The 63,898-nt window shown below is 36.5% G+C and overlaps 8 protein-coding genes and 1 long non-coding RNA gene across 15 annotated transcripts in view; 3 read left to right on the top strand and 6 right to left on the bottom strand.

Moving 5' to 3' along the window:
* Positions 1-5,206: 5,206 nt before the first annotated feature.
* LOC130985470 (uncharacterized) lies at positions 5,207-16,513 on the bottom strand. The gene is made up of 23 exons (XM_057908456.1): positions 15,647-16,513; positions 15,461-15,575; positions 15,240-15,340; positions 14,523-14,614; positions 14,148-14,283; positions 13,953-14,021; positions 13,641-13,742; positions 13,160-13,258; positions 12,552-12,662; positions 11,984-12,190; positions 11,620-11,727; positions 11,132-11,227; positions 10,072-10,128; positions 9,475-9,621; positions 9,347-9,406; positions 9,133-9,237; positions 8,525-8,686; positions 8,059-8,132; positions 7,240-7,363; positions 6,295-6,377; positions 5,897-6,017; positions 5,656-5,821; positions 5,207-5,404 (listed from the first exon to the last, which is right to left on the bottom strand). Exons 1-22 carry the CDS (start codon positions 16,352-16,354, stop codon positions 5,669-5,671), a joined length of 3,030 nt encoding a protein of 1,009 aa, XP_057764439.1. The 5' UTR covers positions 16,355-16,513; the 3' UTR covers positions 5,207-5,404; positions 5,656-5,668.
* Positions 16,514-18,365: 1,852 nt separating this feature from the next.
* LOC130985469 (uncharacterized) lies at positions 18,366-20,219 on the top strand. Its single transcript, XM_057908455.1, has 3 exons — positions 18,366-18,837; positions 19,059-19,471; positions 19,563-20,219. Exons 1-3 carry the CDS (start codon positions 18,673-18,675, stop codon positions 19,999-20,001), a joined length of 1,017 nt encoding a protein of 338 aa, XP_057764438.1. The 5' UTR covers positions 18,366-18,672; the 3' UTR covers positions 20,002-20,219.
* On the bottom strand, positions 20,196-30,426 carry LOC130985467 (homeobox-DDT domain protein RLT1-like). The gene is made up of 19 exons (XM_057908454.1): positions 29,706-30,426; positions 28,817-29,272; positions 28,513-28,592; positions 27,868-28,158; positions 27,690-27,779; positions 27,419-27,583; positions 27,090-27,312; positions 26,516-26,616; positions 26,307-26,393; positions 25,871-26,023; positions 25,618-25,773; positions 25,124-25,333; positions 24,317-24,719; positions 24,031-24,212; positions 23,444-23,944; positions 22,400-22,981; positions 22,210-22,314; positions 21,852-22,112; positions 20,196-21,146 (listed from the first exon to the last, which is right to left on the bottom strand). The coding sequence occupies exons 1-19, from the start codon at positions 29,830-29,832 to the stop codon at positions 20,385-20,387; spliced, it is 4,935 nt and encodes a 1,644-aa protein (XP_057764437.1). The 5' UTR covers positions 29,833-30,426; the 3' UTR covers positions 20,196-20,384.
* Positions 30,427-32,357: 1,931 nt separating this feature from the next.
* Positions 32,358-35,970, bottom strand: LOC130985466 (triose phosphate/phosphate translocator, chloroplastic). The gene is given in 13 exon segments (XM_057908453.1): positions 32,358-32,693; positions 33,090-33,190; positions 33,288-33,387; positions 33,597-33,713; positions 33,818-33,895; positions 34,014-34,126; positions 34,421-34,516; positions 34,599-34,719; positions 35,000-35,078; positions 35,181-35,246; positions 35,339-35,404; positions 35,506-35,693; positions 35,695-35,970. Coding segments are annotated over 13 exon segments (1,218 nt in total). The 5' UTR covers positions 35,770-35,970; the 3' UTR covers positions 32,358-32,675.
* Positions 35,971-36,898: 928 nt separating this feature from the next.
* Positions 36,899-37,562, bottom strand: LOC130985465 (uncharacterized). The gene is made up of 2 exons (XR_009088974.1): positions 37,227-37,562; positions 36,899-37,129 (listed from the first exon to the last, which is right to left on the bottom strand). It is a non-coding gene; the product is annotated as an uncharacterized LOC130985465 (long non-coding RNA).
* A 12,385-nt stretch (positions 37,563-49,947) lies between these two features.
* On the top strand, positions 49,948-50,673 carry LOC131025456 (NAC domain-containing protein JA2-like). The gene has a single exon (XM_057955248.1). The coding sequence runs from the start codon at positions 49,948-49,950 to the stop codon at positions 50,671-50,673; it is 726 nt and encodes a 241-aa protein (XP_057811231.1).
* Positions 50,674-52,802: 2,129 nt separating this feature from the next.
* On the top strand, positions 52,803-56,183 carry LOC130985463 (pentatricopeptide repeat-containing protein At5g46100). 6 transcript variants are annotated; one of them, XR_009088971.1, is made up of 3 exons: positions 52,824-54,736; positions 55,174-55,243; positions 55,340-56,183. XR_009088971.1 is itself a non-coding variant. In XM_057908451.1 (2 exons), exon 1 carries the CDS (start codon positions 53,262-53,264, stop codon positions 54,708-54,710), a length of 1,449 nt encoding a protein of 482 aa, XP_057764434.1. In that variant the 5' UTR covers positions 52,803-53,261; the 3' UTR covers positions 54,711-54,736; positions 55,340-56,183. The 6 variants fall into 6 exon arrangements, 1 of the variants encoding a protein (XP_057764434.1); XR_009088973.1 differs by having other exon boundaries at positions 52,832-54,736; positions 55,186-55,243; positions 55,386-56,183; XR_009088970.1 differs by having other exon boundaries at positions 52,832-54,736; positions 55,186-55,243.
* A 1,477-nt stretch (positions 56,184-57,660) lies between these two features.
* LOC130985464 (protein DMP6) lies at positions 57,661-58,553 on the bottom strand. Its single transcript, XM_057908452.1, is given in 2 exon segments — positions 57,661-57,837; positions 57,839-58,553. Coding segments are annotated over 2 exon segments (606 nt in total). The 5' UTR covers positions 58,328-58,553; the 3' UTR covers positions 57,661-57,720.
* A 2,085-nt stretch (positions 58,554-60,638) lies between these two features.
* Positions 60,639-63,898, bottom strand: part of LOC130985462 (ribosome biogenesis protein NOP53) — a 4,515-nt gene continuing 1,255 nt past the window's right edge. For both annotated transcript variants that reach the window (XM_057908447.1, XM_057908450.1), the window contains exons 3-13: positions 63,693-63,877; positions 63,558-63,606; positions 63,414-63,439; positions 63,108-63,188; positions 62,914-63,024; positions 62,693-62,793; positions 62,313-62,432; positions 62,099-62,221; positions 61,470-61,536; positions 61,279-61,358; positions 60,639-60,931 (exon numbers count right to left, since the gene is read on the bottom strand). In XM_057908447.1, coding sequence (XP_057764430.1) covers positions 60,925-60,931; positions 61,279-61,358; positions 61,470-61,536; positions 62,099-62,221; positions 62,313-62,432; positions 62,693-62,793; positions 62,914-63,024; positions 63,108-63,188; positions 63,414-63,439; positions 63,558-63,606; positions 63,693-63,877 — 950 coding nt within the window. In that variant the 3' untranslated portion in view covers positions 60,639-60,924. The remainder of the gene's footprint in view (positions 60,932-61,278; positions 61,359-61,469; positions 61,537-62,098; positions 62,222-62,312; positions 62,433-62,692; positions 62,794-62,913; positions 63,025-63,107; positions 63,189-63,413; positions 63,440-63,557; positions 63,607-63,692; positions 63,878-63,898) is intronic.

Genomic DNA, 63,898 nt, shown 5'->3' with positions numbered 1-63,898 from the left:
TCTGTGATCAATCACGATATAAGGAGAATTTGCGTGCATCTGGAAGTCGTCGAAAGAAACAGGTGCCCGCCAAACAGATGTACTACTTTCCTTTGACGCCCCGACTGCAGAGGTTGTTTGCATCTGCAGCAACAGCCGAGAATATGCGTTGGCATGCGACTTCAACAGACGATGGGGTTATGCGCCACCCGGCAGACTCTCCGGCTTGGAAGCACTTGAATTCAGTTTATCATGAATTTGCTCAAGAGACCAGAAATGTGAGATTAGGTCTATCTACAGATGGTTTTGCCCCCTTTGCACAATCAGGACGTCAATATTCTTCTTGGCCGGTCATTGTCATACCATATAACTTGCCGTCATGGTTGTGCATGAAAGAACAATTCATGTTCCTCACAGTTCTCGTACCTGGCCCATCCAATCCAAAGATGAAGTTGGACGTATTCTTGGAGCCACTGATACAAGAGTTGAGCAACTATTAATTTCATGTTTTCAAACAACATTACAATTAATTCGTAACAAAGTAATAAATTCAAAATAACGACGAATGGAAATAAATTCAAATTACTTATCTTATAACACATTATCTCCTTGTTTTTTATAAAAATAAGGACGTATGGAAATAAATTCAAAATACAATAATTATCATCATAAAATACTAATGGAGTATATAAACTATATTGATTAAAAAAAATTAATTAATTAATTAATAATAATAATAAATTAATAAATAAATACTTTTGCGACATAAAAATAAAGACAAAAACGAGTTCGATCCGTAATTAACAGCATCTCATCGATATCATCTTGATATATTATAAGGTTATGAATATATATATGATTTTGTATATTGAATTAGACTTTAAATGAATTAATAGGTACTCTATATATCAATAATACGAGTGTTCTGTACTGGTGACCATTCGAAAGGAACTTCAAAGTTAAGCGTGCTGGACTTAGAGCACAACTAAGATGGGTGACCGTCTGGGAAGTTCGTCTAAATAATAAATAATAAATAATAAATAATAAATAATAAATAATAAATAAATTAATTAAATTACAAAAAAAAATTACCGGCGGTATTTTCCCGCCGGTAATTAGCAGCGGCATTTTACCGCCGGTACGTGCAACAATTACCGGTGATACTCACCGCCGCCGTCCGGTGAATATCACCGGCGGCAAACCCCAGTCAGTAATTAACGGCGGCATAATGCCGCCGGTAATTTGCCGGCATTTCTCTGCCTTTCGCCGAGGACAAATAACGGCGGTACCTACCGCCGTTAATTACCGGCAGCGTGTTTTGCCGCCGGTAATAGTGTTAACGACGAGAAAATCACTGGCGGCGAGACGCGGCCGGTAATGCCCCCGGTAGACTAATTTCCGGCGGCCGTCCTCTCATTACCGACGGCAAAACGCCGCCGGTAATCTCCGGTTTTTTTGTAGTGTATGGTGAATATTTATTTACAAACTCAACTAAATAAAGTACTAAAACCATGTAATTTTTTCATTGAAACATAAAACATGAGAGGGAGTGAGGTAGGACGAATGACCAAGAGGATTCATCAATCTCATGATTCTCATCCCAAAGGACTTGAGTACGAGATTAAGCATGATTATACATTAATTTGTAATAACCTACACCATATTCATCTTTTTTTATTTATTATATTTGTATATAAGTGTTAATTTATATAAATGAAAATTCAAAGATAAAAGGATATTGATTGGAAAAGATTTGTGAACAAGGAGACTTGATAGAAAGTTAGCATGCAAATGCTTGTCGAGAATAATGTAAACGCCGGAATCAAGCATAAAACTAGTTGGTCGCGTTCACTTGGGGTCCTTTTAAGGGGTGTAAATGAGCCGAGTCGAGTCGAGTATTGACATACTCGAGCTCGAGCTCGGTCTATATGTATCAAGCTCGAGCTCGAGCTCGACTCGCTCGAGTTTGAGATTTTTGAGCTCGAGCTCGACTCGATTGCATATTCGATGAGCTCGAGCTCGACTCGGTCCGGCTCGATTATTGAATCTTAATCGAACTCGAGCTCGTTTAGGCTCGGTGAGCTCGAGCTCGTTTAAGCTCGTCTCATACATGCTTCAACAAATTGTATATATTATGAGCTATATTAGTAATTAAGCTATAATATAGGGATAAAATCGTAATTTGTTTGAAAGCTCGATTAGGCTCGCGAGCCTAACGAGTCGAGTATGATGAAGCTCGAACTCGGGCTCGATACCTAGTCGAGTAGCTCGAGCTCGAGCTCGACTCGACTTATACCGAGTCGATTTCGAGTAATTTTCGAGTCGATCCCGAGTAGCTCGCGAGCTAGCTCGACTCACTTACACCCCTAGTCCTTTAATCTCATTTTCGCCGGTGTGTCCCGTTATGTGTTACACTATCAACCTTTTTAGAATTGATTGTTAATCATTTTTTTTTTCTTCAATTTAAATTTTAATCTACAATTGATTATTAGAGTTGGTTTTTCAATATTAGGATATACTTTTTTTTTTCAATTTTAATTAGGATTTATTACACAATATAATTTCTGTAATAAATATTATTAAAATAATAAATTTAATATTTTTTTTGTATTAAATATTATTACCAACACTAAATTGTCATCCTACACAAACCCCTCACCCCGCTGTATAAAGTATGAACTATTATAGCATGTTGAATTCATTGTGAAAAATAATAACTCACTCTATCTAAACACTAAGCACAAATACATCACAATTCACAATATACCTTTATAATTTAAGGGCTGACGATAGTCTTAATTCATAAATTAAAACTGACATGGATGAATAAAAGAAACAAGGGTTAAGGTGCAGATAGGCCCCTGAAGTGTGAGCCCTTATAGCGATTTGCTCCCCTTACTCACTGTGTGTGCAACTTACCCCCTAAACTTCAAAAAATCGCACATTTAAGCCCCTCTGACCTAACTCCGTCAGTCAACGTTAGTTAGTCATTTTTTTTAATTTTTTTTAATTCTAATTGTGGGGCCCACCTTCCTTCCTTCTTCTTCTACCTTCTTCTCCTCTGCATCTAAGCCGCTCTCTCCGCCACCGCCGCGTTCTCCTTCCTCTAATTGTGGGGTCGAGGGAGAGGTGATCGTGGAGAAAGTGAGGGCTAAGGAGTGGGAGTTTGGATACAATGCGATGACTGATACCTTTGAGAACTTGCTGGAAGCCGGCGTGATTGACCCGGCTAAAGTGACGAGGTGCGCATTGCAGAACGCGGCCTCAATTGCTGGAATGGTGCTCACTACGCAGGCCATCGTGGTGGAGAAGCCGAAGCCGAGGGCATTCCCTACAGCAGCTGGTTCTGCTTCTAAGGCCCCTGTCGGCAATTATTCAGTGTAGAATATAATGGATTTTCAAATGGGAATTCACATAGCTGCATGCTTCTAGTTTGTAGGATCCACACAGAGATAAAAACAATTTTGCCATTTGAAGAGGAAATTGCATTCGTTTATCGCTTATGAGGCTTTAATTAAATGCCATGCCCCATGTAACACCCCAATTTTCATAAACTTTTCAAACTAAAAACTTGAAGGACTAATAGTTAAAAATAAAATTTCTTGACTTTCATAATTTAAACTAATTTAAAAATCAATTTGCCAATACTAAAGTAGTAACATAAAATAAGAACGATAAACTAAAACTTAACAAGTTCAACTTAAATTCTATGGGAAAACTAAATCTCTAGTCATTCTCAACTTTCATGGCCACCTCAACTCCATAACTACAAAACTGAGAAGATAAGGGGTGAGCATATTGAAAATATACTCAGTGAGAAATCATGCACATATTCACATACGCTTAAACATGCAAATAATTCACATTGTCATACACATATACTTAATTCTGAGTGTTTCTGAATTTATGATCATTTACTTGAACATGATATTCTGAATTTCTGATCATGTACTTGAACATGATATTCTGTGTTCTGATCATGTACTTGAACATGATATTCTGCGTTCTGATCATGTACTTGAACATGATATTCTGCGTTCTGATCATGTACTTGAACATGATATTCTGCGTTTCTGATCATGTACTTGAACATGATATTCTGAACATGTATCTAGACATGTAACTGAGCAAGCATACTCAAACATGAAATAAGAGCATATAAAAACATATATGAATATAACCACAAGCATATAATCCCTCACCTAATTCTTGAAATTGATAACTCCCTTTGATGATTTCTACCGACGCATCCCTATATGAACTCTTGAAATTTCTAAAGTTTTCGTCAAACTCGCAGCTGAACAGACCAGTCAGCTACAAGCCTTCGTTTGAAGCCTCACACGTCCTCAAATCGTATTTTTCCTAGAAATACGACTTCTTCGCCTTCGAGAGAGCTTTCCGTGGCCGCCTGTTTCGCCTGAATTGGAGTTCTGTGGAGGAAGTTATGGCCGTTCTCCCGAAACTGCCGGAACTTGATTTCCTGCGAAAATCTGACTCCAGCTCCTCACGTTTCCTGCGCCCCACAGCTCTCCAAAACCCGACTAAAATTTACTGTTGACTTCGAGTTTCTATGTCTCCTTTAGGGTTTGTAAATTGATTTCATAGTTATACTAGTCTTTAAAGAGTTCTAGTTCTAATAGGAAACAAAAAAATAATACTAATAATAATAATAATAATAGTCTAGCTAAAATTAATGGTGCATATCTATATGTATCATGTAATTATTTAAAAAAAAGTTATACAAGAAAATACTATTAATTAAACTTATAAAATAAATCTAAATTATCGGGATGTTACACCCCAAAACTTTCAATCTTCACTCATGTATCTGTAATTTTATTTAAAAAAAGTGTTGGGTGGTTGAGGCTGAGGAGCAGGCGACAAAACAGCTACTGCCTGTAGAAATGATTGGACGCCGGAGAAGAAGAGGTAGGAGAATGCGGTGGCGATGGAAAGAGCGGCTTAGATGAGGAGGAGAAGAAGATAGAAGAAGAAGAAGAAAGGAAGGTGGGCCCCACAATTATAATTAAAAAAAAAAATGACTAACTAACGTTGACCGACGGAGTTAGGTCAGAGGGGCTTAAATGTGCGATTTTTTGAAGTTTAGGGGGTAAGTTGCACACACAGTGAGTAAGGGGAGCAAATCGCTATAAGGGCTCACACTTCAGGGGCCTATCTGCACCTTAACCCAAGAAACAATGCAAGGATCAAGTAGACAGCCTCACAATGGCAAAAGAACAGAAAATCTAGGATGAATTAAGGTAAAGGTTCCGAGTTAGTTAAATTGAGTATTCTTGAAATACTCAGACATGTTGTATTACAGAACCAATCACAGAAAAACTGATATGTTTTGTCGGAGATTAGCAGCAGCAGCAGTTCTTGATAAACTTTTCTCTGCATACCCTTATTTGATCAGCCATTGCTGCTGCAACAACTACCGAAATGTTAGTCTCCCACGAAGCAAGTGGCACACTCCGATGCATCAGTCCTAATTAAACTCTAATTGTGATTAATAAACTCTAACTAGGGATTAATAAATCATAACTGAAGATTGGTTGAATTCTAATTGGAACATATGCACCGTACATATGAGTGTACACTAATTTTTGCCTTGAAGAAATGGTAACAGGAAGCTTTAGAAGTACTATTAATAAGAGAAAGTTGGAATTATCTTACAAGCCATCATCCATCAGAAGGGACATTTGCACGGTTCGATTCCCCAAGCCTGCTTCGCGTATTCTTCTATTGTTCGGTCACTGCTGAATTTCCCCGAACCAGCAGTGCTGAGAATACTCATGTAAGTCCATTTTTCTTGGTTCACAAACTCTCTATCAGCCATAGCCTGTAGAAATGTGCTTCCAGTGAAAACCCATAAATCTTAAACGACAATGGAAAACTTGAGAATGTACAAAGTTACCTGAGCCTCAAGATAACTAGAAAAATCAGCACCCAACTTATAAAAATCTTTGTCGTCCTCAAGAGAGTCGCAGAGTGACTTGAAGTACTCCTTGAAACCAAAATAACCGTCGTGAACCATTCTACAAAACAACCGTCACTTTGATAAGTAACCGAAAAGGTGGGTCAAAGAGTAATTTAGATTTATTCCACTAGTCATCATGAGAATGGGTCATAATATGTTCTTCATGTTTGATTGGGTGCTTCATGCTTGGAAGATATGGTAGTGTAAATGGCTAGATGGACCAAGGGGGTGACACATCAAATATATGCACAGAGATGTGCTCCAAAACTATATGAATGCACCTTACTGCAATCAGAGAAGGAAAATAATAAGTAACTGAGAGCTGTGCAAACTACCTTACAACTCGAAGAAATTGAATAGATACTCCCGGAGCAGGTTTATCTTGTACAACTTCATGTAATTTAGCACCAACGAGAAACTGAGAGAATGAGAAAGTGGTTAGGTTCTCCAGATATCTATAAAAAAATGAATTAAAGGGATAAATTCTATCAGCTCAGTTACTTTTCCCCCTTCGTCTCCTTTTTCTTTTCGTTTTTTATTTATTCAGTCATTAGAAGCTGATAGTAAGCAGTAAATTTACTTATAAGATACGCACAAGTTCAAGTTTGCAGGACCAAGAAATACAAAGGACCCTAGCTAGCATCTATTCATTCATATGACACAATGATGAACTTGACTAACAGTTTCCGTATCAAAAAGAGAGATTACAAATGGTTCTTGTGTTTCTTTCAGTAGATTTTGATAGTTGAGTAAAGCACTTAAATCCATAGATATAAGAAAACTTGAACTGTCAAACATTTTATAACCAAGGGAACCACATGTACCAAATGATTTCAGAAAAACTGAGATACGAAAACAGGCGTCCATAGGTCTTTTCATGATTAATAGCAAATATAAAGTGTTCTCCAAATATCACAATACAAATGTGTGCCTTCGTCCTCTCCGTAAGAGAAGAGTAAAAGATACACATGGACATTGAAGTATGAAATACCATATTCACTGAGACAATGCATATAAATTCACTAGCATGATATCAACCCTAAGGTCAACCAACTGATAGTATTCAGCAGTTCAGCATGTACTTTCTAAGACAAATTTCTTGCTAGAACTATAAGTTGCAGCTCCATTTGTAAAATAAGATTTATAAGCCACATCATTTATATTTTTCACATCCGGTTATTCACAACCCAAAAAGATACTGTTGGATGAGAAACTAAAGATGTCAGACGTGTTTAAACATAGGAGCCATGCATGAAGTTCCATATAGTTTATCATCATACCATGTTCTCTGCTCCTATTTCTTCAATTATTTCAACTGTGGAACCATCCGCAGTGGCTAATAGCAAACATCCATTCATGAGAAATTTCATACTGCCAGTTCCTGATGCCTCATGCCCAGCAGTGCTGAGAAAAAATCCAAAATAATCTGGTAAGCAATAGTCTTTAATCAACTCATGCAGCTAGAGTCTCAAAAATGAATCTGAACACAAGTAAATAGATCAAATATGCTATACAAGCGAATCAGATATAGAAGAGCAATGGATGCAGGAAGGAATCTAGCAGCCTGTAATTAATTGATGACCCAACATAATATGCAGAAGATGGGTCATTTTTTCACAGGAAAGGCTGATCCACGTGCCTACTTGCAAAAAGGATGTTTTCAAATTTTCAGTATGTGTTCTAGCTAAGTAACGAAGATAAGATTGAATTACATGATATGACGGACCAAATAAAGGATCCCAATACAGGCAATCACCGAAGAATACATCATTTGTAGAGTTCAATAGCTTTCACAGAATTAGTGCAACTAAAAAAATCTCTTTATTTACTGCAGTTTTTCCTGTTAATTCTGGGTCCTCCATCCATTTCCGTGAAATTCTAGACATAGCTTCAAGTAACCATTACAGACCTTTCCTATATAAACACACCAAGCCCTGGAATCAGTTTGTACTTTATCTATGGATTAGCTTATACTTTATCCATGAAATTCTGAGTTGTTTCAAAATTTCATTTGAACCAGTTATCAGAAGGATTCAATATAATGTAAGAATAAATAGGGCGTACAAATCATGCTAAATTTGGAAATAGATGCAGCAAACCTGATATGCTGTGAAAGGTCACTGCCAGGGATAACCAGTTCAGCCACAGATACATTATAATCTGGGATAAAAACCTGGAATGGAAGAAGGAATTGAATAAATACTTCTAATTGGCCTTTCTTAGAGGAAGTAAGCAATTGAGTAACACTTTCGGGCCATGGATATGTACAGCAAGAAATACGTAGCATAGAATCTTGTTTTCACGATCTGTGTCATCTATTATCAGTAAATAACTGTATGTTATGCATATTGGGGATGCAAGTGACCACACCTGAATGCTACATGTATAAGGTAAATAAATAGTTTGTCTGCATTTACTAGAATGCATCTTGAAATAATTTCCCTTTACATAATATGATCCGTTTGAACTTAATTTGCCAAGTTTTAAGGATGAAGTAAACATGAGGACGGCAAGCAAAAGATCACATACTTAGAAGGTAACAAAGAATTGCAGTCATTGACGTACCACTTTGAGTAGATCCCCAACATCATCATCATTGTTAACTTTTTCTGCCACAGCATGACAGAGCTTGATAATTTTCTTGGCAACTTCATAACCAGGAGCAGCTTTCCCTCCTATGATGCAGACACGGGGTACAACCTTCTTTCTCTCACTTTTGCTCATATTCTGAAACATGAACAGATAAATTCAAAGGTCAAATGACAGCCGTTTTCGGGTCCAGCCAAGGATATTACTAGCGCAATGCAAGTATTATCAAACAAAGAAACGAATAAATAAATAACTGAGCTCCTACGAGGGTAAAATTAAGCAAATATCACGCAGTATTTTGAATGAACCTACAGATCAGAGCTGCCATTCCAATTTTGTACAGATAATCTCCTTAACCATGGCATTTCATATTATTCAAATTAGTCAAGGACACACAAAGGTCTAAACAACATTCACACAATGCAAGAGAATGCAATTATTCAAGACTTTTTGCTTGAAAAGCTAATAATTTTATATGCAAAACAGTACAAAAGATCCCCAATTGGTGAAAAAACAACCCATTTCTACTCTTCCTTTTTTTTATAATTCAAATTTAGAGTTATGTTGCATAAAAAGTGAGATACCTTAATGCAGTCATATCGATACACGATACCAAGTATATTCAGCAATTGTCGTTTGTATTCATGTATTCGCTTTACCTGGACGTCAAACATTGCATCTAAGCTGACCTGAACGCAAGATACAACCACAATTTCTATTAGAAGAGCTCAGTCAGAAGTAATACAATTAACAAAACCAAGAAAACTAATGCATCAAACATCACTAATACTCTCAAACCTTAACCCCAGTTGAAGTTTCAATGTACTCGGCAAGCCTCATTTTATTAATTGTCTTCACCTACACAAAAGTAATTTACATCAGATCATAGTAAAACAAGACAGTGTATAGGGCAGAAAAGGCATTACCATTCTCCATTCTTGTTGTAGGACAGGATTTGATGCATGCTCTCGTAAACCTGCTAAGAGGTCAACATTGCGGATCCATGCTTCTGTCCCCAACCATTTTGAGATGAGAGAGCATAAACTAGGATTGCTCACCACTATCCATCTTCTCTGAGAATTAAACACACCAGAAGTGTAACAATGCCGCATCAGAGAATTACTTAACCATGCGTAGAAGAATGCTGCAGTAAATAGAATTAGTTTCGGAATTGGAATGGTTTTTGAGAACTTTATAAGGAAACAAAAGTATGGCAAGAATGCACAGATCATGATAACTTAAAAGGAAACAAAAGTATGGTCAGAATGCACAGATCATGATAATCAGACAAATAATTTGATTAGTTATCCATCAAGTTTTATAAAGTGGTGATTTCGTTGAAAAGCAAAGCAAAACTGCATGTAAGAAAATAGTCACAATATTCTAAAGTATTTAAAAAAGCATTTGCATTCAGGAGGACCTTTGGAGCAACCTCAAAGCTTGAGAAGAGAACCTTGCTCATATGAAATTTCGTAAAGATATAGAATGTTGAAAGCTTGTACTCGTGCCATCTAAAAAGTAACCTGTGTCACTCCATTTGTTTTGTACTGGAACTTCTGAGGCCATAGGTCATAGAAATCCTACAAAGTCAAAAACGGGTGACATATTATTTTGAATTAGAAAGCCATTCAATTATCAAGATAAGAAAAAAAATGCAATAGAAATTCGAGGAAAAACTAAATTTGATGGTGACTATTGATAAATAAACGTCCCTTAATTTAGATGCTGCATTTGACTTCCTACATTAATATGCTTAAATTCCTCGGAATTAGTTCAGCATGACATTAAGCTACCAATGCATTAACACAAATATCAACAAGTGAAATTACAATGGTTTGAAGACTTGTCTGGGGCAGTGGAACTTCATATTTAAGGCAGAACAAATATATTAGCACTCTGCAAATGTACATATATCTTTAAAAAATGTTTGATTTGCCCCTTGATGCCCTTCAATCTTTTCGGTATAAAAATGCAACATGATGTAAGACAATTCATCCAATGTAGAGCATTTCACATATATATCTACAACAGTTAAGATAAGTACCTACATTCAGGAAGTTAGATGTTTTTTCCTAGAGAAGATATCATACAGTAAAAATATCAGCATTCAGAAAATGATTAGATATTACCATTTACCAAGTATTCGGTAGCCACTGTTTTTGTGTATTAGTGTTTCAAATGCATACAAACATCACACTGATATAATTATGTCCACTCCACCAGCATGTGAAGAGATTGGCCATCTTTGTAGACCGAAGCTAAAGCAAGTACATGAGTAAAAGATACAGCGGAAAACTTTGATGGTATTTCTTCTTCAGTCTTTCTTGTCCCTTTAAATTAGTACTTTCTTCTTTAACAAGAATGATGATCAAGCAATAAAATCAACAAACAAAATATATTTTCATTGGAGAAGAATCTGAACAAAATCTCCAATATCCCATGCTATATAAATGATTAGCACAACCTATAGATTCTATCACCATGGAAAATGATTACTGGATCACACCAAGCGCACTATTACTCAACATTTATATGAAACTTGCCCAAAAGAAAAGAAAATTTTGTGATAATTCTGTAACATACCTTGAATAATCTTGTTTTAAGCAACTCAAAATGTACTTTAGATACTCCATTGACTGTGTGACAGCAAATAACTGATAAGTTTGCCATCCGGATACTCTGTCAGCCCAAAAGAGAGAGATAAGCTCTACAGTAGCTACATGAGGCAAGGCCAAGGAAAAGTAAGCAAAAGGATAAAACCAGACTGAGATCTACATTTGTTACAAAGCACATTAAGAGATATGCCATCAGCATTCATGGAAGGGAAAAATGCATCTTCATTTTCAGGATAAACATACTACCTCAATTTGAATGAATTATTAAAACTGAAAACAAGCAGATGATCTCTGAAGGTAACTCTTGGACATGCTATATTTGAGATTCAGATTTCAAACATGATGATGAATCTTGTGGGAATTTCAAAATGTATTATAGGTTGTTCTTTTCATCAACGCTAATCAAAGTATCTGCAAATTACATAATGCAGTATGATCTCATTCCATCTTCTTTACCTTCACAATCCCTTCCTCCACAACTGACATCCGCTCAATTCTACTGTAGTCCTGGCCAATCTTCCTTTTCAAATCTTCCATGAAACGGTGATTAATATCATACATTATCTGAAATTCAAGATGTGTAAGCATGCTTTTTAAATTATGGAAAACGGTCAATATTCTATATCAGTAACCTATTAACAAGATAAGTGAACTTATTCTGCAAGGTAGACAATACTTTATGTTGTCTTCCTTGTTGAAAAGGCAGAAGAGAAATCAAAGGAAACATTTTCGAACTTCCACAAATGCAACTCCAAAAAACCGAAAGCAATAGAAAGAAACGGGGAACTTGAAAACCAATATTGCTGCAAAAGTTACTCACTTGTAAATGACGCGGGAGAAGACTTCCCAGTAGATCAACAGGAATTTTCTCCAGTCCTTCAGTGTTTACTGTGTGAGTCGTGAATGAAAATGTCTGACATACTATCTCCCAAGCTCTATTCCAATCTAAACATTCTTCATCAATAAGCACTCTCATGACTTCAACTATTGCAAGCGATGGGTGAGTATCGTTAATCTGAAAAGCAACCTGCAAAAATAAATCTAAGCACCTTACCATGAGCCTCCCCCAGAAAATAATTCAAAATGAAAAACATTGTAGGGAAACCAGAAGCACTAATTCTTTAGTTACTGATATACTTCCTTTCAGAGATCAAGCTTGTATACCAGATAACATCTCTTGCTAACATTTAATTTAGCAAGAAGTAGAACCAAATAACTCTGACAGGTTAGGAATTAATATGCTGAATGAACAATTTTCAGTAAGGAAATAAATTAACTTTTTCTTTTCCTTTCAAAATTAAAGATAAATGAGAACACCAGAAAATTAAGAGAGATCTTGGGATATATAATCTATCATTATTGATGGTGAAAAATGTAGGACATTCAACCTTATCTGGAAATTCATCAAAGTTATCATGAACATCTTTAAATCTCCTGATGATGTCTTGCACCGACGCCGAAACAAAGAAGTATTGCTGCTTTAGTCGCAATTCTTTCCCCTGAAATAGATTAGCACCATTACTAAGCGACAGCAGCTCTAGTTCTAATGCAGAAAATGATATATATATGAGCATAAGTAGGTGTATCACTTGGGTCAAACTCAAAGGCTGATCTAAGTATTGGCAGTGCTTTGATGGATACATGATCCGCAGGGGCGATGTTAGACATGTTTATATGAGGGAGTCAAAGAGAACAAATACTTTTTTATTTTTGACTTTTTTTTTGGGTGGGTGGGGGGGGGGGGGGGGGGGGGACTGGGGTGGGGGGTGCTCAATCTATAAAATGAAAAATCAAAACAGAAATGTTACATAGGATTACGAAAAAATTTCAGTCATCCATATATGAGGCACCACCCATGGGAACCCATATGTAATAGAGAAACTCAAGATCCAAGACAGTCACACAACTTAAATATTTTCACGACACAAATATTGTCTTCTATTATAATAAAAAAGAGCACAGGAAACAGGAGCTATTATCAGTATAAGCATTTAACCTGATAAGAACGATCATCAGGATACAGGACATAACTTATTGTTTCCGCCTTCTGTCTGTTCACAATAGCATTTATGTAGTCCCCAGTGTTGTATGACTCCTGAAATTAAGTCCAACGGGCAAGTCATCAACAATCAACAGTGAAAAATGTAAAACTTCAAAATGAAAATGAGAGAATAATCGAACTTCAGAGCAATACATAAATACAAATTAATTCTGATAAAAGACTCTTCAGGAGTGGCAAATAAACTTTAAATCATTCTACACAAAAGTATAAAAGATTCTCAAATAAGAGTTATTGTACAAGACTTGAATATGACCTGGAAGTAAAACCATCACAATATCGTATTGATGTTTCTCACCTACTCATCACGGAAGTAAACAACACTGACTCAGCCATCCACCAAAATGTTCATTTAATTTTTGCAGATTGTCAATCAGCATATACAACACAATTATGAGTATAACAAAACCAAGGTTACCAGATCATATTGTCCACTTGGTTTAGCAGCCCATAGTCGAAGGTTAATGGCATTCCTTGTTCCATAACCAGGTATTGGGTTGTCATAAGCAACAGCTTCAACCTGTCATTAAGAAGAAATCTAAAGTTCCAGTAACTGAATTGTTAAGGAATAAGAATTCCAAAAATCATTATTTTTTTACATGTCACCTCTACTTTGTGACAGAGAGGGGAGAGACTTAATAATGCAATATTTACAAAAATAGCTAAACATTGATATGGATTTTTAATATAACTTAGAAATTAGAATCAACACAAAGTAAAATAAACTCACTGTTTCTCCAGGCGTCCAGACTTTGTAGTTGACTCCGTTTGAGGCTTTCTCTTCAACCGTGCCATAAAACTTATTCATAAGGAATTCAACCAAAGTGATGGGACAAAAAGTTTAGAAGTCTAAGACAAGGTGAATTGGTAAAATATTGTTGCGCAATTAGATGAATAACTGAAAAAAATGTACTAGTGTTTTCACCTTCACAGAATATGAAACTTGTATCCTCTCTATTTCCCATGGATTTCCAAAGTTCAGCCAATAATCTGGTTGTTCGTGTTGATACCCATCCACGATAGTTTGACGGAATAGACCATACTGATAGCGTAACCCATACCTAAACAAAGTAGATGTTGTCAATCTGCACCAAGCCAAACTTTCTTTTCCGCAAAATCAATTCTATGCCAACACATAATTGGGAAAATATAAGAAACTAGTTTCATAAATCGAGAACTCGAGGATTGTCGAGCACCCAACATGTGAAGTGAATCGAACATGAAATTTTAGTTAGATAAGATTGACATGATACAATTAATACTATTATTCAGATTTTGTGAATGTATTAAAAGCATGTACCCCCAAACTGGATAGTCCAGTGTTGCTAAAGAATCCATTTGGCATGCTGAGAGTCGGGCTAGGCCACCGTTACCGAGTGCTGCATCTCCTTCCTGCAAATGAAATGGAAATAATATAAACATGAATTTTGAATGGCCAAAAGAAAGAAATAAGATGTAACTTCAGCTACAAATATCATGCATATACACTTCATCATAGTCAGAATCTAACACATGAGTCTTATTCCGTCAAAAAAAAAAAACACATGAGTCTTATGACATAACCAAGTTTCGGGATAGCTTTATAATGTCAAACGTCCTACATAATCCATCAAATACTCTGGTGGTTCAACGCATAGATGTAAATTAATCATCTCCAGAATCAAGGATCCTGAAAACAGTGTTGCCTAATAAAAGAGTGGCGTTGGAAAATAGTCTTGACTTTCCCCCAAATCAGCCAGGGTTTAGGTGTTTGTAGTCTGCACCTGAACAGTCCACCCCATTATAGGAAATTGTTCTATTTGACTAACACCTTTTGATAAGGCTAATGAAATTAAACATGTAGAAATTTACAAAGTTGTAATTCGTTCTTTAAATTTTTCCTATTCAACAATGAATTTCCAAATCAGTCCCAAATCCAAATTAAAATATTACAAGCAGAACGAAGACAAATACCATTTTACTCTAATTCCCAATCCAATACGAAATAGAGGGTCAGAGCATGGTAAATTTTCAAAACCTGTTCTGCTAAAACTTCATATTCAAATCCAAGTTGGCTTAAAGCTTCAGCATACTCATCTCGAATACCAAGGTTGATGACACTGTTGGACAGCGAACGACCTAAAGGAAATAATCATGCATCAAGAACACGTAATAGTCACTGAAGACATGGGCACTGCTAACAGCCTAACAAAGAACGACATACACAAAGCATCATCGACTTTTGGAAAATGTACGTACCCATAAGAAATTCGAGTGAAAGAAAATATAGGCGCTTTGGATCTTGCTTCTTAAAATGTTGGTGCGTGTCATGCCACCGCTCAATAAGACGATCTCTTACACTGTGAGACAATGCCTGCACAATAATCAACCATAAACATCAAGAAAATGTTCCATAGGATTCCAAAATGTGCCCAAGAACAGTACCTGAAACGCTTCAAAGTCATCAAAACTGAACCTGGACCTTGCCACGGTGTACTCCACATGATCTAAAATATCCTTCTGCAAACTCATCGGATCATTCTTCAAAAATCCATCCATCAAGCCCAACATCTTCTCCGCCTTCGCTTTCCTTTCTCCCAAAGATTCCAGTCCCGATACTGATTTCTTCACCACCACCCCTCTCCCGCCGGCGTGCATGAGTCCGCCAGAGATATCATCAACACCGTCAATAGCCTCCATCAATGACTTCCTAATCCTCTCAAGATTTTCAGCATCCTCAATCTTCTTACCATCAGAACCAGTAACATGGAAATTGTTGATAAAGCAGTCCCCTTCAAACTCAACTGAGGCTCCTTGGATTGTGAGGCCAAGCGCTTCGAAAACTCGAGTGATGACCCCTAGAAGCCCGATTTTGTTTCTCGCGCGGATTACAAAGACCGTCGAGTCAGTCAAATCATCGTTTGCGAACGCAACAGTAGAAGCAGCGTCAGTGGCAATATCAGTATCTCCACTTGCAGTTGATGCCCGTGGAGGCTTGGAGATGAAATTGTGCGAAACGAAGCCGTGTCTGAAGTGCTTCAGCTCAGGATTAAACAAAACTGAACGGCGATGGTTGGGATTCAGAGATGAGCGGACGTAGGGCTCAGCACATGACAATCTGGCCGCGATAAGCGAAATTGTAGTTGCAGCCATTGCGGTAATAATGGCGAAGTGGAAAATCAACAAGAGAGTTCCATCTGAATGATTTTAATGGCGGAGAGCGTCGGGAATTGAGCAGGATTTGCGTGGGAAGAGGAGCTTTTTGGCAGAAAGGGAGCGTTGAGTGCGTGTTACTAAAAGGGCAGTACTGTTTTTATATGGGAGGGAAATTTGCAAACGTTTTGTATAAAGGAGGGAGATTTGCAAACTTACTGTTCAGTGTTCACTAAACATATTTTAAAGAATTCGCAGAAAAAGCTTACGTATCAAGTAAAATATATAAATATAATATTTGTTATATTTAAATTTTTAATTAGTAATTTAGTTTATTTAATTCTATAAGTATAATAAAATATCTATAAAATAATATTTAAATAAATTAATAAACTCTATAAATAATACTCCATTATCCTATAAAAGTGTGCATGGTTGTTGGTGTCGCGGATTTTAACAAATAGGTGAGTGTTTTTTTTAAATGAATATTAAGTTAGTGTTATTAGTGAAATAAGGGATCCATTTTTTATTATTGGAATAATGGATCCAGAAAAGAAAAATGCACACTTTTGTGGGACGTTCTAAAATAACCAGAAATGCATACTATTATGGGACAGATGAAGATTTCTTTGGTCCCCAACTTAGGCCAATTTAAAAAATAATCAATTTTAATAAAACAATAAAATGATACCCCTTCCGTCCCGGCTTTTAGTATCCAATTGAGGGTGGCACGAGTTTTAATAACGTGGTTGGGTGTGTTATAAGTGGAATAAGGGTCTCACATTTTATGTGAGTGTTAAAATAATTAAAGTAGAGCAAATGTCCCACCTACTTTTACTAAAAATATAAATGAATATCAAAATGTGGGACAACCACAAAATAAAAGTTGGATACTAAAAGTTGGGACGGAGGGAGTATTTTTTTTTAGATAATTTATGTATAAATATATAGATTTTGTTAATATTATAAATTAATCATTATTAAAATATAGTAACAATTATGATTATTATGCTAACTTGTTAAAATATTACCTTATTGTTGAATTAATAGATATATATCAAATAAATTTTGGATAAGATAATGAAAATATTAGTAATTTAATATCTAATGAATTAATATATTATTCTAAATATATAATAATATAATTTACTCAATTGTCCTTTTTTCTTTGAAGGATTTACTCAATTATCCTTAAATTAAATAGGTAGTAGGGATATATAATAGGTATTTGTCCTCATCATCAATAGGTAATCTACATTTTATCCCTAATGCACATTTTTTATTAGTATATATTTATAGGTTTGAATAATTTATAAAATGTTATAAAAATTTATAAGATGTACTAATTTTTTAAAAATTGTTAAAGTTCTTAAAAATTGAATTTATAAGTTAGAAATAATTTTGTGTTAGAAAAAGGAAATATTTATTACATAGAGAAAATTGAAAGTAAATTAGTTTGAAAATATAACAAATCAATTATGAAAAAATAAATTAGATTAGAGAAAGCTTATATGTCGATTTTAAACCAAACATCCACCGGGATGTAATAATACAAAAGGCAACACACATTTATAGGTCATTTTACTTTTAACTTTTTATTTCAATAGGTCAATGTACAATATTTTTGTTTTAATAAATTATCGTATTTGTCTATTCAACCTTTTATTTTAATAAAGTCTCGTACTTTTGTATTCAATTTCAATAAATCCTTATTTAACAAATCCATTAAATTTTCCGTCATTTAAATAATATGTGACGATATGTCGCATATATATTTTTTTTTTGAAGAAGTCACATATTATTATTACTTCATTATATCGCACGTCATAAATACATCCATACAACTCAATATTCTATAATCGTAATTATACTTGATTACAATAAAAGAGAGTTAAAATGATAATAAACCAATGGCACTTGGTGTTATTAACGATTAGGAAAATGGTTTGACTGATCGCTACCTAATCATTGAAGGAGTATTTTATAATTTGATGGAAAAAGGAAAAGGAGAAAATCGGACCGGGGTGGGGGAAGGCAAATTAGACCGGGGCGAACCAGCAGTTCTGGAAAGTTCGACGGCGTTCTAGTCCAGCCCACGCTGCTCATTTCCAGACCCATCTCATCTCCCCCCTTCATATCTCCGACTCCAACAATAAATCATTCACTCTTTCCCCAATTTCTCCATACCTTTCTTAAAATTCATATCTCAAATCTTTTGGAATTTGCACGCACCTTTTTCTGCAGCTCAACAACGCACATATTCTATTGAAACGACCTGTGTTAGTTAGAGAAGAAAACAGGAAGAAAGAGAGAGAGATATGGGTGTTGATTACTACAAGATATTGCAGGTCGACAAGAACGCGAAAGATGACGACTTGAAGAAAGCTTACAGAAAGCTCGCGATGAAGTGGCATCCCGACAAGAATCCCAACAACAAGAAAGATGCTGAGGCTAAATTCAAGCAGATTTCCGAAGCATATGATGTATGTGAAACCTCTCCTTTCTTGCTTCATTTTGCTATCAATTGCGCAATGTTTTTTTGTTTGTGAATTAGGGTTCATTCAGTGGTTTAGTATAATTCAGTTATGATTTTGAATTGCGGTGCTTATTGATCGCCATGGATTCCGATAGATCTGTAGCGATTTTGATCAGCCCAATTTGATGTTTCTAAACTAACTTGTGTTTTATATGATTGGTTGGGCAGGTTCTAAGTGATCCTCAAAAGAGGGCTGTATACGATCAGTACGGCGAAGAAGGTCTGAAGGGTCAAGTGCCGCCGCCGGATGCTGGTGGTGCGACATTCTTCCAATCAGGAGACGGACCAAACGTGTACAGGTTTAATCCGAGAAACGCCGACGACATATTCGCCGAGTTCTTCGGCTTTTCAGGCCCCTTAGGAGGCGGCGGAATGAGGGGCGGTAGAGGCTTCGGAGGCTCCATGTTCGGTGAGGACATCTTCAGCTCCTTCGGCGGGGGAGGGGGCGACGGCAGGCCAATGAGTACCGGTCCCAGAAAGGCGCCACCGATCGAGCAGAAGCTGCCTTGCAGCTTGGAAGAGCTGTACAAGGGAGCTACAAAGAGGATGAAAATCTCCAGAGAGATATCTGACGCCAGTGGGTATGTATTGTATTTGTACATACCCCTCTTCCAGTTCCAAATCCCAATTCCAATTCAGTTCTTTAATGGCGTTTGATTTGATTGTGTGCAGGAAGACATTGCCGGTGGAGGAGATTCTGACGATTGACATAAAACCTGGGTGGAAGAAAGGAACGAAGATCACATTCCCTGAGAAGGGGAACGAGCAGCCGAATGTGATCCCTTCCGATTTAGTGTTCATAATCGACGAGAAGCCGCACAGCGTGTTCACGAGAGATGGAAATGATCTAATCGTGACGCAGAAGATATCGCTGGCTGAAGCATTGACGGGTTACACGGTGCACCTGACGACGTTGGATGGAAGGAGCTTGAGCGTGCCGATTAACAGCGTCATCCATCCCAACTACGAAGAGGTGCTTCCAAGAGAAGGGATGCCTTTTCCTAAAGAACCCACCAAAAGGGGCAATCTCAGGATCAAATTCAACATTAAGTTCCCAACAAGGTTGACGCCTGATCAGAAATCCGGAATCAAGAAACTACTTTCTGCTTGAGTTCAAAATGTATCCTCATTTTTCACTTGTGTGTTTGTTTCTTGGGGGCTCGAATTTTGAAGGATTGTAGCTGCTAGTCAATAAACATGTTTGCTATTATGTTGATAATTCATTACTACACATTATACCCAGTCCTAGTGAATCCAGCCAATTCCATTAGGCCTTTGTACAATATGTCAAAAACGGTCAAGAAATGGTAGTAAATCTTTAGCATTTAACATACGTCTTACAATATGTTGTATCTTTAGTTAATATCATTACCAAAGACTAAGGAGTTGAAAACAATACCTCGTTCCTCTATAATTTTACACCGGACCAGCTGATTAGACCGCTGCATCTCTAAAGAATACCAAAAAAAGAAAAAAGAATTTTGACACGCTGATTCAATCGTCACTGTAATCACCAGAAACTAACGACTCGGAACCATCATCCTCCTGGTTCCCTTCCCCGTCTCGGTCGGGGTCGGAGTAGTCATCGTTAAATTCAACGTCGCCCCCCAGATTCTCACCATCCTCTTCATCATAACCATGTTCATCGTCAATTTCATCGGCTTCCTCTTCGCTCATTTCCACCAGCTCAGTGCTTCTATGAGAGATGGTGTCATAAGCGGTCGCTCCCCATTTCCTATAGTGATAGGAGTTATCATCGACATTATCATCGGAATCACCCTCCATGTTGTTGCTACTGTCATCATTTTCACCTACAATAGCACTAAAATGACGCGCCTCCTCCTCCCTGCCAGAATTTTCTGGCTCCTCCATGGCATTCATGAAGGCGTCTTTGTCATACAAGTCGTCCAGTTTACTCTCTGCGACGACTTTCTTCTCCGGTCTCCTCCTCCTCAGGGTTCGGCGACCACGTTTGTGCTTCTGCCCGGGTGCACTCATTCCCTGCTGCAGAAGGAATTGAGTTAACGTCTCACCTTGTTTCGTGCTCCGCTTGCCAGATGGTGCAGAATTAATGACCGCTTTCTGTGACTTTCCACGCGGCCGGCCACCTTTCCCACGAGCCACCTGCCTGTACCCGGAGCTGCCAGGAGTATCACGAAGATTATCCCAGTTTTCCTCTAGAGATCCATATCTGTCGAAACCCCTGGATTCAGCCCTCTGGATGTCTTTGGGGTGACCATATCGTAATGCCAAATTCTGTATGCAACAGAAACATAAGCTCCAAAGTATTTGAGTATTGAATTAAAAAAAATCAAGACAGGGTAATCATCAGAATAATCAACTAATTCTTTGAGTGGAATAGGGGAGCATACAGCAAAGGCAGAAACCAACTAATATGCAATAAAAGAGAGATCCTCTACATTTCCATATTGAAGTCTTGTTAAAAGGCGTTTTAGGGTCGCTTAAGTACATATTTCTCCAGAATTTAAGAGTGCTTTTTTTATAACTGTTATTATTATACCCCTCCATCCACAAAAGAACTTCTTATCTTTCCTTTTTGGGACGCCCACAAAAAACTTGTTACCTATTTCTAGACTATATCCCACCACTTATAATATATTATTTACTCTTTTCTTTTCACCTTTTCACCACTCCCAATATACTCAACAACCTTTTTCCACTTTCTATACACTCAACAATCTTTTTCTTAAAACTCGCATCACTCCCTCTTAGGAAATTCTTTCGTGGACGGAGGGAGTAATTACTACTATTACTATTACCGTTGTTATCATCACCATTTCATATCTTTTCCTATCCAACTCATGTCTTTAGTGGGGGGTTTTATTGATTCATGTATCCCCAATCCCAGAGCAAGAATGTGCGGACCATGATATACAAGCAAGTATATACAAGCATGGAATAAGTGGGGGTTTTGAGACAGAAAGAAACAGAGGCACTAACCGAAAGAGCTTCCACTTTCTTTTCATCGTGAGACTCAGCCTTCTGACTTGGGGTGTAGAAGATGGATGCATCCAACTCGAAAAGCCTCAGAGCTGCAGCAGCAGTGGTTTTTGGTACCCAAGGAAGTTGGGGAACAGATCCAGGGTTACTAGATTTGTTAACGGCAGATCTTGAGTTGCAAAAACACAATAATTCTTCAGTTGTTTCAAAATCTGCTGATAGGTAATCACGTTTTATGACAGCCTCAAACTGATTTAGGACCTGAAATTGTTAACGAAAACCAGTCAGAGACGAATTAAAATAGCAGGCATTTCCGTATAAATCATGTTTAAAGTAGCAGCACTTGTGGTGTAAACACCTGTAGGAGACCGTCAATGCATGAAGAGTTGTGGAGCTCAAAGCCCCAAGAATTCCTAAGGTCTTCAGTCCAAGAAGAATGAAGGGCATCAGAGGGAACGGCAACCTGTTAAATAATAATCAGAGTAAGCATATGGCTCTACAAGTGAAACATAATTCCCAAGAATGCAGAAAAAAGCACACAGTAACACCTCAAGTGAAGTTAGGATGGTCTTGATCAATCTGATTCTCAGCGGACAGTTTGTCGCATCCATCAAATTATTTTCACCATTAAACTGCACCGGAAAATGTCCTTTTGTGGCAATCTTGCCCCGAGCCCAGTGGCAACAAGGGCAATTATCCTCAGTATAAGTAGTAAGGCAAATGTCACAAATTCCTAATAACGGCGAGCACCTTTTCTTTCCATATGCCAGGGCACGGACAATGGATGAGTTGAAGCATTCTTTCCACATCCAATTCTGCAAGTCTTCATACCTCCTCATGAAGTTATTCCTCTCTTTTTCATTCTTCCCTACTTCAATTCTGAATGAAAGCGAGGGTTCGAATGCATCAGAACTAGTAGTGCAAACTGCACTGCTAGGACTCTCAGCACTTTCAAAAGCAAAGCTAGAATTTAGTTCAACATCTTCTTGTCGACCCTTGTCCCCATTGTGGGACAAGCGATTCCTTCTAACACTTTCCTTGAAAGAGGCTTCGATTCTTTGCAACATTATATGCAGATGAGATTCTCTTGTCCCCCTAGTGTCCAATGCTGTCAAAAGAGCATCAAATGCCTGCAAGAAGTATTAAACAGGCTGTAAAAATAGGAACAGAATTAATATAGTCAATGACGCTGAGACAAAATAAACAAAAATGAGAACAAAATAGGATAAAAATAGGGTAAAAGTTTCCAAGAATAATCTTACTGAATTTCATCCTTACTCCTGACCACACTTTTCTTAGATAATATTCAACTCAATCTCAACATAAAATCTAGGCAGATATTTACCCAATACAGACATCTAACAGAATTCATCCTTACGCATAATAGGTCAACACAATCTTTTTTAATTGCAGAAGGTCATCATCATATTTCTTCTCTGATGCAGATCATAAGTACACACAGAACCAACCTTACCTACCAGCATCACAGTTTCTGGCTTCTTCCACTACAGGAACATTACCAAGACACAGAGCACTTAACTAGAAAACAGATAAAGAGGGAATAGGAGCAGAGTAAATTAATTTGTAACTACCTCCTCAGAGTCGATAAGTCTCCAACAGCCATTGGGAGTTTCAACAAAAATTCTCCCTGAACCAGGATCAAGGCAGGAAGATGAAGCTATAAACTGCCAATAACGATTTCTTCTTCGGTCTTGACCCAGAGGCAACGACCTGTAGACATATAGCTCTTCTGCTCTATGGCCTATATATGATTTTAGCTGCAACCTTGACCTCTCTGTTATATGTCCATTCTGCTGAGCAGGAGAAACAAATTGACCCATGGAAGTGTCTGGATTATCAATGGTATTGTGAGCATCCTCTACCACAACAGAAGACTCATCCTTCCCTAAAGTGGATATGGATGGATCATAAACTTTATTTTCTGCAGCTAGTGGACTTAAACCACCCTCTGTGATAGCATTGAAAGAAGAATCGTACAACTTGTTAATAGTTTCTTCTCTCATTCGCCTTTTATCAAGCTGTGCCTCAGCCCACATCTGTTTCTTCAGAGCATTTGCAGCATCCATGCGATCCTGCAACAATTTATTAGTCAGAAGTCACCACTGATCTAAAGCCCTACTTCAATTTTAAACATTTAACAAACATTAAGAAGTCATACCTCAAGAATTACACGAATTGAATTCCCTTCATTTGCAACACCGATCAAAGCAACAAGGGCACTAAGACGCTCTTGGACAGATAAATCAGAATATTCTCCTTCAGTGAGCCCTTGGACCCAGAGTTCGCCAGTTTTGCTTTCATCAATCTCAACATCTTGGTCTGGATTAGCCTCTCCAATATCTGCAAACACTAAAGGTGTTAATCGGAGATCTCACTTGAGCTTTCATATTTCAAACATAAAAAACAAGTTGCAACGAAAAGCAACAAGACATTTGAATTCTTACCAGCAGCAGCAATCTTATTTTTCAGTAAACCATCATCAGGAAGCTTGCCCTTACCATTACCAGATTCAGGGACAACTTGATTGCATGCACCATTTTTATTTGTATCCAAACTGATGGCTAAAGCATCAACTTCTGTACCCTCTGCGACATCACTTTCTGAATCATCCTCCCTTTCTTCCTCATCAGCAATTTGATCAGCTAAAAAACCATTTGCATATCTCAGTATCTTCTCCTTGGCTGTGGCAATCACTGATTCAGCATCAGCAGGATCCTTTCTATAACCTGGCCGCACACAATATGTCGAGGGAGCTATTCTTTCAAAAAGTATTGGATCTCTCGACAAGGCAACAGATATTGAAGCCTCAGGAGTTTTGCTCGTTGTCAAGTCACGGAGCCCAGATTTCTACAGAATAAAGAAAATCAGATAGTTAAACAAAAGAACCTAAGGCCTTCCCCCACCACCAATCCAAAAATCCCTGATTACTATGCTAAACACTAATATCATGTTAAGCATGGCTCATGCTCACCAAAAACCTTCTCAACCCTGTAGGTCATCAATGCCATATCCGATACCATGATTTCAATGGCAACCACCACTTAAATAATTCTACATGTCAGTATCAATATGAGCCTCACCATAAAATTAGAATCAACAAAACATACCACTACATTGAAATTTCAAATAATTCACCCAAACATACTTTCTATCTCCACATTAAAGACTAGAACCATATGACATCATGAAAACTGAAAGTGAAGTCTGAAAAAACAATCAAAGAAGCACTACCAAATTTAGCTATTACTTACTTGAATCTTTTCTGCAAGCTCGATAACATTTAGCCCTTGGCTTCCTTCAAGAGCAAGGACATGATAAGCAGCAAATTTAACTGTTCCTGGAGTTAACCGGTGCCTTGACTTGCGCTGGAGACTGAGTCCTTTTTCTTGCATAATAGCAACAGCATTCTCAGCTGCTGAACCATTTCTCAGAGTAGAGACTATTTCTTCACAACCTCTACTCTGAAAGATAGCAAGCATATATTAATGAATGCAGTTATATAACCCAAAACTATGTTTATAAAATCTTGTGGCCAGCAATTCATGACAAGGGAAATGAGGGTGTTTTCAAGAAAATGAAGTCATAGTATTTAACGATCAATTTGTGTGTGCATTTATTTACTAGTGTTGTCCAAAAAAACTTCAATTTTTAAACTCCCACAATATATTAATGTTTCCATCCTGGAATTTAAGTCTGGTATACAATGCAGTTGGAGACAAGATTGCACTCAGAACCAAAAAGATACCTCATCATTATCATTCGTGGAAACTCGATCAATGCCCTTTTTCTTCAACTGTGGGCCAAAACCAGCTGATAGTGCAAATTGCCTTAATAGTTCAGGCCATGTCAATGGATTTAAGTAATTCTGCCAGTTTCTTATGTCAAAACCCCATAAATATGCCTGCAATGACGACCAGATATTAATAATGTAACAGCCATTGAAAAACAAATCCTAAGTAAATAAAAAGATGGGAAGCCTTTCCACTGGGAGTACTTACCCCTTCAACAATATGAGGGTGTCCACCTTCAGGGTTAACAGCACTATATTGGTTTGTGCCTGGCCCACCTGAAGGAGTTCGCACAACATCTTCGATATCTTTTATGATAAGCTTTAGAAGTGCGGTATGTACTTCACCAAGTAGCCTTGAATCCTGTGACGAGGAAACAAGAAACTGTGAATTCTTGCAACAGAAATGACCCAAACCCCATTCCAGAAAAGGTGAAAATGAGAAAATGAAAAGGAAAGCCGGGATGAATAAATTGAAAAGAAACTCAGAAAAATGGAAATATGGTTATCGAAGAAAAAGAGACAAGAAGGATGACAATAAAACTAGTCAGAAATAAAATAAAATGAGAATAAACAATAAAGAATTAATAGAAGTGGAGATTAGCTAGTCAAGAAGTACAGAAAAACGAAAGCATCCTAAAACTCACATAGTCATGGAAAGCCTGTATAAATTCATCAATGGTAAAAGGCCAAAGCCCAAGAACATCTGCAAACGTCAAGCAGAATTTCCAAACCTGAAAGAGAAAAATATCATTCCAGAAGTTCGTAAAACAGATCAATCTCCAGGAAACGAAGATCCCCTCTAACTCATTAATGAGGAAGAAACGAAGAAAGAAGTAATAGTATAGAAACATACCATCAAGAGGTTCCCAACATTTTCCTCTGAATCCATCCAAGGTTGAATGGCAAAAGGCTTTCTCAATTTTACAGTCTTTGGAGGGAATTCACACAAAGCATCTGAAGGAAAATAAATAAATTAATAAATAACTCACTCAGCATAAAGCAACCTAACTATAAATACAAAGCAAATATCTTGAAAACCCTGAAATTCCAATCATGACAAACTTAGACGTAAATTCCCAAATGCTGGTATACACCTTGATCTAGTGTTCGATCTAAAAGAAGATTATCAGAAAGTCCTGACAAATCTGAGCTAAATACACAATTTTTTATTTAGAAGAATAGAGACAGAACACAAATGATGTGAAGATGCTGACAAGAAGCACTAAACATTATAATCAGTTCCATGTCATTTTCATATATACAAAGGTAAAGGACGAGAAATGGTTCTAATATATCCTTTCTAGTATCATTATTCAAATTATATATCCAAGTCTTAGATTTTGCAGAAATGTCACCATCACAAGACAAAATTTGCTAAGGATCATGATTCAATTATTTCCAAAGATATTGTAGTAAGCAATACCAACCTCGGAACGAGTCAAGATTCTGTAAAGTGTCATAATCAAGTGATAAAATTGAAGGCATCCCCTTGCTTGAAGCAGCCAATTCCATTAGTTCAAGACGCTCATCCTCTATTAGCTCCAAGGATTCTTTAGCAATTCTCCTAGCCGTCGCTCTCTCCACAGCAGCTCTCTGTCGTGCTGCTTCCTTCTCTCTGCGACGCTCTTCTTTCTGTTTCCTTTTCTCCGCCTGGATTTACCGATTGGATAAATGAAATTCAATAGTAACTACCACAATCAAGAAAAATATGAAGTTAGAAAGAAGACAGGACATAAAACATAACCTTTAAACCTACCCGCATAAGTTCCTTCTGCATAAACTTTTCCCTCCGTTCCATTTCACGCTTTTCCTCGCGCTGAAATTTCTCCTCCTGCCTCTGCTGCTCTCGCAGAAGTCGTTGTTCCTCCTTCCTTCTTTCACGATCTTGTCTCTCCATTTCTTTCCTTAGTTGCTCCTCTCTCTACAATGTGGACAGAACAACAGAGACAGGTGTCAGCTAGTAGGAGGTTCTGTGCAGTTACCTTACAATGTACTAGCCCTTAAAAGAAAATGAACAGAGCCCAAACCTTTCGCTTTAATATATCTTGTTTCTCAAGTTCTTTTCGGGTCTTCTTCTCATGGGATTGACCATCTCTTCCAATTCGAGAGTCATCACTCTATATGAGGTTAAAATAAAATAGCATATTGCATCAATACAAGAATTCAAATACTATTTGACACAAAATCCAAACATTGAAGGACTACCTTGCGTTTCCTCTCCATATAAACATTAGTATCATTTGGCATAAAGTCTGTATTCCTAGGAGACAATGAAATCTGCATCTGTCTGCCTGGCTGGGAATACAAATCTGTTCTTGAGGTCTGACCCTCAACAGCAAGCTCCCTAGAGAGAAGCCCATTTTCATGCACAAGCGACAAACCTTTTGGGGGAGGACCATCAACTGGTGAGTCATATAGGTATGGCTGAGCGACGTGTCCATATGCATCAGTCCTAATCTTGGTCTCCAATGCTTCATGAGGGCCATTTGATGCAGTCTGAGAATCAAGATTTTTTATTTTAATTTCAAGTAATTGTTTATTTCAATGAAACAAAAGTAGTAGAACTGCCGGTGTGTAGGAATAACAGATATTAATCACTTATGCTACTCAAGTATCTATTCAGAGGAACATCGCCTCCCCCCCCCCCCCCCCAATTGGTGATTTCTGATATTTTTGGTAACAGCAACTTAATAATCATCCTATCTTCAGAGTACAGTAAAAGAAAGAGGCGTGAGAATTGAGTTGTTTACTGCAACCAACCCATCTAGCACCACTGGTTCATATGACAATAAGTTAAATTGGTATAGCACATTCATATTATAAATGATTTATGAAGAACAGAGGACAAACTTTGATGTGCTTCGCATCGTACTGTCCATATAACTTGCTATCATAAGAATGTCTGTATCTTTCTTCCTGGTCCACTTGAACTGAAATATCAGGATCACAGAGATGTGTAAGTTCTTATACAATTTGTGTTAGTTCATAATAAAGCCAATACCTATAGTACAGGCACAAATCGTGAAGATCGTGTACTTAATATGAAGAAAAAAAATTATCCCAAGGAAACCTAAGTATTTAAGCCATGATATGTTACAGCCATGAATTGCTCAATGTTCTATATATGATCAATATGTAAGAGAACCAAATATACCTATAGGTGCACCAAATGCACCAGGGGGCAATTCATCAAATTCCACTCCAAGAATTGGTCCATCTTCCCTCAAAGGCTCTCCCAACTGGGCCTCTACACATGCAATCACTCTACGCTCCATGATTGTTCGAGGTGACTCATAATACCTAGTAGGCACCATAGGTGTACCATCTCCAATATCATACTGACTTGAACCTGAGCCAGAACCAGAGGCAGATGCAGAACCAGAGACATGTCCACTGGCGGGTTCAGCTATCATCAGTTCCTCTCTGGGAGACTCAATAAATCCCTTCCTTCCAACAGGTCCAGGAGTGCGTGGTTTCATGGCTGCCACACCCACCGATTCCTTCTTATCCTTCAATCTCCTATGACAGAACCACATTTGCAACTGCCGATCCGTCAAACCTAGTTTCTCCGACAGATCAGCACGGGTTGCCTCAGAGGGGTATGTCTCCACTGCATAAAAGAACCATGAGAGCCAATACCATCACTCAACAGTAGATTTTAATCAGAGCACACCAGCATTTTCTTTATATCCATGCTCCAAAGCAATGCAAACAGTCCACATTGGTTTCAGAACTTACCAGAAAACTCAGCAATTTAACTACCTCAAGTCTTCATCACTTAGTCCAATTAAACATATTCAATCAATGAAAGAAAGGAAAAAGAACCATACAGATGCACAATTACACATCGTCTAATAAAAACACTTTGGGAAAATTTAATAATAAACACCATTAATCATAAACTTCCTAGCACAAACAAAAACTTACTTGCCCAAGAAAAATTGTTTTCTTTAGAAGGAAAAACAAAAAACAGAGAAAACACACGAATTGCGTCACCACAGAGCAGAACAACATCCCCATGACCGGGAAAAAGATAAACATACTGGCATAGGTTTTCTCGAGCATCTCCAACTGAAACGGCGTCTTCATCTGGCGCTTGGGGCGCTTAGACCCGTCCGACGGGCTGTGATTCATGTTCCTATTGATCTCCCCCTCGGAACCAGCCTCCATTAGAGATCAATCGGCAGCCACAAACCCTAAAAATCGAGATTTCGCCCCCCAAAAGCTAGGGTTCCAACAAGGAAACCAATAAAATCCTTCTCCTCCCTATCTTGGCAGGAAAGAAAACAAAACAAAATAAAAAGGCGAGGAATTTGACGCGCATGTGATGTCCATGTAATGTAATAACACAAACAATAGTAACACGATATATAAAATATATAGAGACAGGTGTGATTGCGAAACGAATTGATGAATACGAAATTTAGAGAGAGAGAAAGAAACGAGGAACCGCGAGGAAATTTGGAGATCCAGAAACGAATTATTAATAAAAACTAATAATAAAGCGATGAAATTAAAACAACCAACAACACATAAACAACAGTGGCGGCAGTAATAGTCTATCTCGCTCTCGGTTCTATCAAAATCCATCTTTTTTCCAAATTCGTTAAATATTTTTATTTTTCGAGGGGCTTTTATTCGATTTAGTTTCGTGGAAGAATTAAAGCGTGTAGTAGCACTCGACTCTTTTTGATTGAATTTTTTGTTTTTTTGGGGGGGTAAAATATGAGCGTTAAAAGCTGGGTACTTTCTTTTATGGTTCTGGGTGTTTTTGGTATTTTGGGGCTTGCTTCACTTATAATCTTTTGTTTTCATCTCTAATGCGCACCGAATCTGAATATGCTCATATGGGCTTTGTTATCTCAATGGGCTTCATATTGGGCCGGGTTTACATTTCATTCGGATCAGGAATACCAATATTGACTATAATTGACTTTGACTTTTACTATTTTTGCTGACTTTATTTCTTCTCTCTCTTTTTCTTCGGAGAAAATTCTTAGCAGTTAGATGAAAATTCATAACTTGATCATGATATCAATCATTTAATTAACTGGTTCTGAAATATATATATATATATATATATATTCTTCTTATACTAATGAAAAGGGTACTAGCTTTTTCAAAAATAAAATGAAAAGGATAATAGCGTTTAAATACACAAAAATTTACATATTTCAGATTTTACATATGAATCATAAATCTTGTCTCCAAATATATGAACTTTCATTTTTTTTTTTTCTTTCTAATTTTGCTTATGAAGAACATTTTCAACACTAATCATGCGAGCTAAATTCGAATCCCTAAATAGACATGAATGGCAAACTCACAATTCTTATTTTATGATGAACTGACAATGTTTAATTACTAGCTCAACTACATTGTTTAGGAAAACTTATGTTTAATCCACATAGACAGATCCGAGTTTCACTTCAATATTCATTTGTCGAAAATACTTGTCGTGTGATAAATCTTATCTAATCCATCAAATCGAACACCATTTTAATTAATAAAATAAACAAAATAAATCTACTCATCATCTTCCTCACTTGCTCATCTTCTCATTTTTCCTCCAAAATCTCTACAAAGCAATTGAATCTCACGTTCTCGGCCGCCACCGCCTTTTATCTCTCATCCGAACCATCGTGGCACTTTATATTCTCTAATGCGCCGCCGCTACGCCCTTTGATAATGGGGCAAATCCGTGCAAACGGCGGCTGGAAACCGATGTACGACATCAACACGTTCAATTTCAACGCGGTGTTCGCGAGGATTAGTCTCCAAACTTCCATTTACGATAGCTGGATCGACTTGTCTTTTCGCTGATGATGTCTGTGCAGATCGTGTTTATCTTTACACGTTTGATTGTGTAAGCGTACATTAGCTTACACGAAACATGATCAATACACGTTAAATCGTGCGAGCGTGCACGTGTGTATTAACTAAAACTAATCTATTGCGTGTTTGCACGTTAGGTAGTGCATCATGTGATCGTATAAGCGTGTCTATTAGTTAAAATTAGCCTAATGTACTTATTATACGTTATTATAGATGTGAGTATTATTTATTTTTATTTCTAAAATACTAAGTATTTTCCACCTGCCTCAGATTAAAAAAAAATGTAAAATTTAAAGCATTTAAGTGTTAATATTCCAATATAAAATTATTCACTACAAAACATCAAGTTAACCATGACGTACATCACGTGTATTACGTATACATCAAATTTAACCTCCACCAAATTTTATTGATATTGTAATTTTAATGAAATAACAACAATACTTTGTACTGTTTATCACAATATTTATAGTGATCATGTCCCGAGGGGGAAAAAATAATGTAAAATTCGTAATATTTATGATTAATGGTCGACTAATGCATAAATTTCTATTTACTTTGTAATTTTTTCACGACTTCTAAAACGTTGTTATAATACTATCATCACCTCTCAATTTGTTGCAAAATTAACAACTCTCGAATATTTTGGTCACCAGAAAGTTTAAATAACGTGCATCACTAAAGTCAAGGGCACCAAAATGAAATTGCACCGCATTGTTTCAATAATATTTACGATAATCATCCCATAAACTCACTCGAATGCCCGGATTAGTGCGTCCTACGGTGAATCGACAAGCTAAGAAACCCATCAACGCAGCATCATAAGAAGAAGAAGAAGAAAATAAAATGAAACAAGCAGAGGTTCAAAGGGCCCTTCCAATAGTCTGTTCCCACGAAAATAGACTATTCACAAATTTCATCCTCAACATTCTAATATCAATAAAGCTCAGGGCTTCTGATCACAATGTTGACCGCGCCACGAGTCATATTATTATTCCAGCCATCTCCAATAACCGAAAAAACAGACTGACACTTGAAAGTAGAATAAAAGAAAATTGATTGACTAATTACACAACGCCAAAAAGAAATTCTCAGGCAGCCAGTTTGTTGTCGGAGATATATAGTAAGTATTACAACTTCACCTGAGATTTCTTCTACATCCCTGCATCGGTCAGCGTCTATGCCACTTTCCCTTGCTGCAGAGAACAAAGAAACAAACTTGTCATACCAACATAACAAAATGATGTAAATCAAACACTAAGGAACACCTAAACTTTATTCCTGCTAATCAACAAACCATCAGATCTTAACTGAAAGCAGAGCTCATAAAGAAGGTTTGTTGTTACGTGTGAGATTTACCGTTTATGATGTACTTAAAATGTAAAGTAGAGGCTTACAAGCTACTCAAACAAAACCTTAGGTATAGCTCATAGTAGTAGGATGACGATCCATGAATACTGGATCCCAGTTGTTTTATTAATATGGTAGAATTGGCTAGCATTAGACATGATATTCTTGTCATTCAGTTTCAGCAGGCCATGCAGCATAGATTAACTAATTCTAATTGTAAAGAGTTGTACTATTGGTCTTACTCGTTTCTCTTCTTCCATCTTGGCCTTTATGAAAGAGTACATAGCAACTCCAGCAATGGCAATGGAAGTGCCAATACCAGTTTGTAGTGAAATCTTGTTACCTGAAAACCAAAGAATTTATAATAAATCTCTCGTTGTGTCATTACATCCATCATCCATGTTGAACATAAATTGCCAAGAATTGTAGCAGAATCTTACCAAAGACCAAGATTGAGAAGCCAATCACGAAAACACGTTTCAACACATTCCCAACTGCATGTGTTAGAGGTGCCACTCTCTCAAGGGTGTTGGTTGCCAGCTGAGAGTACAAAAGAATTAAGTTGTAAGACTCCGAGCTTAAAAATGAATAGACCATTGCCATATGACTGGGCAACAACACTTATAGTTTTATATTGGGTAGACAAGATGCAAATAATTAATTTTAATTAAACAATACTACATTCAGAGCCATTTTATTAGTTAGAATCAAGTATAATAAATTAATAACTTAAGAGCTCAAGTATTTACCTGATTGTAGAGGTGATAAAACATTCCAACCCAGAAAAGATCGGTGATGAACTTTGTCATACCCACTTTTGCAATCGCATCACTGAAACCAGACTTCAACAATTGAGGTCCCTCGATCTGTTTGGTGTACATGAGTGAGAAATCAAATCAAGAAGAAACAATAGTGCAGACATACATAGAGAGAGAGAGAGAGAGAGAGAGAGAGAGAGACTAAAACGTACAATAATCGCAGGAGGGAGGCACACGATAAGGGCAATGATTGAAATGTAGGCATACAAGTTCGTGCTATCCATATCAGTCTGCAGATAGAATTAATAAGATAAAGATGAGACATCCTAGATAAGATAGTATCCAGCTGCTATAAATATTGATAGGATATACACCAAATGAAATTCAAGTAAAAGGGAACCACTTAACCATAGCTTTCTTTGAGTATATGCTCCTGTAAGTGAAGGAGATGTTGGAAATCATTGCAGTAATGAAGCCCAACCAGTTGAAGGACATTTCGGTCAGTGATGCCATCGACACACCTGTATTTAGTCTGTATAGTTAAAACTATGAAACTGATTTACAGATAGAGAAATAATGGCCTAACTTATACTTGTATCTAAGAAAATGAAACCCCCTCACTAAACCATACTTTTAGTCTTGTATTTTAGAAATGACAAACATGTCCAGCACTAGGATGAAATAAAATGCATTATTAGATCCATCAAAGTCACTTTGGCGTGCAGCCATGGAGATTTTGATTGGTCCAATATTTTATCCAATCAAAATATGAACAAACTTCACTTGGCACTTCATAAGGTGATAGATGAACTCACCAAGAACAACTGGTGCCAAAGACAGCCATAACGTCAAAGGTATCTGTTGCCCAAGAATGAACTGTGATGCCGCAGCATTGAAGAAAGGCTCCAGGGCTGATCCAAAGTTAAGAAAAAGACGAGCAAAATAAGTATCTCTCTACGAAAAGAGCTTTCAACCCAAATCAAAGATTATCACCTTTAACAGTGTGAGTAAACGATACTGCAACGGCAGCAAAAGAGACGTTACTGGTTACATGGCCTAGCGCATGGCACACAGCAACAGGGATGAGCAACTTCAGGAGGTTCCCGTCAATTGGCTAGGACATACCAAGGGAACAAAAAAGAAAAAAGAAAAACCACAACAATCATCAATGTCAATAACCACAAAATCAGCGAGTACCTATTGTACAACTACGACGAGTATGGACCAGAAAAAACAGATTCTCAATTATACAAGCCAACTCATAAATTATATTATTAATTTTATTTTACTTTTTTATGATGGCGATCACTCAAAAGCGTCAAAGCTAATATATAAAAGTTAGATGATCCCTACAACCATAAATAATGGGGGCTAAGATTTGACGAGGCACTTACAGCGCGCTTAGGGAGGCCAACAGTCCAGGATACGAGACAGTAGACAACACCAACAAATAAATGTATAACTGATACAAAACTGCAGCAAAAGAAATTGACAAATTATTCAGCTAAATTTTCGGTAATCATCACTCAAAAAAAATTTATAATTAGCCACATTTTAACTTAACAAAATGCTTACTACGGATAGGGGAAGTAATTGTAGATCTTCTTGTTGAGAATGTTGAATATCACGTTCAGGAAGTACCTACAACAATCGAATTATTCATTCAACAATTTCCATTAGCAGACGAGACGACTGAGATCGCGCAACAGAAAGGCGCAAGTTAGGAGACGTACCACATGAAGAAGAAAAATCCGGTGACGAGCGCCGGATATTTCTCTAATAGCCCGACCTTAGCTCCCCTGCGAAGAAGAAATGTGTTGACTGTGAGGATAACGAAATCTCGAAACGGCGTCGTGTTAGCGTTTGTCGAGAAAATAAACATATAGAAACGTGATCTCACCCGGCGGAATCGCTGCCCTCCGCCGTGGCTAAGCACGGCTGAATGCTCTCCCTCTTCATCACCGGAGAAGCCACGCTGGCCGGTGAAGCTTCGAGCAATATTGCCGGTCGGAGCTGCCTTCCCCATATCAAGTTCCCGCCGTCGCTCACTCTTCCTGTGAGCTTCGGGGCGGGGAAAGTGCAGTTTCCAGGTGAGCCTAGCTGATGGCTTGAGGGGAAGAGCTAGGCCGCGAATGGTGGCGCCGCTGAGCACGCGAGACTCCATTTTGACTGCAGAGAGAAAGAGAGGGAAAGAGAGAGGGGAGAGTGATAGTGTTTTTCGCCTAGCTAAGAAGGAATTAACGTGCGCCGGGAAGGTTAATGTGCACAGGGGGAGTGGCGGGGAGGTATGAGTGGCTGCAATCGCCTGAAGTAATAGACGGTTCGTATAATTTGGAGGTTCAATCCGATGGATGTGGTGCTTCGGGAGCATGAATTTCAAATACTCCTCTTATCCCAATTTTCATTTTCGGAACAAGGGTGAAACCGTGAAAGTAAGAAATACACAAGAAAATCCCCTCTTAAAAAAAATCCACAAGAAAATCTACTGTGGATTATTATAAAAGGTAAAGTGTAATTTACGGTCAAAACTTGATCTGTGACAAGTCTTGCAATTTTTAATTATGGTTGATTCTTTTATTTTTTGGGTCGCTAATTTGCTATTATTTCATAATTAATGTTATTTTCAATTATCGCCTCCAAAAAAAAAAGTTATTTTCAATTACCATTTCGACCCCCCAACCCCCCCCCCCCCCCCCAAAAAAAATTGACTCGTGATGTTCAATTTAACTAGTGCTTTTGGTTTATTGTTGATGGTGTGTGGTGGTACTCTTTTGATATTTTATTTTGTATAATTGTTTAATAGGCAATATTTTATATAAGAAAATATACTTTATAATCTATTTCTAATAAATTTAGTTTTAAAAATTGATACCGATGTAAGTATTGTATTTTGTAGTAATACTTTGTTTATAAAAAATAAGTATTATATAAACTAATACGTTGCGAAGTTATAACTACTATCACTTTCATCATAAGATAAAAAATATTTGCGAAGCTACCAAAAGACAGAAGTTGAAAACACCAACCCTATGCCAACCTTAAATTATTAATTCTTTGAACCTCCAATCCTTTGTTTCAAAAAAAAAAAAAAAAAAAAAACTCTTCAATCCTTGCTGTCATTAAATTTTTAAAAGCTGCATACAATACATTCGCAGCTCTTAAAATATTTTTTCATCGAGCAACAATACAGAAACCAATAAAAAATCATGAATGTATGTGTCCACGGCCAATTAAGTGAAACACGACAATTAATGGGATAGTGGTGTTAGATTTTTATTTGTAAATGGAGTATATAATATCCAAAAATGAAATATGAATTGATTAGTATTATAAAGTTTACAACGTAAGAGCAGGAAATGGGGGGTGATAATTTTGAAAGTGGGGCACTCTTATCTTATCCAAGCCCAATGAGAGGTCCGTGAGCGACGCCCAATCCTATTTCTCCATATCCTTATCGTTTTTATCAAATAATCCTCCTCTTCATTTTATTTGGTACAACACCCACATTTTGACATGTTGAAGCACTGAATTTCAAATGAAAAGGAAATTAGAGAAAGAAAGAAAGAAAAATACAACTTTCAATAAAGAAACGTAAAACGAAAAGGAGAAATGATGACATACTCCATCACAAGACTCTTCATTAGTCATTAACATCAACGTCGGCACAATTACGCAAGGGAATCTGCAACGAAAGGTTCCAAATTAAATGGACCAGAATTTGCAGCTCCACCGCAGCGGCGGCCACAACCTGCAATCGGCAGCAAAGAGCCGCTGAGGCCAAGTCACGTGTACAATGCGGTGCATGGCGACGGCAAACTTGAGCAGCCAACCGTAAATAAAATAAAAGAAATAATGATTTTGGAATTTAAGTTTTGAAAAATCTAATCTATAAGTAACATCTAGCTAGTATGCAACTTTCGAACTCAAGTCTTGCAAATTTGTTTCTGATTTTAAGACAATGAAATATTTTGAGTGACTTACCTTTAGAAAGATGAGATTCAAACGCTATAATTTTTTTATGTATATAAATTTCGTGTTCAAATTTGAAAATTTAAATATAGTGTTTGACTTATTTTGATTCGCACTGCAGTGATGGACTTTGTCTAATACTTGTCGACATAGAGTTAAGTAGGTTCGTAATAGTAGTAGCATTCGATTTTACACCATTAGATGGGGTGACGGCTACTCACGGTTATAATTTGATATTTGTTTAACAATATTTCAAATTTTAAGTTAAAAAACGTCAAACAATATTAATTATTGTTTGATATATAATAAAATAAAGACGGAGAAGCATTTCAGTTATTCGACCGTGAAAATCTATGATGTGTACGTGATAAAAGACACGACACGACAAGATCAAGTACGAATACAACTAATATAAAGATTTGCCAATTCTACTGTGAGACCAGGTGTATGGAAGAGACGGATTAGGTTGAGGCTAGGCGCGGGTTGGGGCGGATCCAGCCACTCAATGTATAAATAAAAGAAAATCATTGTTTTCATCCTCAAACCCTAGTTGCACCTCTTCTTCTTCTTCTTCTTCTTCTTCTTCTTCTTCTTCTTCTCTCTCTCTCTTTGTGTGTGTGTGTCTCCACGTTGGAGCTCAATTTTGAGTTCGACCACTTCGACTTCTTCTACTTTATTAGCAACCGTCTCGATCTCTACATATCGGGCCAGAAGCTTATCATATGCATTATGCATCCGTCCAACGAGCCTTTTCCCTCTCTTGTGGTCGGAGATGGAGGCTCTGACTGGGCGTCGTCGGCCATTAATTCCACCACCAAATTCGCCCTCGTTTTCTACTACATGATTGTCTTCGCAGGGCTTCTCACCATCTTCTACTTCTTTGCGTAGTCAGCGCTTAGCTTCCATTCATTTGTTGCTAGGATTGTTACTTTTAAAAATAATAAACATTATTGTTGTTGTTGTTGTTTTTCTATTGTTGTTTGATTCAATAGACTAAAATTCAGATTATTGCTTTAATATATGATGAGTTTTTATTTCATTATATGATGCTATTCTTTGATAGATTGATTATAGCTACTCTCTCCATCTACCAAATAAGTAACTATATGAGTCAATCTTCAAGTTAAAGTAAAATTACGAACTATTAATAATCAAAATTAGCTTATTTTTTTAGAAGATGAGATAATTTTTTTTTAAATGCATAAAAGTATGTCTTTATATGCTTTCGATGTACTTGATGTTTGATGAGTTCGTGAATAATTCTCACAATAAGAGCTAGACAAGAGTAGATAAAAGCAGTAAAGTGAGAGAGTTTTCCTTAACGTTCTCTCTTTTTCCACTATGAGTTTTCCTCTCGGGTCTCTTATAGTGGTTTTTTGAGGCTCGGCCCTTAGTTTGCGCTTTGTGCTCTTAAGGGTCTTACTTTCTTTTCTCTGTTTTTTCATTTTTATAAAAAGCCGCTTTTATAAAAAAAAATTATTGGAGAAGAGTTATGAGTACAAGTAGAGAGTAAGAATCCCCATTTTTTCTATTTACAAGTGCCCTATTTATAGGAATGAGAATAAACCTAAGGCTTTTTGGCCCTTTAGACCTCCAACGCCCATTAGCCCAAACCCCCCTAATACTGCTATGTGACCTGGAGTCGAGCTATCAGAGCTGTTACTTGCCCGAACTGGTGTATGCCCAAGCTGGTATATGCCAGAGTTGGAAGGCGGAGCCGAGCTTGCCCAGCCGAGAATCAAGTTATACCAAATATCAAAGATGACCAAAATAATAATAACAATAATAATTAGAAATATTCTCGTTCTGATGTGCACAGCGCTGATGTATATTTTACTCATCATCGATGTTGAATTATTTGAATTGCAAACAACTATTTATTATATTAAATGATTTTTTTTAAATGCATGAAATAAACTATACGGAATGCTAACAAAACAAATCTCCCCATGCAAATATTTTCAAACACCGTAATTCAACAAATTCAGCCCCCCCTAATGTTAAATCATGGATCAGCCCCTGCGGCCAACCCTCCCGCCCCCAGTCCCGACTCGACACGTCTATTCTGTACACTTGGTCTCATTGGACTAACTCTTAAAGATTTGCTCAATACAATTTTGTACAAACGTAAACATGAAGGTGTCACAATTTCTTTTGTGTTAATACGAGTTAAAACTTGATTTTGTATGACAAAACCTGATTTTGCAATTCATCAATGTCGTGGGCTGGCCCTGAATATGTTTATCTCTCGACTTCTCTTGCTAGCTATGTATCTTGACAGGCAGTGAGTTTCTCTTGTTTGCTTTTATTTTTTAGAAAAATAAAATTTATTGGTTTGACTATTCTCTGATTTTTGGGTTTATTGTGGTTTTTTTTTTTTTGAGAGGAAAAGTACCAAAACTTGTATTAAGACAAATCGGAAATGGCAATATTCGAAAGCCAATGGAAAACTTGACTTCTAGATCATTACATCATTTACAGAAAGAGCAAAGTGAGCAAAAGCGTGCGCTGCTCTATTAGCATCGTGCCGCGCATAAAAGAAATCGAGGACAACATGCTTACGGGCATGAGCAAAAGCATCCCACAAATCATCACATAGAGAGTCCGAGCCTTGATGGGTGTCATCAACAGAGTGAATAGCCAACAATGAATCCGAAAAGAGCAAGACTGAGCCGAAATCATTAGTTAAACAGAAGCCAATAGCTATCATCATCGCATGTAACTCGCCAAGAAGGATAGTAGCTGTAAAACCGATCTGTTGACACCCTGCCGCCACAAGATTTCCGGCTGAAATTGATTGTGGTTTTTATTTATTGATTACTACTTAACTCCGCATTTGGTTTAATTCGACTGAAATGTGGGTATGTTGAAATCTAAATTTGGGGCTGGAGACTGAATTTGGATTTACTTTTGTATTGGTGGAGATCTTGAATTTAATGCATTTATTTCGGAGATTTTTTATAGCATTATTCCATGAATTTGTCGTCGTGAATATAGTCTGTGAAATTAATTGGAAAATATATTGGGATTAATTGCATTGATGTAGTTTACCTTTGGTTTAAAGGTGTTTATAAAGGAATGAGATTTAGTGTACCACACTTTATGTCTCACTTTCAATTTTATTTAATTTATTATATATATTTTCTTCAATTTTAACTTTATATGTTTTAGTTTAATTTGTGATTATTAACTAGGGTTTATTCCATCAATCTAAGGTATATAATTATTTTTTATTATTTAATTTCACTTTTATTAGCTAATAATAGGTTGATAAATTCAAAGTCATGGTATATACTTTCTAAAAAAATTAATTTTTGAAATAAAAATTAAATATAATTCATAGTATTATAATAAATTTTATTTTTATAAAAAATATTTTTAAAATAATATATATAAACATGGGACATAATGGCACACATGAGATTGTGGGACACTAGATCTCTTCCCGTTTATAAGTGGCATTATTTTCTATAGCTTAAGGGTAAGTGGTTGAGGTAAAGTCTGAAACATATAATGCCTTAGGCGAAAAAATTGCACTTCTTTTATTCTTTTGAGGATGCGTTATCTTTGGTTGTAAATTTATCATGAAAAAATGAGAGATAATCAAAATTTCACCTTTTAAATCATTCTTTTCTTTTCCTTTATTTCCTACTTGACCCTTATTTATTCCTCATTTTCACTACAAATGTGGGATAATATTAACACACCATTTTTATCCCTACTTTGTAGTGAAAATGAGGAATGAATAAGGGTCAAGTAGAGAATGAGGAAAAAGAAAGAAAGAATTTAAAGGATGAAATTTTGTTTATCTCTCATTTTCTCATGATAAATTTACAATTACGGAGAACGCATCCTGAATGTATAATCTAACAATTTAGATCAAAGAGGCACACTCGCGTATAGGGATGGCAATGGGCCGGATCTGGACCGGGTCTGGCCAATACCAGATCCAGATCCATTTTCATATACCAGATCCAGATCCAGATCCGTGGATCTGAAAATTTTGGATCCAGATCCAGATCCATCAGATCCGCGGGTCCACGTACGGGTCCAGATCCATGGATCTACTATTTTTAAATTAAATTAAAAAAATTCACAAAATTAACAACATCTAATTTCCATCATGAAAAATATAACACAAAATACTTTTATCTAATTACTTTTAGTTTTTATTCTTTTGAATATAATTTATTTATTATTTTTAATTTAGTTAATATTATTATTAAACTAAATATAAAATATAAAAAATATATATATAATAAAACGGATCCACGGGTCGGATCTGGGCCGGATCCGGATCTAAAATTTCAAGATCCAGATCCAGATCCGTTTTCAAAACTGAGATCCAGATCCGTCGGATCCAAAAAATTGAGATCCAGATCCGTAAAAACGAATCTGAACCGAGTCCAAGATCCACAGCCATCCCTACTCGCGTATTGCTCCCCAAAATTCTCTATGCAATATTTAATCATTAGAAGATGCGAATTACCTCCATTTGAAGCGAGGTGGTGTTAGATGATGAACATATCATACTAGTGAAGTTCGTTCTGCTATGTAGAAATCATATAGTAGTACTTTCTATGTCCCGAATATATAGCCATATTAGGCTTATTTTTCATTTTTGAATATCTCATTTATATAAGCTTATTCTCATAAAAAGTACGTAATGTTTCTTTACTTATTTATTATTATATTTCTATTTAATTCTTTAAATTATTTCAATTTTAATTCATCATTAAATGATAAATATGGACATATTAGGAAGTTTATTTATATATTTTCATTTCTAATTATTTTCAATCAATCTGGGAAATAGGGAGTACATCACTTAATTTGTATACAACATTTATTTTCTCTTAAGGGTTCCTTGAAATATAGTCTGCAGTTTCATGATTTGTCTCGATCTAGTTTTAGGATGAAAATGGGAACCCTTGGCTTCACTAGCTTCGTCATTATTAATTGTGTTTCTCCATTATCTTATTGATTATATCTTACATGTTACCAATGTATATCCTATTTGAGTTTTAGATTGTATAATGATACACTTAATTGGATTGAAACTTTAAAAATTTATTTCCACAGAGAAACTTCTTGAGTTCTTGTATTACTTGGAGATGGTTGGAAACTATTAGGGATCCTTGGTTCCTTTGACCAGTTTGGTACGGGTGTCAATTCGCCACAGAATGTGCCTAAGATTTGCTATTATTAGTCATCTGACAAAATTTTGATATCTTATTAGAATTGGCATCTAATCCTCTTCTAAAATACTCTATGTCTATCTGTTCCGTTACTAATGTGTCATTACTTTTGGACACATAAATTAAGAAAAATACAGTTAGTGTTTAAAATGAGTTGATGGAAAATATTTATGAATTATTTATGGAACACAAAAACTTGGGTGAGGTCAACCTCATACCATGAGACGGGTCGGGTCGGGTCGGGGCGCGGGTTTGACGGGTCGGGTGGGTTTTGGGCGCGGGTCTGGGATACCAAAAATAAAGTACACGTTCTCATTAATAAAAGTAATAATTATTGTGAACAAATGTAATAATTTAGAAACATTACATTTCATCATATCAATAGTTACTTTTCCTCAATACAATGATTATTTGAATTATTATTTAATTATTTCATCATATCAATAGTTACTTTTCCTCAAGATAATGATTACTTAAATTATTATTTAATTTTTTTTTCTATATTCTATTTATTTTCTCCGTTATTCAAAGTAATTGTTATTATAATGAAAAGTAATTATTGACATGAAGAAATGTAATGTTTTTAAATTATTACATTTGTTCACAATAATTGTTACTTTTATTAATGATAATGTGTACTTTATCCCAGACCCGCGTCCAAACCCGACCCGACCCGCGCCCCCGACCCGACCCGACCCGTCTCATGCTATGAGGTCAACCTCACCCAAGACCTACTCTTTATGGAAAATTAGTATACTAATTAAAGGTCTTCTATATTTCCTATGAAAAGATCGGGATGTCACAATGAGATACTACAGTACAAGTATTTATATAGTCTTTAGTCAAGATGAAGTTTCATTAAAAATCAATGTGGGATAACATATGTTTCTTGTGAAAAATTGAAAATGGAGGAGAATAGAGAATTTTCAAAATGGTGAGATTCTAGATATGCCACATACGCTAAACCCATTTTCCTATTATAAAGAAGATGTAGAGGTGTGGGTTTCGGGTACAGGTCGCGAGCTGACCCTATTGTATGACGCAACATGTTGCACACAAGACCATCTTTTTTGGTATAGTATAGTATTTTATTAAGATCTTTTGTAAGGAAAGAGTAATTTTTATTATTTAATTTGTTATAGGGCTACAAAGTGATTCCTTGTTAAATAAAAACTCAATTTAATGTGTGTGTATTGGTTTGTCGGCAAAGTGAATTAAGATTAAAGATATTGGGTTCAAATCCATTATGACGCGGTAAAAGAAAATTTCAATTTAGTTTTCTACACAAGATCAAGAACTATGACTCAAAAATTAACAACTCAATATACATTAATTAACCGTATAGAATATATATGTACACATAAGAAGGAAGGAGGGGGTAACATTAATTTTTTTTTAAAAAAATTATTACAACTAAAGAAAAGAAAAAACTCACTCACACTCTAGCTCCTAAGATGACTCGAACCTCTGACCTATTGGTTGTAGGAGAAGCGCCTTACCAACATACTGATTAAGTAGAAATTATAGTAATGTATAGTTAGTATAAAATACAAATAGGATATAGAATAATTAAGTAGGATAAATGTATAAGTGAATCTTTTCAAAACACTGATTAATATATAAGTGGAGTACTACATACAGAATATGGTTTCGATAGATAAAATATAAGATGTAGAAAATATAATTATACTAGAGATATACTTTGAATAGATAAAGCCTAATTATATCCGAAACACAATTATAATTATACAAGAACTCAAACATGCAAGGTATATATATAAATAAGCTAGTCAACGTAGTTATAACTTTAAAGTTTAAACACCTGAGAAAAACAAAAGCAAAGAAAGTGAGAGAGCAGAATTAATCAATATAATTGTTTATATTGAAGCAATATATTATTAACTAGTCTTTCCATAAAGAAAACAACATCGCAAAAGTTTTGGCCTGAATTTTTTAAATTACGCAATCTTAATTGTCAAATTATAATTTAAAAAATTACCAATTAAATACTCCTAAGAGTTTATTATGACGATAAGTAATGATATTAAAATTAATCTAAACCACGGTGATACCTATTTAATTAAAATAGTAAAAAAAAATTATATTTTTAGAATATTATATTTAGAAAATAAAATTCTATAAATTACTTATATTTTTATATAAAATAGCTCTAACAAGGATAGCAGCATTAAAATGAAGATGAAACCATTTTATAGTTTGAGGCTTATCAAATAATTGACTAAGATCTTGACAAAACCTTTTTATCTAATGATTATTATTATCTATTCAAAATTTCCACCAAAATATATAGATATTTTTCTTTCAAATTTTCTATTAGTCTTGAAAGGGTTTTTGAAACTTTTAATTACTTTTTACTGATTTGGATTTCACAACATATTTTTTTGAGGCGTTAATTGACTGTAAATCCACAAATTATTAGTGAATTTTTGTATTTTTTTCAACTATATAAAGTTGTGATATAAATACACTGAATTTTAATTTCGTCCAAATCAAAACCATACATGGCAAAATTAAAGATGATATAATATATGCACATTATATTAAAAATAACTTATACAAAATTTATACTGAAATATATACAGTACTCATATATATATATATATATATATATATATATATATATATATGTGTGTGTGTGTGTGTGTGTGCGCGCGCGCGCGCGCGTGTACGTGAGTGGTAATATATTATATTTAATGCACTTTTTTATTTTTAGAGAATATATAGTTTAATTTTAAAATTTGTATTTAGATAAAATAATAATAGAACCTAGAAACTATGAAAATGACTTAATGGAAAATCATTAATTGGAGAACCATTATCAATTTCTCTTTAAAAATAAAAAATAAAAGTAGATTGAAGAGTTTAATTTTGTATTAGCACATCATTTAAATTTCCTGAAATTGCATACATTTTATTTTGAAAAAACTATGAAAATGTGATAAATTATATCAATAGAAAAAAATTATAACAAACAAATATCTGTATAATCTAGAGTAGACGAAATAAATAAAAAATTATATTATATTATATTATATTATATTATATTATATTATATTATATATATATATATATATATATATAATATAGAAAATTATCTATATAGTTTCTAAAGATTACAATAAAAAAAATTAATTCTAAAAATAGTAAAGTGATTTTGGCGGGAAAATATAACTTACTATTTATGCTAATGGTTGAGCTTTTATATATATATAGATAGATAGATAACAGGAGATTGAGATGTGAAGAAAAACGGAATATTGGGAAGTAACATGCAGAGGTGTGCCTTTCCAATCGAAATTGTTAGACTATACGCTGAAAAGAACATAAGCATAATTTTCTAGATGTAAATATATCACTAGTAGCCGATAACCCTTAGCAGTCGTCACTAGCCGCGGCAAATTATCACCGTGGCTAGTGACGGCAGCTAAGAGTTATCGGCGGCTAGTTAAGTCATTAGTTTCGAAATTTTTGTTATTTCATAATATACATAAGTTTGTATATTTTCGCCTTCGTATTAATGTTTTTATAACACAAACATGTCCTAATTTTTTTAAATTTTCAAACCTACAATATATTAGGGTTACAAATTTATGTGAGTTAGCAATAAATGCCTCTTCCTCATATTTTATTCAATTTTCAACTAACAATCTTACACAATTTACAAAAAATAATGCAAGCCCATCAACATCACTTTACTTTTGGGTAGATTGAATATATTTATTATATGAGTGGATAGTTTTGATGGATAAATTATGAACGTGGGTACTTTCTCCCATTAACACTTGTTGTAATGTAATTTCAGCACATGTAAGGGCATTTTTTGGATTATAATGAGGTATTATCTATATTGTAATATAATTATCTCAATATGCATGCATTAATTGCGATGAATAATCATTGCAAACTTATTATATGTATAATATAAAAAAAATAATTAATCCCCTTTGGTTGAACCAAATAAAATAAAAAATAGCTAAATAAAAATAGAGTTGAGATTCCATTATTTGAGCGTTTTTTAAAAAATGTCTCACCCTAAGACTAATTACAAAACAATACCAATTTTCTTGTTTGTAGTCTGATATTTGATATGTTCTGGTCAATAACCACGTTGTCAACATGTGTAGAAAAATGAGTAAAAAATGAAACGATTACTATTTTTTTTTTTTAATTCTAATTCTTTAATAACATTAAATTCATAAGGAAATAAATAAATAACACTAATGCCCCTTTAAAATATGGTAAATATGGTTAAGTAAAATGGAGGAAAAATATTTTACTAATTGGTTCTACTTTTACTAATTGGTTCTACTAAGTGATTGTCTTCGCAGGGCTTCTCACCATCTTCTACTTCTTTGCATATTCAATGCTTAACTTTCATTCATTTGTTGCTAGATTATGTTTATTGCTAGAATTGTTTCTTTTAAAAATAATAAACATTATTATTGTTGTTGTTCGATTCAAATTCAATGATAGACTAAATTTCAGATTATTGCTTTAATTTAATATATGATGAGTTTTTATTTCATTATATGATGCTATTCTTTGATAGTTGATTATAGCTACTCTCTCCATGCATCTACCAAATGAGTACCTATATTTCATTTTTGGTCTGTCAACCAAATGAGTAATTAAATAATTAGTTGCATATATACCAATGCGTGCAATTTGTATTTGTTCTCTTAAATTCAAGGACTTATTTGGTCAAATAATTATTATCGTAAGAAAAAATAATTATTGATATGATAAAAGATCATGTTTAAAAAATATTAGTACATTTTTTCAAGACAATTGTTATTTTTATTCACGAGAAATTGAATTTTTAGTTATTTGGTCACGTAAATTATTATTGCAAGAAAAAGTAATCATTGATATGAATAAATGTTATGTTTCAAAAAAGAAAAGAAATTTTGAAAATAATTATTATTTTTGCTCATGATAACTTATATTTTAATTTAATTATTTGGTTAAGTGATTATTATCGTACGTTGATATGAAGAAATATAATATTAGGGAAAAAAATTGAAAACAAGTAATTATTGTTGTACAAAAAAGTAACCATTAACCAGTATGTGAAGGTTTCGAACTCAATATCATTGAGTTAAAACTATGGAGCTTTACCCACTATGCAGCCTATGCCACCACCCTATATTGATAATTCTTTATGAACCTATAATGAGCGCTTAGCCCCGTGGCCAATGATCCACACCCAACCACTGGCGGGTCCGGGGGTGGCTGAAGCCCCCTCCAAATTTTTGAGTTAAAAAAAAAATTACATATATATATATAGGGGCGCGCTCCAGTGAGACCCTCTATTTTTCGTGTAACATGAGTACAATAAATAATACATAATACTAATGAACAAAACATATATCTAATGAACAAGATGTATATACAGATGAAAAATAAAATTTAAAAAATTTGTAATGAATAAGACATATAAACTGATGAACAGAGCCGTATATACTGATGAACAATGCAGTATATATTGATGAATAACAAAATTTAAAATATTATGCCCCTCCAGGATTCGAACCCTGCGAAAAAAAATCACCCTCCAGATACAATATTAGCCATATGATTGATAAAATAAACGCATCAGATCGTGCCTTAGATCTCACTAAAATTAGGGGGTCTCATTGGAGCGGCCCCCTATATATATATATACATGTATATAAATAAGAAATACAAAAAAATATAATTAATTTTTAATATATTTATAATATCCATGTTAATTAATTGCTTAACATTTTACATTGATTTGTTAAATTTATGTTATTTTTACTCTATTTTTCTTTCTTAGTTAATTTTTTTAATGTTGAATTTGAGTCAATTTTCAAGTTAAAGTAAAATTACAAACTATTAATAATGAAAATTAGCTTATTTTTTTAGAAGATGAAATAGTTTTTCAAAAAAATGCATAAAATTATATATTTATATGCGTTCGATGTACTTGATGTTGAATTAAGTGAATTGCGAACAACTATTTATTATATTAAATGATTTTTTTTAAATGCATGAAAATAAACTGTACGGAATGCTAACAAAAAAATCTCTCCATGCAAATATTTTCAAACACCGTAATCCAACAAATTCACCCCCCTCCCTAATGTTAAATTCTGGATCCGCCCCTGCGTCCAACCCTCCCATTTCCAGTCCCGACTCGACACGTCTATTCCGTACACTTGGTCTTATTGGAGACTAACTCTTAAAGATTTGCTCAGCACAATATTGTACAAACATAAACATGAAGGTGTCGCAATTTCTTTTGTGTTAATACAATGTGATAACGATGAGTTAGGCTAAACCCATTTTCCTATTATAAAGAAGATGTAGAGGTGTGGGTTTCGGGTACGGGTCGCGAGCCAACCCTTATTGTATGATGCAACATGTTGCATACAAGACCATCTTTTTTTGGTATAGTTTTGTGAAGATCTTACCAAGGGGTAATTTTTATTATTTAATTAGATATGAAAAGTCGACCTTAACTATCTTTTTGTATTTGGACTTTAATATTTTATTAAGATCTTATGTATGTAAATGGTAATTTTTATTATTTAATTTGATATAGGGCTACAAAGATGTTCATTGTTAAATGAAAACTCAATTTAATGTGTTCGTGTGTTGGTTATCGGTAAAGTGAACTAACTAAGAATAATCAAATCCATTATGACGCGGGGAAGTGAAAATTTTAATTTAGTTTTCAACACAAGATCAAGATTTATGACTCAAAAATTAACAACTCATTAATATACATTATTATTTATCCGTATAGAATATATATACATATAAGAAGAAAGAGGGGGCCGGGGTAACATTAATTCATTATTCCATCGTTAATTAATGTAGAATAAGTAGGATAAATATATAATTAGTGAATCTTTTCAAAACACTAATTAATATATAAGTGGACTAGCTACATACAGAGATATGGTTTCGATAGACAAAATATAATTATCCGAACACATGCAGAAAATATAATTATACGAGAGATATACTTTGAATAGATAAAGCCTAATTATATAGGGAACACAATTATAATTATACAAGAACTCAAACATGCAAGGTATATATATAAATAAGCTAGTCAACGTAGTTATAACTTTAAACACCTGAGAAAAACAAAAGCAAAGAAAGTGAGAGAGCAGAATTAATCAATGGCGATGAATATTCCCATTGGTTTCCGTTTCATCCCGACCGATGAGGAGTTGATCGGAGGTTTTCTATGGCCGAGACTCATGGGAATGGAGCTGCCGTGGAACGGCATAGTCGAGAAGGATATCTACGGCGACAACGCAGAGCCGTGGAAGGTTTTTTCCGACGTCGTCGATGGCTGGCAAACGAAGAAGGAGGGCAGCGCCATCAAGAGCTCCATCTACGCCTTCACCACGCTCAAGAACGTTCCCAACTCCAAGCGGATTTCCAGACGCGCAGGCGGCGGCACGTGGGGCGGCCAGACCGGCCCCAAGAAGATCATCAGATCCGACACCGGCGAGATCATCGGCCATTCCAAGATGTTCTCGTTCGAGCGCGACGACAAGGCGGCGCCCGAGGATTTCGGCCACTGGATCATGCACGAGTATTCTCTCAGCGGCCGCGCAAACGGCGGCGATCTCGTCGTCTGCAAGATCACCAATTGCATCAAGGTTTCTGCGGCTTCCAAGAAGAGGGCGGCGCAGATAGACCAAGATCAGCTTGCAGTGGGTTTCAAGAAACAGAAGATATTGTTTCCGGCCGTGGAGGAGGAGGGTTTTATTGTCGGCGACCAATCGGGGCAGGCTTTGGACGTTGATGATGACTTCGTACAAAGTTTGATCGCCGGCTTAGATGTTGAGTTCGTCGGCGGTGCCGGCGATGAATCTTGGCTATCTGCGCAATTTTGATATATACACATTATACAATTATATATATATTTAAATTTATTACTCCCGCAGGTAAAGAAATATTGTACATATATATAATATATTAAAGTACAATATTATTCAAATGTACAAATAATTGTTTAGCATAAGTCAAGTTATATATTCAAATGTACAAGTAATTGTTTATATTTAAATGTACAAATAGTTGTTTAGCATAAGCCAAGTTATATATAGTGGTCGCGTCTATGATTTTAGCCACTTTAATTCCGATTTTAAATCAATTGAAAATCAAATAAGTCTTTATATGTATAAAAAGATATGTTTTGGTGTAGTATAATTGTTTATGTTGAAGCAATATATTATTAACTAGTCTTAATTTCCATAAAGAAAACAACGTCGCAAAAGTTTTGGCCTGAATTTTTTAAAGTGCTAATATATCAAAGTACCCACTTTCTTATAACAAAAATAAATTTTACCCACTCAAATTAAAACTTAAAATTTTACCCACTTTTTTGTTGAATGGACTAAATTACCCTTCTATATAAATGGGCAAACCATAATTTTCTTTCATTCTCTCATTTCTCTCTCTCTCTACCCGCTCTCTTCTTTCTCTCTGCACGCTCTCTCTCTTCTTTCTCTTCTCCGCCGTCGCATCCTTAGTCTCTACGGCCTTCTGTGCAGCGGCGTCGGCCGCCCCCTTCGTCCTCTCCGCCGTGTACTCCCCCGCCTCCCTGGCTCTGGCGCCCGTCTCCTCCGCCGTAGGACTTCACTGTCTCTCGGATCTATCTCGATTTCTGCTTCCGATCGCGTCCAGCGGAGCCTGGCCTCCGCCGCCCCGCCCCGTCCTTCACCACGCCGCCTCCTCAGCGCCGCGCCGCCCCGGATCTGCAGCGCCCGCGCAGTCTGCAGAAGCACCAGAGAGTTCGCCTTCTGCCGGCGCCGATTTCTCTCTCTCTCTCTGTAAATCAGCCGGCGATCCTCCTCCATGACCAGCTGCGCTTCAACCTCATCGCCAATCTCCAGCATAACAACTGCTGTTGTTGATTCAATTAAAATTAAAACCTAATTTCAATTCAATTAAAACCTAATTTTCGGTTGTGAGAGAGATGGAGAATTGGGGGAGAGTTGATTGTTGATGATGAGAGAGAGATGAGAATGATTGGGATGGAGACTTTAGTTGAATTCAATTTGAATTTAATCGAAAAAATATAAGTAACGAAGAAATTGATGAAAATCACGCAATTTTGTACAAATGTTCTTGAATTCACAACCAAGTTTATGAATTCACAACTGAATTATCGGCGTTGGTTGTGAATTCACAATTGAAATAGTGTTGGTTGTGAATTCAAGTTTTATCGGTTGTGAATTCTCAACTTGAAATAGTGTGGGTTGTGAATTCACGCGAATTCACAACTAACACTATTTATAGTTGTGAATTCAAACTTTAAAACTTGAATTCACAACCAATACTTGTTATTCAGTTGTGAATTCGAGTTTTAAAGCTTGAATTCGTGGGTATTTGTAAAAAATTTATATGCAAGGGTAAAATGGTCAATGCGGGTATTTTTTTAAGTTTTTATATTAGTGGGTAAAATTTATTTTTACTATATAAAAGTGGCTATTTTCAAAATCCACTCTTTTTCAAATTAGGCAATCTTAATTGTCAAATTATAATTTAAAAAATTACCAATTAAATACTTGTGTGCCTCTTCAATCGAAATTGTTAGCCTATACGTTGAAAAGAACAGAAACATAATTTTCTAGATGTAAATACATCATTAGCCGCTGATAACCCTTAACAGTTGTCACTAGCTGTCGAAAAATTATCACTGCGGCCAGTGATGACGGCTAAGGGTTATCAGCGGCTAGTTAAGCTATTAGTTTTGAAATTTTCGTTATTTCATAATATACATAAATTTGTATATTTTCGCCTTCGTAATAATGTTTTTATAACACAATATGCCCTAATTTTTTCAAATTTTCAAGCAATTAAAGGTGTGCAAAAGTCGAAGTGGACCATGAAAATCGACACCGAACCGATGATTTAGTGTCGATTCCTCAGCCATGAGTCGGTCGGGAACCAAACTGACCCGACCCATATATATATTATTTTGATATTTTATATATAATTTTATATAAAATTTAAAATTAAATACACATAACTTAAAATCAAGTAAAACTGAAATTGTGACCGTGTAGTCTGGAAACCCTCTCGCCTCTAAGCCTCCCGCCGCGCACACACACCCTCTCGGCCTCTCCGGCTCGGTCGTCGCCGCTCTCACCCTCTGCGCGGCACGATGGCAGGCCTCCCGACCCTCTCTCCTCTCGGTCTGGGCGCCTCTTCTTCCACAGCTCAGGCGCGAAGCAACAACTGAAATAAAATTTCACCGGAAAAGCTTGAAATAGCGGCGGCGCCAAGCAACCCGACGCTGTCGTCTCCGGCTCACCGGCATTGTTCAACTGTTCAAAAAAATTAGGGCTGTTAGCGCTGGCCTCATGATTTCTCAACGTTGTGATGCGATGGTCGTCGGAAATTTGTACTAGCTCAACGACTTGAAACTGTTCGACGAAATCTCTCACCGAGAAACCGAGGAAGAAAAACAAGGAAAATGGGTACAAAGTCGATGGTGAAGTGGCCGAAGCAAATCACGTCGTCTCTCGTGGAGCGGCTGTTGTCAGCGGAGAAAGACTTGGACAGAGCAATCTCCGTCTTCGAATCGGCCACCGCCGAATATTCCAACGGCTTTCACCACGATCAAACCACATTCGGCCTCATGATCCGGCGACTGCTCTCTGCCAACAAGTTCGTTTTCGCGGAGGAAATGCTCGCCCGAATGAAGCAAGAGAAGTGCGACGTAAACGAAGATATATTCCTCTCCATTTACAGGGCATACGGCAGAGTTCACAAGCCCCTCGAAGTAGTTAGGGTTTTCAGAAAGATGAAGGAGTTTGAATGCAAACCGACGGCGAGATCTTATATAACAGTCTTCTCCATTCTAGTTGACGAAAGCCACTTGAAAATGGCGTTCACGTTTTACCGTTACATGAGGAAGCAGGGCATTCCGGCAAGCGTTCCCTCGCTTAATGTTCTGATCAAGGCACTCTGCAAGAGCAGTGGAACTATGGATTCAGCTTTTCAGATTTTCAAGGAGATGCCGAAGCGTGGCCACACTCCCGATTCATACACTTATGGGACCTTGATCAATGGGCTGTGCAGAGGTGGCAGGATTCTCGAGGCCAAGGAGCTTCTCATTGACATGGAGGCGAATGGCTGTGCGCCCTCGGTTTTCACCTACAGCTGCCTGATACATGGCTTCTGCCAGTCGAACAAACTGACTGATGCAATGGAGCTTTTCAAGGAGATGAAGACCAAAGGGGTGGACCCTAATGTGTACACTTACAGCTCTCTCATTGATGGCCTTTGCAAGAATGGGCATTCGTTGCAGGCCATCGAGCTGTTGGAGAGGATGACGAGGAAAGGCTTAGCTCCAAACTCCATCACTTACAGTTCTCTGATGCATGGGCTCTGCAAGGAGGGTAAAATCCAAGAGGCTGTTCAGATTCTTGATAGAATGAAGCTTCAAGACTTGAAGCCTGATGCAGGGTTGTACTCGAAAGTAATCAATGGCTTCTGTGAGGCGGGCAAGTTCAAGGAGGCGGCCAATTTCCTGGATGAAATGGCTCTTTCGGGGATAACACCTAATCGAGTAACCTGGGGACTTCATGTTCGAATTCATAATAGAGTGGTTCAAGGACTTTGTAGCTTGAGTAACCATAGTCAAGCTTTTCCGCTCTACCTGAGCTTGCGTAGTAGAGGCATATCGGTTGAGGCGAGAACCTTTGAATGTCTTATACAATGCAGCTGCAAGAAGGGAGATCTGCACGAGGCTGCTCGGGTTCTGGAGGAGATGGTTATTGATGGATGCATTCCTGATGAGGAAATATGGAATGGCATGCTGGTTGGGTTCTGGGATAGAAGGAAAGTTCGTGAAGCTTCTGAGCTGTTGAAGGCTAAGCTGATCGATGAGTTGCAGACGGACCTCAACAAGTCTATATGACCATCTGCACCTTCATGCCAATCCAGGTTTCTCACTTCACTACTGAAAAATGACTTTTCATCTAGAGCTAGATTGCCTTAGATTTTTCGCAAATAAGATTTTTAACTTAATTTTTCAATGTAATGGGTATTAATATCATCTTAATTTTTCAATGTAATGGGAATTTTATATTTTACATTTGCAAGTTTTATATAATTAAAATGATATGATTTGTCACATGATCAATTTGAATTTTGTCACGCCAGATTTAATTTTGTACGCAATTTTAGACAAGTAATTTTTTTATATATATTTAGAGGTAGAAAAAAAAAGCTCATGTACAAAATTAAATGCTCAAAGTTTATGTATTTTAGACAAGTAATTTTTGTTATGCTATGCTTGATTCAGAATTACATCTGGTATTTGAAGTTGTGTTGGTACTAATTTGGATATGTATTGAATTTGTCAAAAACTTGCTGAAAAGGGAGCCTTACAGTTTTACAACTTACAACTAATACAAATATACAATACAACAATTCAATTTGGTGATTCAGGTACGACCAAGTTTTTAACAAATTGCACTCTTCAATGTTTGTCTTTTATTTACTTTTTATTTTTTTCTGTTTTTTCTCAATAAACATCTCCTCCAGGACCCAGACCCGAGCCTCACATCTCCTTCCTTGGGTGAGTGAAAAGCCGTCGTTTTGAGGGGAGAACCACAAACAACGCAGCAGATTACTCCAATCCCAAGCAGCACTGCTGCGAAGGCGAGCTCCTCCTTCTCCGAGGGGTTAGGGTACAAGTACCTTACCACGTCCTGATCAAAAACTGCAACCGCTGCTAACACCAACAACGCTTGAGCATAAGTCGATCAGCTCGAGCTTGTAGTATCTGGCTGCAACCTGTTGTGGCAGCGGTCGAGTTGGCGATCCATCAACGATCCACAAGCCACGAAAACGTTGCAATACCATAGTGTACACGTCTGTCTCTGTCCTTGATGGTAACATACATGTGATTCCACAGAGGGCTACGACCACTGAGGCCGGCTATCGTGGCTCCTCATCCTCGGTTTCAACAGCATCGGGGTCACGAGCAAGGAGCCAGTGGGCATAAGCTTGGCTACCGGTTCCCCGCTGTCTAATGCCTCACCTAGCCATTCTCGGAGGCCTTCTATTTCCACAGACATCATATAGTCTAGCATTTTCTTTTCACTCTTCAGGTGGGTTCTTGGCATTGGCACATTTATAGGAGAGGAATTTATTCAATCACCTTCAAGAATTAATCACATCCTCATGCAACTAATTAACTTGTTTTCTATTGCTCAAGACGCAAGGCTTTGAACGTCAAATTGGTTCTTGCAGTTTAGATGTATCTGAAATCTTTTGAGACATTTTTCTGTTGTAAAAAGATTGGTGAGATTCTATGCTTTGTTAGTACTTGACGAGTTGTATGGGAAGATGAAAACTACTATGTTGTGCTTGTTTATACCATCAACGAACGTGTCTCTAGACTTTCTTGATTTGTTTATCCATTTACATCATGATAATCTATCTAGAATGCGATTGCTTTAATACCCCTTTTTAATTTTGAATGGACGGCACATTTATACTAGTAGCATTCAAGATCACTATTGCTTTCTCAATCTTCTCACGTAAAATCATGTTATGCAGGTTTGATTCATTGCACATTAAAATCTGTGTGGATTTTAATAAGTTGCAGGAAGCCATGGGGGAGAGAGTATGCTTAAGGAAGAAAGTAATATTTTGAATGTTGCTTTTAATAAACAAAACCAAGTCATTTTTACGTCGTTCTCCTGCCACAGTTACTTTTTCCAATTGCCATATCATTTTTTCAATATGTCAACATAAATTGGTCGTGTCGAATTTCCTACTGTCCAAAAATGGTGATATTATTAGAACTTTCAAAATTCAATTTAAACTTGCAAATTGAATTGAAGTTCTTACATTATTTAGCAACTAATCCTAGTTTTTACTATAGATTTTTACGAATAGCATTTCATATGACAGAGGAAGAAAAAAAACATGTTTGAGAAACCATTTACCTTTCTGTCAAGTCCTTCAAAAATGAAAAAATCATCAGTGATACTTTTGATTATATCTTTTGCTCGCATACTTTTGCTTTGGGCTTTCATTGGAACATACTATAATGCTACCATCGTCTCTGCCTTTGAAAAAAAATGATAACGATGGTCTTGTCATCCTTTGTTTTTTTTTTTTGTGATAATATTGATAATGGTATGGTAATTTTTAAGGATTATCTAAACATTAGGATTTTGAGTAATTAAACTAGAATTATTCATCTTTGCTATCAATTTGGATTTGGATGTGTAACAATTCCTTAAATACCAGTTTTAATAAGATGGTTCATAATCTTGCATCCCCTAAGTAAAAACATGGTTGAATAACTATATATGTATGTGCATGTGTATAACCATACCCGACCTTGCACCCAAGGTTGGAAAAATCATTCTATTGTTAGCAAGTGTCCTTGGATTTGATCAAATCGGTCGTTAGTTCGATCGTTTAATCGTGTTTTTAGTTTTAATGCTTATGCATAAATAATGAGTCAGAGGATTTTTTAGGACAGTAAATTAGGTTGGAAATTAGGACAATAACTAATAAGTGTTGCACCCGCAGGACATTTCTCGACCAATTATCGAATTTTTGGACTTTCTCGCATGGACCAAGCACATGACATCCTATCTGGAGCCGTAAAAATGACGTGCTTGCCACATAATCAATCCCTCCGTGCGGGTTGTCATGTGCTTGGTTCGTGCATAAAAGTCTCAAAATTCAATAATTGGCCCATAAATGTCATGCGGGTGCAATGCTTATTAATTTAGTATCCTATTTTAATAAGTCCGAAAATTATTGTCCTAATTTTCAAATCAACCTAAGTTATATTGTCCTAAAAAATCCCCGGACTCCATAAATAATTGTGGCGAATATGAAAAAAATACTAGCCCTTATTTGTTATTGCTTGGAATTCTAAAAGGGAAACATTAATATATTCAAGTATCAGTGAGCGGAAAGCCAATACCATGGCGTTTTGTTGGAAAAACCAGAAAAAGCATACTGCACACCACTCCGATCCCAACCGGCAGCGCCGTCAGCACCTCCTTGGTCCCCCGTGGACGGCTCCGGCCACAAGCACTTCACCACATTCTCATCAAACAGCGCGACCGCCGCGAACACCAGCATCGACATCACCGCATGCGCAAAGTCGATAAACTTGAGCTTATACTTCGCCGCTATTTCCGGCGGCAGCGTCGCCGATCCGTCGATAATCCAGATCCCATTGAAGGTGGCGAATCCGTAGCAGACGCTCCCCTTCTGGTCCTTGATGCTATCCGTGAAGCACAGCAGCACGCACGAGAATGCGCAGAGCCCCACCAGCGCCGCCGTCATGCCCCGCCCCGCCGCGTCGCACTCCCCTTGGTTGGTGAATATCGGCGCCAGCAGCTGGAAGCAGAGAGCCGAGCCGGTCGGGAGGAGGTTGGCTAGGCTCGCCGTGCTCTGGAACGTCTGCCTGATGGCTTCTTGGATGAGGTTTCTTTCTACTTCTGGTAGCCCCTTGTTTGTTAGTAACGCTTCATCTTCCTCCTCGATCATCTCCATTGAATTCTTCCTTTTGTTTCTGGACTGGCATTTAATTTATAGGTGAGGATTGATTGAGTTGAGTATGAGTTGAAGGGAAGGAAATCCATCCAGTTTGCTTTGCCTTGCAAGCAACAAACATGATCACGGATTGATTGATTAATTACACCACGCTTTTGGAAAGAGTAGTTTGCATTTTTCATGAAATGCAGTTTTTTCTTTAACTGGATTTGAGACTTGGGTGAAGCAAGAATTGTGTTTGATATCGCGTAGAAAGTGTATCTCACTCAATCCGTTTCAATTTTGATCGGTTATATTGCTGAGACGCAAAGTTTACAATCATTAATAAATAATTAAAATGTGGGGCTTTGATCCTCGGTCGCTCGGTTTTCTTCGGGACGCCTCTTGCAGTTTCATTATCGTTAACGTTTTATTATGCGCATACTTTATTTGGAATTGCTATTACATCATCACCGGTCATGACGTTTAAAACTTGGATTTATGGAGTGAGAATCGTTAGAGTTATATAAAATAAAAAATAATAATTAAAATTAAATTAAATAGCATACATATGTAATTAATTAATTAAGAATGTTTTGCTTGTAATTTGTAAACCACAAAACTAAATAGCTAAATTTTCATTTCTAACTAATCAATCAAGACAATATGTGTTTTTTCCTTGTGTTTTGCTTGTGTTTTGCTTGTGTTTCGCCTCTTGTTTTGCTTGTGTTTTTTACATCATCAGACGATGAAGCGCAGTCTGTTGGTAAGACGCTTCCCCTCCAACCAATAGGTCGGGGGTTCGAGTCACCCTAGGAGCTAGAGTGTGAGTGAGTTTTTTCCTTTCTTTGGTTGTAACAAATTTTCAAAAAAAAAACTAATCAATCAAGACAATATGTGATGTGTTGTATATAAGGGCCACCGTGAAAACACTTTTAAAATAAAAATAAAGACATTTTTTAATGGACGAATTTTATGTAGAACATGTATGAATTCATCCAATAGGATTATGAATTGTAAAAAATAAATTTTTGCTAAATTTGAGATTCGAACTCAGGACCACAAAAACGAATCAACCGTAGATCTTGATGATCTAAGAGCTAAAAATTATTTATATATTTTAAGAAGTATTTTTATTTTAAAAGTTGAGGCATACGTGTTTCATTACGTCTACCGATCATAATAAGATGTACAATACGAAATATATGCTTCCCTTCCAATCAGTGCAGATGTATAATACCTTAGATTAATAAGGTATTTCATATATATTGTGAAGTATCACAACAGTCCATGTGCATAATAAGAAAATAATAATAATAATAATATAATAATAAAATAATAATAATAATAATAATAATAATAATAATATAATAATAATAATATAATAATAATAATAATACTATAATAAAATAATAATAATAATAATATAATATAGAATAATAATATAATAATAATAATACTAATATATAATAATAATAATAATAATAATACTAATAATAATAATAATAATAAGAATAATAATAATAATAATCATAATCAATAATATACTATAATCCTCCCTCCTCCTCCTCCTCCTCCCTCCTCCTCCTCCTCCTCCTCCTCCGCTCCTCCTCCTCCTCCTCCTCCTCCTCCTCCTCCTCCTCTCCTCCTCCTCTCCTATCCTCCTCCTCCTCCTCCCCTCCTATCCTCCTCCTCCTCCTCCTCCTCCTCCTACCTCCCCTCCTCCTCTCCTCCTCCTCCTCCTCTCCTCCTCCTCCTCCTCCTCCTCCTCCTCCTCCTCCTCCTCCTCCTCCTCCTCCTCCTCCTCCTCCTCCTCCTCCTCCTCCCCTCCTCCTCCTCCTCCTCCTCCTCCTCTACTCCTCCTCCTCCTCCTCCTCCTCCTCCTCCTCCTCATCCTCCTCCTCCTCCTCTCCTCCCTCCTCCTCCCCCTCCTCCTCCTCCTCCTCCTCCTCCTCCTCTCCTCCTCCTCCTCCTCCTCCTCCTCCTCCTCCTCCTCCCTCCTCCTCCTCCTCCCCTCCTCCTCCTCCTCCCTCCTCCTCCTCCTCCTCCCTCCTCCTCCTCTCCCTCCTCCTCCTCCTCCTCCTCCTCCTCCTCCTCTCCTACTCCTCCTCCTCCTCCTCCTCCTCCTCCTCCTCCTCCTCCCTCCTCCTCCTCCTCTCCTTCCTTCTTTCCTCCCCTTTCTGGTTTGCCTTTCTTTCTCTTTCCCCCCCCCCCCCTCCCCCCTCCTTTTTTCCCCTGTCGCCCCCCTCTCTTTTTCCCCCTCCCCCCCCCCCCCCCCCCTGCCTCCCTCCCCTCTGGTCCCTTTTGCTTCCAGTTTAGTTGAACAGCCCTATTTTCCAATCATCACATTTTCAATAAGTAAAGCATACATAAACGAGTTTGGATAAGTTTCAAGTAGCAAAGAGCTAAGAAACCGTAAACGTGCATGTTCTACATTGTCTCGCAAACATTAAAACAAATAAAAGGAATATCTTTAGTGTGACGAAAGGGTATATTTCTATTTTGTTCTAAAGCAGCTGTTGATTTTTCCTGCTACTCAAACGTTCATCTGCAAAATGATGAAGAAGCTTCACTTTCTTATCGCCCTCTCGACTCTACATCTTCACGTAGAAACCGTTCTACCTCCTGCTTAGGGGAATCAATACATAACAATTGTTTAGACACTACAATCTGCAGCAGAAATTCTAAAATAAAATCCAAATAAAAGCACTTCTAGAAATTTATTGATGGGAGCAAATCTATGAGAGATATTTTTACTGCAATAACTTGGGACGTAAACATTTGGGGCTCATGTATGAACTTCATAAAGACTAAAGTCATAATGCTACTGTATATCTCAAAAATAAATGAGAGAACGCAAAACATCAAAATAAAAGCAATCAATACACCAAATAACAAAGAATATTTACTAGACCTGCAAAGCACTTAAGCAAACGTATAATGATTTTTGCTAATAATAGAGTTGAACTAACCTGCTATCCTTCTTTGTTGGGATAATCAGTCCTCTTTTCTGCAGGCTTTTGAAACGATCTCTGACTAACGTACAACAGCCCTATTTCCATAAGAGATACATAAAAATGCAAAACCAGTAAGTCATGAACTTAGAAATGTAAGTTGAGTTGATTGTTCTGGAAAAAGAAAAGACAAAAATCAAATGAAAAACCTTCAACTGCCGAAGTGAACCAGTTTTCTCTTCAGTTAACAAAACTTGGAGTGGAGAAGGCTCAAATCTGAAACAGATGACATCCAAGATATTAATACTTCAAAAGAAGATATGGCTATGTTGTAATCAGAAACAGAAATCACAGCTGTTACCAAAAAGGATATAACAAAATGTTGGAGACTAAAAAAAAGACTAGGAACCACGAAGTTTGGCCTGATGTTGGAATATCACATGGCCCTTGAATTAGCAAAACAAAAAAAATTATGTGGCAATGAAAACAAACGTCTTGTTCTGATTGCCACCTTATTTTTTATTTTGCCAACTCAGATTTGATTTTGACCTCATGGAAAAAATCAAACAAATTGAAACTTTGTATATTGTCAAGAAGATTTTAAAGGTCACATGATATTCCAAAATCGGGCCAAACTTCACGGTTTTCACAGAATTAACCCAAAAACTTATGATAAATATATATGCAAGATAAGAGATAAGGATATGATCAATGCCTTAGTATAGGTAAAAAATATCAAGAACATTTCATCTATGTAGTTGTGGTTGCTTCCTATTTCAACAGAACTTCACATGCATAGAAGATAAAACGTCATAAAAATGCTTATATAACGCCATACTTGTACTTTCCCAAGCGAGATGGACGAGCTTTCAATCTTTCTTGTTTAGCAACAATCCGCCGAAGATGTCTCTTATGTTTCTCTTCATCCTCTTTCGCAATTTCTTGCATTATTTCCGGTAAACTATTTGCAGCAGAGAACCAATTTAGTGCTTTTTGAGTAAAGCACAACTATCTTGGATTGGAGATATATTAGCAGAAATGATCTCTTTTACCTGTCTATGTCTTTTGAAAGTCCCTTCACTTTTTTGGCTTCTGCTTCAATTCTCAACTGTTCCTTTCGTCTAGCTCTCCGGTTAAACTCTACCCGAGTTACCCTTTTGGTTTTCTGAGAGCTGCATAGTTTCCATCACAATTAGTGATATTCACCTTTCTTTGACAATTTAAATTGAGAGAATTAATATCATATGGATCAATTTAACTCTGAAAAATGACTCCACTAACACCAAAAGATAGATGCTCAATATGGACACCACACCAGACACCAGAACCCATAATTTTACAAAGCAAAGCTACTTGTCCAATTATCCTTGCAGAAAAGGAAACAAACATAATGGATTATTAAAAGAAACCAAGTAAAAGAAAAGACGCTCACCTTTTTTCTGCATCCACATCTGCATCATCAGCTTGATTTTCACTTTGTTCATCATCATCCTCATCAGTTCCATCATCCGCATCTGCCTCGAGAAAATATTTCTGATGCATATAAGAGGGAAATGCATGAAAACTTCATAAGCAAGTAAGTGAAAGCACGTGAATATGGAGGGGTAATATTCATTTCAACTTCAGGTAACCAGTTCGGGATGAGGTACGAACATATTCTTCATCAATAGCTTCACCAGGGACAACTAAAGGGATGGGCTGAGGCCCCAACTCATGTTGGTAAATTTTCTGCATTTCATCTGCAACAGCACGAGCTAAAGCGTCCTATTATAACAGAGTGTAAGGTTCAACCATTAATAGAAGAAAGAAAAATGATGAAATTGCATAGGTAAAAGATTGACACCAACCTGATGGCTCTCAGGGTGAGGATTGAATGAACATCCAGGATGTTCAACCTCAACAGCAGGAATAACGCAAGACTTGGGCTTCTGTCATGATTAACTGTTAAATAAACCCCATAGATTCTAAAAGAATCTCATGTTCTAGTGAACTACATTACTCAGTACTAACTTCAAGAAGTTCTAATGCGTACAGAGACAGCTAAGAAACTATCAGAATCTCTAACATGCAATACTCATCAAATAATGATTCCTTGAACAATATAATTGGTTACACAAGCAGAAACCAAAAGTGCACAACAAATTATGTTATACCTTTTTTATTTTGGCCTTGACTTCTCCTGCAAAAGTGAAATAGCAAATTCTATTAGAAATAACAAATGGTAGTTGCAAACCACAGCCGATAGAAATAGCAACCTATATGGATGTATTAATATGCATACACACACATAGAGTTACCTTTCTCTTCCCACAAGTCAAGAACTCCAGAATCATGTGCACTTTCATCCTGAAATGATTGGATTAGAAATATAAGAATTAGCCTCACTAATTCACTTGCAGAATCACTCTAAAAGAATTCCCAAGAAAACTAACCTTCAGGCTGCCCTGTGCAACATTTTCATCTGCTGCTGTTGGTAAAGCTTTACCCTTTCTCTTGGACTTTTTCTTATTCTGTATAGAGGACGGAATAGCTTTAATAAAAGGGTTTCTCTGCAACAGACTATCACATCGCAATACTTTCTCTCTGTTTTTCTCAATCTTCCGCTTAATAGAAAGATCTGCAAATAAAAATCTCCATT

Source organism: Salvia miltiorrhiza, chromosome 5, assembly GCF_028751815.1.
Source record: "Salvia miltiorrhiza cultivar Shanhuang (shh) chromosome 5, IMPLAD_Smil_shh, whole genome shotgun sequence".
Classification (NCBI taxonomy): domain Eukaryota; kingdom Viridiplantae; phylum Streptophyta; class Magnoliopsida; order Lamiales; family Lamiaceae; genus Salvia; species Salvia miltiorrhiza.
The sequence above is the reverse complement of the archived record's forward strand: the minus strand, read 5'-3'. Positions and strand labels throughout refer to the sequence as shown.

Coding starts and splice junctions, on each gene's coding strand:
- LOC130985470 (XM_057908456.1), bottom strand. CDS start 16,354: ATGGCTGCAACTACAATTTCGCTTATCGCGGCCAGATTGTCATGTGCT. Junction 9,407..9,474: donor TACAACAAGAATGGAGAATG/GTAATGCCTTTT, acceptor ACTTTTGTGTAG/GTGAAGACAATTAATAAAAT. Junction 6,018..6,294: donor CAATTTCTTCGAGTTGTAAG/GTAGTTTGCACA, acceptor GTTGTTTTGTAG/AATGGTTCACGACGGTTATT.
- LOC130985469 (XM_057908455.1), top strand. CDS start 18,673: ATGGGTGTTGATTACTACAAGATATTGCAGGTCGACAAGAACGCGAAA. Junction 18,838..19,058: donor AGATTTCCGAAGCATATGAT/GTATGTGAAACC, acceptor TTGGTTGGGCAG/GTTCTAAGTGATCCTCAAAA. Junction 19,472..19,562: donor GAGATATCTGACGCCAGTGG/GTATGTATTGTA, acceptor GATTGTGTGCAG/GAAGACATTGCCGGTGGAGG.
- LOC130985467 (XM_057908454.1), bottom strand. CDS start 29,832: ATGGAGGCTGGTTCCGAGGGGGAGATCAATAGGAACATGAATCACAGC. Junction 28,593..28,816: donor TGCATTTGGTGCACCTATAG/GTATATTTGGTT, acceptor CTGATATTTCAG/TTCAAGTGGACCAGGAAGAA. Junction 26,024..26,306: donor TACAGGCTTTCCATGACTAT/GTGAGTTTTAGG, acceptor TCCTCGTCACAG/GATTCAAGGCTACTTGGTGA.
- LOC131025456 (XM_057955248.1), top strand. CDS start 49,948: ATGGCGATGAATATTCCCATTGGTTTCCGTTTCATCCCGACCGATGAG.
- LOC130985463 (XM_057908451.1), top strand. CDS start 53,262: ATGGGTACAAAGTCGATGGTGAAGTGGCCGAAGCAAATCACGTCGTCT.